The 72,089-nt window shown below is 42.3% G+C and overlaps 1 protein-coding gene and 1 long non-coding RNA gene across 2 annotated transcripts; both read left to right on the top strand.

Moving 5' to 3' along the window:
- Positions 1-22,597: 22,597 nt before the first annotated feature.
- On the top strand, positions 22,598-31,928 carry VMA21 (vacuolar ATPase assembly factor VMA21). Its single transcript, XM_072816920.1, has 3 exons — positions 22,598-22,779; positions 27,400-27,509; positions 28,079-31,928. Exons 1-3 carry the CDS (start codon positions 22,727-22,729, stop codon positions 28,219-28,221), a joined length of 306 nt encoding a protein of 101 aa, XP_072673021.1. The 5' UTR covers positions 22,598-22,726; the 3' UTR covers positions 28,222-31,928.
- Positions 31,929-51,953: 20,025 nt separating this feature from the next.
- LOC140628074 (uncharacterized) lies at positions 51,954-69,430 on the top strand. The gene is made up of 3 exons (XR_012026491.1): positions 51,954-52,093; positions 53,914-53,988; positions 69,293-69,430. It is a non-coding gene; the product is annotated as an uncharacterized lncRNA (long non-coding RNA).
- The last annotated feature ends 2,659 nt before the right edge of the window (positions 69,431-72,089 follow it).

Genomic DNA, 72,089 nt, shown 5'->3' with positions numbered 1-72,089 from the left:
ACAGATGAAGTAAATGCATTTCATCCTATTCCTCCCACTAATTATAATTGAAACCCCAGGACAAAATATGTAATTATCAGAAGACTGAGACAAAGAGAACTGACTAGGGACCTCAGGATTCAATGGATGGGCCAAGAGTAAGTTCTCTGGATGTTGTTAGTTTAGTTTAGTTTAGTTTAGTTTAGTTTGTTTTTTGCCTTATAACCTAGGTGCTAGAACAGTCCACAACCCAGAAACACTAATGGATATGTATGACTCTTCCCCAGTAGGTGTTGTAGACACTCGGAGATGGACCTGTATTGGCCATCCTGACCTATCTAAATAAGGAGGTACTGCTTTTCCTCCCCACCAGACTCTACTTTATTCAAAAATTAACTCAAAATGAATCATAAGTTTAAATGTAAAGCATAAAACTCTACCAAAAAAAAAGAGAAAATCGTTTTGCCTTAGGATTCTTAGACATGACATCAAAAGCATAACCGTTAAAAATTGATAAAGTAGACTTCTTCAAAACTAAAAAAGTTTGCTCTGTGAAAGACACTGATAAGAGAATAAAAAGACAAGCCACAGACAAGGAGAAAATATTTACACACCAATACCAATCTGACAAAAGACTTGCATGCAGAATATATAAAGAATTCTCTAAACTCAGCAGTAAGAAAGCAAACAATTCAATTGGGTAAGGGACTCAGATTGACACTTGACCAAAGAGGAAATACAGATGGCACATAAGCACATGAAAAGATGCTTACTATCATTAGTCATTAGGAGAACACAAGACAAAACCACAATGAAACATCAGTACACACTCACTGGAATGGCTAAAATCAAAATAACAATAAATCAATAAAATATTGTGAGAACACTCCTACAGTGCTGGTGGGAATGTAAAATGGTATGGATACTTTGGAGAACACTTCAGCAGTTTCTTATAAAGCTAAACATACACTTACCATTTGACCTAGCAATCCCACATTTGTCCATTTGTTCCAGAAAAATGAAACTTTATGTTCACACATACAGCTACACATGAATGTTCATAGCAGCTTTGTTTGTAGCAATCAAAAGCTGGAAACAACCCAAATGTCACTCAATGGGTGAATGAATAAAGAAAATGTGGTATATCCATGCCATGGAATACTACTCAATAAAATGAACAAACTATTCATATACATACCTACTTAGGTGGATTTCAAAGGCTTTATGCTGAGTAAAAAAATCCAGTCTTGGGATCCCTGGGTGGCGCAGCGGTTTGGCGCCTGCCTTTGGCCCAGGGCCTGATCCTGGAGAGCCGGGATCGAATCCCACGTCGGGCTCCCGGTGCATGGAGCCTGCTTCTGTCTCTGCCTCTCTCTCTCTCTCTCTCTCTCTCTGTGACTATCATAAATAAATAAAGAAAAAATATTAAAGATAAATATTTTTAAAAATGCAATCATACCGTATGTAACCTTTTAAGACTGGATTTTTTAAAATTTTTATTTATTTATGATAGTCACAGAGAGAGAGAGAGAGAGGCAGAGACATAGGCAGAGGGAGAAGCAGGCTCCATGCACCGGGAGCCCGACGTGGGATTCGATCCCGGGTCTCTAGGATCGCGCCCTGGGCCAAAGGCAGGCGCCAAACCGCTGCGCCACCCAGAGATCCTTATTTATTTATTTATTTATTTATTTATTTATTTATTTATTTATTCATGAGAGACACCGAGAGAGAGAGAGAGAGAGAGAGAGAGAGAGAGAGAGAAGTAGGCTCCATGCAGGGAGCCCGACCACGTGGGACTAGATCCCAGGTCTCCAGGATTACGCCCTGGCCTGAAGGCGGCGCTAAACTGCCCGGCCACCGGGGCTGCCCATGATTGCATTTATATCACATTCTCGAAATGACAGAGCTGTCACGGTGAAGATCAATGGTTGGTTGAAGTGGGTAGAGGTGATGGGAAGGTGGCTCAAGGGAGTAGACCGATTGTGAAGGTGGTTACACAAATGTATACATGGAGTAAAAATTTCATAGAAATGTACCCCCAAATTTAAAAAGTCTGCACATAAAAAGTGTTGAAATCTAATAAGATCTGTAATTTACTTAATGATATCACACCAATGTCCATTTCCTAGTTTTGATTATTGTTGTACTATGGTTAGGTAACTCTTATCATTTGGGGGAAGCTGAGTGAAGAGTACAGGAACTCTCCTTACTATTTCAATTGTTATGAATTCAAATTACTTCAAAATAAAAATTTTAAAAATCACTGAATTGAAAGGCAAAGTTATAGATTTTTAGAAGGTAATACAAGACCAGATCTTTAAAACCTTGGAGTATGGAAAGATTTCTTAAATTAGATACAAAAAAGTACAGGCAATAAAGGAATTGACTGATAATTTAAAATATGTGACAAGGGGATCCCTGGGTGGCGCAGCGGTTTAGCGCCTGCCTTTGGCCCAGGGTGCGATCCTGGAGACCCGGGATCGAAGCCCACGTTGGGCTCCCGGTGCATGGAGCCTGCTTCTCCCTCTGCCCGTGTCTCTGCCTCTCTCTCTCTCTCTCTCTCTCTCTCTCTCTCTCTGACTATCATAAATAAATAAAAATTAAAAAAATAAAATAAAATAAAATATGTGACAAAAAATACTTCTGTTCAACAAAATAACTTCAAGAGACAATATATGGTATGCTGCCTTTTTAATAAAGTTATTAAAACAACAAAACTAAAGAGTATGTTATTTAGACATACACAAATAGGTAATATCAATTTTAAAAGGCAGTTAAATGAGATACACCAGATTTTGCACAGTGATTACCAATGAGCAATATAGCAAGATGGTTAAGAAATAGACTGCCTAGGTTCAAATGTTGGCTTTGTCATCAAATGCTGGCATGACTCCGGCAAGTAACATTGTGCTTTAGTGGCCTCATCTGTAAAACGTAGCTGGTTCATAGGATTATGGTCTGGTTTGAGAGAGTGAGTACCTATAAAGTGTGTAAAACAACCCCTGGCACATAGTGTTAGCTACTGTTATTTTGAGGAAATGAATGGCAGAGGGATGGAACGGCTGATGAGGCCATAGGAGAATGTCAGTCACTCATGTTCTAGTTTTGGGATTGGCCGTGGGTTCACAAGTAGTCACCATATTATTAAAATAAAAAAATAAGCAGCGCCAGGGTTGCTCAGTTGGTTAAGTGTCTGCCTTCGGCTCCGGTCATGGTCCCAAGGTCTTGGGATGGAGCCCTGCATCAGGCTCCCTACTCAGTGGAGAGTCTGCTTCTCCCTTTCCCTCTCCCTCTACACCCCATCCCACTCGTTCTCTCTCTCTCTCCCTCTCTCTCTCTCTCAAATAAATAAATGAAATCTTCTTAAAAATAAAGTATTAAAAATATAAAAATGAAACACAAGATATTACAGCATAAACTGGTGAGGATGGTAAAATAAATAAATAAATAAATAAAATAAAAAAATAAAAAAATAAAAAAAATAAAAAAACCAAGAGTGAAAAGAGAAGCCACACATTGGAAAAGGCATAGATTACAATACATACATCACCAAGTGATTCAAGTCTATAATACATAAAGAAAGATGGTCGATAAACTAACAAGGAAAAGACAAATGATCCAACAACAATAACAACAACAAATGGGCAAATAACATTACTAGGCATTTCAAAGGGGAGGAAGCCAAATAGTCCATGCACACATGAAAAGATGCTCAAACTCAATAACTGCAAATTACAATCACAACAAAAGACCCACACTTCACTGGTTCCCTAGGGCTGCCGTAACAAAATACCACAGACACCGTGGATTCAACAACAGAAATTTGTTGTTTCACAGTCCTGGAGGCTGGAAATTTAAGATCCAGTTTCTGGCACTGTTAGCTTCTCCTAAAGACTCTCTCCTTGCTTTGCAGACGATCACTTTCTCACTGTGTCCTCCATGGTTGCCCCTAGATGTTGCCTGTGTCTTAATCTCCTCTACTTAGAAGGTCACTAGTAATGCTGGATTATGGTCTACCCTAATGACCTCATTTTACCTTAATTACCTCTTTAAAGACTTGATCTTCAAATATTCACATTGTGAATACTGGGGATTAGGATATCAACGTAGGAATGGGCAGGGGAACACAATTCAGTCCATAACATACACGCATTAGAATGGCAATGTTTTTATTCAAGAGAAGGCCATGTACATGTGCACCTGGAGACATACACTTGTACAGGAATATTCATAACCACATGTTGGTTATAGCAAATATCCAGTACTAGTAGGAAGCATTAAGAAACTATAGTAGATACATAACAACAGGATTCTATATAGTGGATACAATAAATGCAGTTAGATGCAACCAAATAGATGAATCTCAGGAGAATCTCTTTCGGTAAAAAAAGCAAAATCACAATAATACATGCAGTACAGCGCAAAGTTTAAAAACAAACATAACTAAGCAATATGTTGTCTTAAAATAAATATAAGTGTTTATTCAAATAAAATCAAGGGAATAATAAACAAAAACCAAAAAATCAAATATTGGTTAGTCCTGAGAGAGAAAGAGATATACATTTTAAAAATACAATAAGTGGTAGTTATGTGTATGTTCACTGAATTACTATTCTTTTTATCTCCACATATATTATAAATATTTTGTTATTTACTCATTACTTTTAAAATATCTGTAAAAACTAGTCATTTGTATTCATTTGAAGAACAGGAAAAAGAAGAGTTGGAATTGAACCCATAAATACAATTCTTTATAAGAAACAATGAAACAACTCTTGAAACCAATATTCAAAAAAAAAAAAAAAAAGAAACCAATATTCCTTGCTAGGCAGCCTCTAAAATGTCCCCTAAATACCCTCACCTCCTTGTATCTGTGGCCTTGTAGAATCCCCTTTCCTTGAGTGTGGGCCAAACCTAGTGACTTATTTCTAATAAGTCTGAATTGGGCATGAGTGATGGGATACTTCCAAGAGTAGGTTGGCCATCTCTTGGTCTCTTAGTCCCTTGCTTCTTTGAAGGAACTCCCTCTGCTATGTTATGAACTGCCCCACAGGGAGGCTTACGTGGCAAGGAATTGAACACAACCTCTGGTCAATGGCCAGCCAGTAAGGAGCTGAGGTCTTGTGTCCAATGGCCTGGAAGGAATAAAATCTTGCCTACAGTCATGTAAGCCAGCTGGGAAGCACCTCTTCCCCCCAGTTGAGCCTTGAGATGATTGTAGCAGCAGCCAACACTTGACTGTAGCTGTGTCAGAGACCCTGAACCAGAGGACCCAGTCAAGACACAACTAGATTCCAGACCCACACAAACTATGAGATAGTAAATATGTGTTGTTTGGGTGCCTGGATGGCTCAGTTGGTTAAGTGTCTGTCTTCAGCTCGGCTCGGGTCATGATCCCAGGACCCTGGATTGAGCCCTGCAATGTCTTTGTGTTGTTGTAGGGCTCCCTGCTCAGCAGGGAGCCTGCTTCTCTCTCTTCCTCTGCCCCTCCCCCTGCTCATTCTCTTTCTCTTTGTCTCAGTCTCAAATAAATAAATAAAATCTTTAAAATAAGTAAGTAAGTAAATAAATAAATAAATAAATAAATAAATAAATAAATGTTTGTTATTTTAAACCACTGAGTTTGGAGGTAATTTTTATGGAGCAATACACACAAAGTCTGCTTGTAGGATTTATCTAAATAAATCAGACATCTCTACAAAGATGTATATACATATGTTTTTATCATATTTATAATGGTGAAAATACAAATGTAATTTAAAAGTTCAACAATAACAGAATGGCTAAATATATTACTTTATATAATGTGATACCAGGAAATCATTAACAATGACAATATACCATAGACATTAACAGGATAATAAGGGACTACAAACCACACACTGTGCCCTTAAATTTCACTTCAATGTGAATGAAACTTCACATCAACTTCAATGAATTACAAGTTGAAAGGACACAAACTGGAAGTTCTATTCTACTAAATGAAGTGAAGGGAATTGAGTACAAATATTTCCACAAATTAAAGCTACATGAATTCACTTTCACCTTCTACCAAACATTTAAGGAATATGTAATACCAATTCTACAAAAACTATTCCAGAAAAGGGAAGACAAGGGGATACTTCTTAAATTATTATATGATGCCAGCATTACTCTGACACCAAATCCAGACAACACAGTATAAGAAAAAAACTAAAGTAAACTAAAAGCCAATATTCTTCATGAATAGAATGTGAAAATCCTCAACAAACATTAGCACGCTGATCAAATAATATATAAAAATCAAGTGATGTTTACTCTGGCAATGCAAAGGTGGTTCAACGTTCAAAAAGAAATCAATGTAATCCATCATATTAACAGTCTAAAGAAGCAAAATCACATGATCATACATCCATTTGTAATAAAACTATCAAGCAAACTAGGAATAAAAGGGACTTTTTCTTCTTGAAAAAGGACAACAACAACAACAACATCCACACAAAACATTCCTAACATTGTAATTAACAGTGAAAAACCAAATGCTCCTGCAATAAGATTGGGAGCATAGGATGTGCACTCTCATCACTCTTACTCAACATCATACCTAAGGCCTTGGCTGATGCCAAGATGTCCTTGTAAGACAAGGACAAGATATAGGAGGCTTCAGATTGGAATGGAGAAAATAAAGCTATCTATACTCACAGGCAATATGATTGTGTATGTAGACAATCCCAAGGAATCTACAGAAAAGCTACTGGAACAGGATACAAAACCAACATACAAAAAGGCAATCGTATTTCCACATAGTAGCAAAAAAATAGCAAAAGTATGATTTTAAAAAAGAACAGAGTTGGAGCATTCACACTATTAAATCTCAAGATTTATTATAAACCTATGGTAATCAAGACAATGTGGTATGGTGAAAGGCCCAACACGTAGCTCCATTGAACAGAAGAGAATTCAGAAATAAACATAGCCCACTGTTTTTCTTTTAGATTTTATTTTTATTTTATTTATTTATTCCTGGGAGACATAGAGAGAGAGGCAGAGACACAGGCAGAGGGAGAAGCAGGCTCCCTGCAGGGAGCCTGATGTGGGACTTGATCCCTGGACTCTGAGATCATGCCCTGAGCCAAAGGCAGACACTCAACTGCTGAACCACCCAGGCATCCCCCGCCAACTGGTTTTTGACAAGGTACAAGGGCAATTCAAAGGAGAAAGAATAGTCTTTGTACCAAACGGTGCTGGAACAATTGACCATTCACATGCAAAGTAATGAATTTGGACCTGTGTCTTGCACCATTTACAAAAACTAACTCAAAATTGTTCAAAGGCTTAAATGTTAAACCTAAAACTAAAATTTCTGGAAGTAAATGTAGGAGAAAATCTTTGTGACCTCGGCTTATGCAAAGATTATTTCATGAGAATAAACAAAATACAAGCCATAATAGAAAATTTTTTTATAAAATTTATCAATTGGACTCCATTAAAATAAAAATGATAACATTGTGTTTTTCAAGAGATCTGTTAAGAAAATGTAGAAATGTAGAGATGAGCCACAAGCAGGGAAAAACTATTTGCAAAACACTTATCTAATAAAGGACAGTGAATCAAAATCTGAAGAACTCTCTAAGCTTGTGTAGTAGGCTGAACACTGTCCCCCAAAGTTACTCAGGTCATAGCCCCTGGAGCCTATGAATGTTACTTTATATGACAAAAAAAGGACTTTGCTAATGTGATGAAGTTAAGGATCTTGAGATGGAGAGATCATCCTGGACTATCTGGATGGACCCCAAATGCCATCACAAGTGTCCTGATAAGAGACAGAGGGAGGTTTGACTGCAGAAAAGCAGAGGGCAATGGGACCACAGAGGCACATATCAGAGCAACAAGGCCACAAATCATGGATTATCAGCAGCTTTCAGAAACTGGAAGAGGCAAGAATAGATTCTCCCCTGGAGCCTCCAGAAGGAACCAACTCTACTGATACTTTGACACACATAGGACTAGGTTTGGACTTCTGGCTTCCAGATCTGTGAGAGAATTTATTTCAGTTGCTTTGAGTTGTTAAGTGTGTGGTAATTTGTTACAGCTGCCTGAGGAAATTAATACAGCTCGGCAGTAAGCAAACAGTCTAATTACAACATGGGCAAAGATTTGAACTGACACTTCACCAAAGAGGAAATAAGAATGGCAAATAAGCACATGAAAGACGCTCAACATCATTAGTCATTAGAGGAAAAGCGAATTAAAACAACAAACTGGTGGTTGCCAGAGGGGAAGTGGGGGGGTGGAATGGGTGAAATAGGGGAAGGGGATTAAGATAGACTTGTCATTATGAGCACTGAGTAATGCATAGAAATGGTGAATCATTATATTTTACCACGTGAAACTAATATAACATTGTATGTTAATTATATTTCAGTAAAAAAACTCAATAAAAAAAATTAGAACTATTTTTTAAAAACCAACAATGAGATACCACTATACTCCTATTAGAGTGGCTAAAATTTTTTAAAAAAATAACCATGTGGAGCAACTAGACCTCTCATACTCTGCTGGTGAAAATCCAAAATGGTACAGACAATTTGGACAAAAGTTGGGTAGTTCCCTATAAAGTTAAACACACTTTTACCATACAACCTAGCAATCCCACTTCTAAGTATACACCCAAGAGAAATAAAGAAATACCCATTAAGAAAAGAATCTGGGGGAGCCTGGGTGGCTCAGTAGTTGAGCATCTGCCTTTGGCTCAGGTCATGATCCCAGGGTCCTGGGATCGAGTTCCGCATCAGGCTCCCTGCATGGAGCCTGCTTCTCCTCTGCCTCTCTCTTTGTGTGACTTTTATGAATAAATAAATAAAACCTTAAAAAAGAATCTGTATATGAATGTTTATAATAGCTTTATTTAATAGCTGGAAGCTATTTTTAATAGCTTTAATAGTTTCAATAGCTGGAAGCAACCCAAGTGTCCCTCCACTAGTGGATGGATAAACAAATTGTGGGATATCTATACGATGGAGTGTATTATATAAAAATAATAAATTACTGATATACAGCAACGTGGATGACTCTCAAAAAGCATTCTATGTGAACTAAGCTAGACACAAAAGTCTTCATAGTATATGATTCTGTTTATATGATATTCTGAAAAAAATTAAAACTATTGAGACGGAAATCAGATCGCTGCTTGCCAGGGATCTCATCTGCAGGTGGGAACAGGCAATTTGACTACAAAGGCACAGTAAAGGAGTATTTGGGATAATAGAGAAATTCATTATCTCGATGGTGAATACTACACAACTGTGTGAGTTTGTAAAAATTCATACAACTGTATACGTACAAAGGATCAATTCTACTGTAAGTAAATTATACCTCGCTAAACAAAAAGATATTTCAAATTGGTACAAATGTTAAGTTGGAAAAAATGACAATGTAGATCCATGTTTATGGACATTGGAAATTATCCTTGCATCTGGTTAATGACAATAAAGTTTGCAGAGTAACAGTTTAGGAAAAACAGTGTGTGTGTTTATATGTACAAGTACATACATGTGTACATATGTTAATATATCTGGAAGAAACTCCAAGAAACATTAATAGTGGTCAGTCATGGGTGTGAGGATGTCTTTCATTCATTTCCTGCTTGATGTGTATTTTGGAAAAGACATTTTCTCTCTTTTGACCTAAATCTCTATATCAGTGAATTGATAGCACTGTACTAGCATGTTTTTCTTCATCTCAAGGCCCTTGTACTTGCTGTTCCCTCCCTGTTCTTTTGCTTGGGACATGGCTTGGCCCATAACTTCATTCAGTTTGGGCTTAAATGTCGCTGCCTGAGAAGCCTCCTCTGTCTACCATGAAAGGAAAGGCCTCCATCACTCTTGCTCCCCTTACTCTCCTTCCTTTCTTCTTAATGGCGCTGTTCATTGTGGTGACATTGTCTTATGAATGTCCTATGTTTACTGACTCTTTGTCCCACTAGAATATGAGCTCTGTGAGGAAAGAACTCTGGTCTGTTTTCTTCACTGTTGTCTCCCAAGCACCAAGAACGATGCATGGCACTCAGTAGGTACTCAATGAGTGTTTATTGAACAAATGGTCAAATATAGCCTATGGTGTGATGCTTCTAGAATTTGTCACCTCCTCAAAAACATTCATGATCTCGGGGCTCCTGGGTGGCTCAGTGCTTGAGCGTCTACCTTCGGCTCAGGGTGAGATCCCGGGGTCCTGGGATTGAGTCCCACATCAGGATCCCCACAAGGAGCCTGCTTCTCCCCCTCCCTATGTCTCTGCCTCTCTCTGTGTGTCTCTCATGAATAAATAAATAAAATATTTTTAAAAACCCCATTCATGATCTTGAGGAATTTATAAGCCAACTGCAGGGACACGAACCTCCTGAGCCTCCACAAGCAGCAGAGGGATAGAATGATGGGGAGTTGTAGAGCCAAGAACTGAAGCGGGGGCTTGGGGTTGGCAAAGGGGCTTTTGATTATGGCCTTTGTGTGACTAGGGTTGTGATGGAGAGGGGGGGATACAGGCTGAGAGGCTTCTCACAGGAAACCTTGCTCTCGGAGGACACTTTGAGCTTCTAGCTCTTTCTGGAGTCATTGCCCCCAAGGAAAGCAGAAAGGACTCTCTCTGGATCACCCAGAGCAAAACCTTCTGTACTTCATGCATCATTAAAAATTCAGGGCACTCCCAGTCTGTTCCACCAGGTTTCCCAGGTAAGAGGAAACCCAGCTTAGGGAAACAGTGATGAGGTCCCAGGGAGCTGCAAGGCTGAGCCAAGCTTTGCACTGCAGGCCCTCATTAGCTAAGCTCACTGAAGGGCTTTGGCTCCCTGGGCCGCCTCTGTGCCAGCTGCGAGGGTTGGGTGTGCTCCGCAGAGGCCCAGTAGCTGCCAAATTTGGCCACAAGTGTTTACCAAAGCCCTGGCTCCTTGCAGACTTCTGCACCTCCTCTAACTCAACAGCAAACAGCCTCTCACCCTCAAGGCACCTGGTCTCTCAGAGTTCTCTCGAAAGATCTCTTCCTGTTCCCACCCCATGCCGCAGGTTCAAGTTGATGCCATTGACGAACAGGTCTCTGTGAGGCCCACAGTGACTGTAGCACGGAAAATCACCACTCCCATCTGCTTACTCCCAGTTTCCCTGACCTGCTCTGTTTCCAAATGTCGTTTATTACCTCCTGACGTGATTGATGTCCTTTGTTGTTGCCGTTCCTCGTCCATCTCCCTCCACTTGGATTTAAGCTCAAGGGGGCAAAGATTTCTGTCAGTCTTGTTCACTGATGTATATATTCACGGTGCCTAGAACAATCGCCAAGGCTTACATAGCGGTTGCTCTGTGCAGAGCACTGTTTAAAGCCCTTGGTGTTGGGATCCTGGGTGGCTCAGTGTTTTAGAGCCTGCCTTTGGCCCAGGGGCTGCTCCTGGAGTCCAGGGATCGAGTCCCACATTGGGCTCCCTGCATGGAGCCTGCTTTTCTCTCTGCCTATGTCTCTGCCTCTCTCTCTCTGTGTCTCTCATGAATAAATAAATAAAAATCTTTAAAAAAATAAAGCACTTGGTGTCAATTTAATCCCTGGATTTTCACAGGAACTTATAAGGAAGGTACTGTTATAATCCCATTTTGCAGATAAAGAAATTGAGGCACAGAGAAGTTAAGTACCTGTTCAAGGTCATAGAGCTAGTAAATGACAGAGTTCATATGTGAACCCATGCGTGTCCTGAAGGACTAGGGCATACCACCAAGAAACCAAGCGAAACATCGCCTTGCCCATAGTAGGCTTTCCATAAGTGAACAAATGGTTGAATCAATGAACAGAACTGTGACGCATTCCATTCATATGGGGAATCTGGTCTACTATTCCACCACCGACAGCACCACACCATCATCCTGGGTGTGTGTCTCTCTCCCTAGGAGCCTCTCAGGACAATAAAAGTTTGTGTTTTTTCTGTTTTCAACAATCCTTCCTCCCTCTGTTCCCTCTCCCTCCCTCCCTTCATTTTTTCTCACTCCCTCCCCTCCTTGCTCCATCCTTCTTCTGGACCTTGTGAGAGGCAGAGTGCTCCTCTGTGAAGGGGGTGCAGCTAAGACAGCAGCCTCTTCTTCAGCCGTCCTTTCCTCTGTGCGTTCAGCTGGCTCTCTGAGCGCCTACAGTGCCTGAGACTAGAGGAGCGGCAAGTATGCACAAAGCAAGTTCTCTGAGTTCAGTAAGTGAACACTGGGAAGGATGGTCTAGGCAAGGGAGGGAGATCCAGCACACCAACGCTGGTCCAAAGCAGATTGATACACAGCACACTGAGGTGAGTTGAATAAGGAGGACGACTAGGGTCTTGGGAATAAAAAACTAATGCTTGGACATTTAAAAATGCTTCTCAGAAGAGGTGGCCTTTTAGATGAACTATTAAGGAAGAGCAGGATTTCAAAAGGTATCAGTGAGAAGTGCATTCCAAGTGAAGGGAAGCTCAGGGATCCCTGAAGGCTGTTAGGTTTATAAATTTGGGACACAGCATCCCCAGCTGGGGTGCTCCCCATGCAGAGTGGAGACTAGGCTGGGCTCTGTGGGCCCTACTTGTCAGCTGGAATGGACGCCTAGGGTCTTCCCTAAGTTGCAGAACAGAGGAACCTGCTTGGGGTTTGCTGGCACCTCCTCTACAGAGACAGTCTTTCCTTGAGCTTCCATGTCACTTCCGAGGGAGATGTGGGCTGGTGCTTTTTTCTCGCTCCTGTCTATATTGCTGGGTCACCTCCAGCTGCCCCTGGGTCTTGTTTAAGCCCTGCTGTCTTGCCTGGGTGAGAGAGAGAAGGCTGCTTTCTCACCCCACTCTGCCATTGCCTTGGTTGGCCCACTGTCAAGCAGGCAGGCGGCAAGGCTCTGGTAGGTTCTTTCCATGTGCCAGGCCTTAGGCCAGGAAAGGCATTCTCCTCCCCTCACCCCCACAGCCGATGCCTTGGCTGTGCCATCTGGGAAATGAAAGGGTTGGATTCTGTGATCTTGAAAGTTCCTTCCAGCTGCAACATTCTAGGGGGGGTATTTGAATGCCCTCCTTTTGAAGCTCCAGGTTCTGCAGGAAAATGATTATCATAAAAATGTTTCCAGGTTGGTGCACTGGCTTCTCTCAGGGCCTCACTGTTTGACAACCACTGTGCAGATTTAAGTGATATTTACATGCAAAAATGTTTTACTGTGGGACACCATCATTATCCAAGTGTCAGGGGCCAAGGATAACACCCCATTACAGGCCTTCCCTGTTATATGAAGAAAGAAAGATACATTCACTCATTTGGCTAAGCCCAACTGTGTACACAAATCTGTACTAGGTGCTATAAAAAATATGCCTGATCTCACCGCGGGCTCAGAGAACACAAAATCATCCGATTTGGGGAAGAAGGCAGTAGTCACCTACGAGCAATCCACCCTCCAGCTCCACCTCCACCCCAGGGTGAGAGCCCATCAAGGGGGCAGATGCCTTTGTACAGCCGCTCTAATAGGCCAGCAGGTAGAAAGCGATTCTTTAGAATGAAAAGAAGCAAACTTCCCGTGGCCTTTGCCGTGGATTCCTGGTTCCCCACGCCCTCCTGCTTTGTACTCACTACTAGTTTCACGTCTGTTCCCTGTGAAAGCCCTTCAAACATCTGAAGGCAGAGCTGCCCCTGTTCTTCCCTTCCTCAGGTTACACCCTGCTCCTGAAGCCATTCCTCAAGCTTACGGTCCACCAAACTGACTCTCTGCTCTCAGTCCTTTGAAGCAGCTTCCTGTATTTCATCCTCGAAATCTTTCTCTTGCAGCAGATCACAGAGTTGCCAGTGGAACGGAGATGACCCGAGAGTTGTGCTGAGATTGTAAAATGAAGAAAGAAATGACTTGGTTCTTGGAAAGGAATATGTGCTCTCAAAAAACAGACAGTTCTCCGACTGCCACTTTTCTTCACTTATCCCTGAAGGGCCACAGAGGTCCATTTAGTCCCAGCCACATCTAGTTCTGACACCAACAGATGAGGAAGTAAGAGGCTCGCTCTAGGGCATGTGGGAGCCCCAGACAGAGTCACCCTCAGTCTAGCTCTCTTTCTCCTGTGCCAAGTCATGACCTTGCAGTTTATCAGGTCATCAGCTTCTCCTAACAAACCATTTCCAGTTAAGGTAAACTAATGCCCAGAAAGGGGCACTGACCCATGTGTGGTCCCACAGCTAGGAAGTGGTGGAGGAACCCAGATTCACCTCCAGGCTTTGGCTCCAGGTCTAGTTCTTTCCAGTGGTAACCCAGCTGTTTCCTCCACTGGCCCTGTGTGTCTGCTTTGTGGCCACATAGGTGAGGTGCCACAGTGACCAATGTGGGAACACACATTTGACTCTTAAAAATCTACCCGGGACTGTACCGAGAAGATCCAGCAGCACCTGCATAGAGAAGATTTGAGGGGCTAGTTGATAGATGGATGTGTTCCAGCAGTAAAATGTGGTCACCAACAAGTGTTGGCAAGGTTAAGAGAGGCCAGAGTCCACAGAACAGAGGGGATAGTCAGGCTGACCTCTGCCACTACTGAGGTTGGAAAAGCAAGTCAGCTGTCTTGGGAGGCACTGAGTATCGGTTTCTGGAGCTGAGAAATAAAGGCTGGATAATCGCTTGGCAGTTTGTGATTCTGGCAACTATCTGTGATGCTGTGAGCCTTCATTGCCCCACTAATTCCCAGGGGCCTCGTTGGCTCCCCTCGTCTAGTGGGGCTAAGGGGCCTTTTTGAAAAAAGGGGTAGAGAACAATGGCTTTCCTGGCTGGGCCCTGAGACACGTGGAAAGGCTGATGCTAGTGCTTCGTCTGGACACATGGCACCGATGTCAAGGTGATGCTCCCAAGGGAAAGTGGGTGACGGGCAGCTGTTCTTGATGCAGAACTTTCTAGGGGAAATCTTTTAACTACTATTCTCTCGCAGTCAGATCACAGCCTGACCTGGAATCAGAGGACTGGGTGCGCAATTTCTCCAAATCAAGATTTCCAAAAGAACAGCTGTTTTTTTGGTGTCAACTTTCGCCTGCTCGGTTGACAAAGGCCCACAGACAGGTTTGCCTGGATGGTACTCTCCATGAAGCTGGCTCCTTTTTCACCCACTCTGGTTTCCTCAGGCCAGAAGTACCAGCCTGTCCACCACAGGGGGGACCTAGATTTCCTAGGGCTTTACACAATGGGGTGCTCAGAGCCTAGCGGGTGAGAGGCAAGGTGGGAAAGCACCAAGCTTGGTCCTTACGCATTTTAAGTAAACTTGGTCAGCTCTATACTTCCTCTTAGGGGAATCACTCTGGGAACAGATCTTGTAAATCCTTATTCTTCTGGTTTCATATTCTCATGGCAGAGTTTAGGAGGCCAAGAAACAGAAGGAGGGTGGGAGGGGGAAAGCCAGAGAAGTGGCCCTAGAAGGATTCTCAGTGCAGCTGACTGAGGGTACATGTTCAGGGCCCTGTGCGATGGCAGCACAGACATGAAAAAACCAGCAGCCATGTCCTCCTCTCCCCATCTATGGTCTACGGGGAGAGACTGGAAGCCCCAAGGAGATTCATAGGATATAGAAGAGATCACAAACTATCATGTAGGCCCAAAATACCATAGGAGATATTGAGAGGACAGATGGCACTTGCGAGGTGGTAGAAATGGGGGTATGGCTCCTCAGGTGGGGACGCTACAGGAGCTGCTTCACAATCATAATGTATTAGATGTTCTACAAAGTCATCCAGAGTGTTTGTGTGAGATTGGGGCGAGGGAGAAGAGTTTGGAGGGTATGATGAGGGGAATAGGGAGAGGAGAGAGCACTCTGGAAGGCGGGGGATGGTGGAGTCATGGGGAGGGGGTGCAGACCCTGACCTGGGAGCCAAAGGAGCCAGCAAAGAGCTTTGTTTTGGTGGCAGGTTCTCAGACATGTATTTATGGGTGCACATGCATGTAACACAGACACACACACACACACATGCTTCCTGGTCTTTAGCAATACAGTATAATAAGGGCAAATGCAAATTAAGAACAAGAGGTTAAATTCTCCTTGTGGAAAAATAACGGAAGATATTCCCTCCTTTTCTTTACTTTCAGGCTTCCTTTGTCTGTCCTTTTCAAGTGTATGTATATTTTTTAAGGGCTCAGCCTCTCAAGAAAGTTCCCTCAAGGGCCTGGGAGCCAAACTCTTGTAGTGTAATCATCAAGGAAAAGAACCTCTGGTCTCAGTTTCCTGGGAGGAGATGAGCCTACCTTTGGCTGTTACCTGGCTGCAAATTATTCAACCTCTCAGCTGTAATGGCTTGTATCCATTTAGCTATTTGAGATTTCCGTCTTTTCCCATCCCTTCCGTGGGTTGCTTGTGACATGCTGCACATTCTGGTTTCACGCTTATTAGTCGACAGAGTTGTTTGCTTTCTCTTACACCTTTGTGGAGAGGTTTCCTGGGTTGGGAGGAAACTATTTCCCCAGCAAACACACAAACTCACACGCGCGACACACCCACACTCCTGCCCAGTCACAGGCTGAGCCGGCCCGCACCCCCTCAGTGCTGCCCTCCTGGCAGGTGGTTGGTGTCTTCTTCCCAGGACAGGCTTGGGAAGAGCAGCCTGGCACGGCTCAGCCAGGAAGGCCTTAGCTATGCGTGGCCAGGCCGGCCTGCTTTGTCTTTTATTGCCTTTTCATGTTTTTCGCCTGGTGCCCAAACCACCAGCTCCTCTGAGTCTGGCTTCTTCTGCATCCTATTTATCTGCTCCTACTGCGTTTTGCCTTCCTCTAATGTCTCTTCGCTCAACTCGTTCATAGAAAATGAAAAAGTAAAAACGGACAACACCAATCATGATCTTGTACACTTGAAACCCACCTCAGTAAAACAAAATACGGACAAGGGGAAAACAAGAACGAAACTAACTCCAAACATCATTTAACTGCTCTTGCGCATTGTGAGCCGGCTAGAACTTGGGGTTCCCCCCGCCCCCCCCCCCCCGCACTTCTCTTGCTCTCTCTCGCTCAACTATTATGTATTAATTGTATTCAACGGATACTAGGAGCGCAGCTCAGGCTGGGTGTGTCGGCCTCGGGGAATGAAAGAGCCTGGGGGGGGGCTCAGATTTCACCCCAGAGACCCCACTTGGTGGCGGAGCGCTCACACTCCAGGGCCTCAAGGACCCACAACGCCTTGCCCCGCCCACTGCCGGTGGGCGGGACTTCCCTCTCCAGGCCCCGCCCCCGGCTAGAGGGACCGTCCAATCAGAGTCCAGCAAAATGGAGGCGGCCCGCCCTCGCCCCGCCCACTCGGCGTCCCGGGGACCGCGTGGAAACCCGATTCCGAGGGCTCGGGCCCCTGTTTCACAAGCAGTGCGCAGTGTTGCCGCATCTCAGGGTCTGGGTGAGCCGCGGCCTCAGTTTCCCTACGCTGGGCACCGACTTCTTCGTTCAACCAAGTGATCACGAGTACCTCCTCTAGACTTGGCCCTTGTTGAGCACAGTATGTGCCTGTCTTCGGTGTGGCCCTGTCACGTCAGTCCTCATGGGGCCTTTGCGGTGGTAGGCGTGTCGCCGGGACCCTTCACCTTGGCGCTGGCAACTGGCGCCCTGCCGCTCCTCGTGGGCCGCGCTTCCCTTCGTAGAAACAAACCAGGGGCCGCAAGACCCGGGATGACCTTGTACCACCCTTAGCAAATGGTGGAACCTGTTTCGCTGTGCCCCGGTGCCAACTTTCCCTTTGCCAGAAGATACCCAGGGCTCCGTTTACTGTGCTACAGTTGTCAGCTCCTGGACTTCAGATCCTGTGGGGCCAGCGAGGTGAGAATAGTCCTCCTCCATGGACCCCAAGCATCCCCTGGCTCCGCTGGCACGTCCCTTCGCTAGCTTTAATATCCTAGCTTAGCTCTGCAGCAGACGATGCAGTTGGGAGAGGTAGCCTGAGAGTTGGTTAGACGAGGGGTGCTGTAGGGCCGTCACCCAGCTTCAAAATTTTCCTCAACCTCACCTTTTCACCTATAAAACGGAGATGGTATATACATTTAGAAATTGTGAATATACTCTGTAAACTGAAGCACGGGGCACGTGCTTTTGGGCAGTGGTTATGGCCAGAGGTGGATGCAGATGACAATGGAAAAAGGCCAGATGCAAAGGGAAATTATCATCCTACAGTATAACTTGCATTTCATTAATAAGTGTTCGTTAAATGAAGTAGTTAATTTTCTGCTGCAAGAGACATCAACAAACAAGCAAACAACAAAACTTGCATTTCATTGCCCAGGGGTTCCTGACAAAAGAGGTTTTTACTAAAATAACCCCCAGCTCAAACCGCTTATTTATTTTTTCTACAAGTGGAACTAAGTTATTTCACCAGGGGGCATATTTTACCAATTTGTGTTACAGAATAACAACAACAACAACAACAACAAACCATTGCACCCCACATTATGAAGAAGCCACAGTTTCTCTCTCTCCCTCCTGCTCTCTCTCTTTATCCCCCTCCCCTTTGTCTCAGGGCAACTTTTATTGATTGTATCATAGAGCTTATTTCTATTTTCTTCATGGTTTAGTTGTTAAAATGCCACACTGTGCAAGGATTGCCTTCAGAAAGATCAGTTGGTGTTTCAAGTATGACCATTCCCATCCAACCCCACCACTGCCTACCCAGAGGAGGACTATGGTGTGTCGGGCAGGGAGGGGGAGGTTGCTGTGTGAGGCACTAAAGCAAATTGGGGGGTATTGCCAAACTCGACTTTGGGTGTACAGTTGCCGTGTCACTGGGTTTACAGTACAGAGGTGTAAGACAGTATGTGCAATGGACAAAACACTGAACGGAGAGTTAGGAACTTTATATTCTTGAATCCTGTCACTAATCCAGTGAGTTTGGGGCAAGCCACTCCCCATATTTAGCTCTGCTTTCTCAACTGAACTGACAGGGCCTGACCAGGGCTTTTGCTGTTTAAGAATCATTTTCTGATTCTTAGGGAATAAAGGAGGCACCCCTTAGGGTTCCCTCCATCATGACCACGCCCCCGACATGCCATTTCATTCCCATGGCAACGGCTGTTTGGGCTCCACTGACCTCCAGTTCTTTAGCAGCTGCTGCAGGTAGGAGGTTGCAGGACTTTGTTTGGGGGCCAGAGTGCTAATTTCTTCTTTTTTCTCTCTTACAGATTGAATTTATTCTAAAAGTTCTACCTACACCTCAGTGAGTTCACAGTACATGTTGGTGGAGTGTGAAGTCAGCAGCAAAAAGAGGTACGACAGCTTTAGTTTACTAAAAAACCCCAAACACTAATATGTAAATGAGAGTAACTAGGCATTTTGTCCCACATCAAATCTCATTTATGAATGGTTTTTGTTGGAGTTATCATATAACTGCCACACAGGCTTCTAACATGAGAGTGTGAAAGTGCTGGTCTGGAGGCAGGAGTTGAGCTAGGCCCCACTAGATAAATGTATGACTTCTGAGAAGTCCCTTCCCTCTCCAGAACACAGTTTCTTCATCTGTACAAGAAGTTTAGACTACTGATATGGGCTGAATTTTGTCTCCTCTGCCCCTAGCCCAATTCCTTTGTGGAACTCCTAAGCCCCAGTATCTCAGAATTGGACTTTATTTAGGAATTGGGTGGTGGATATGATTAGTTGAGTCGAGGTCAGGCTGGAGTTTGGTAGGCCCCTAATGGAATATGACTGGAATCTTCATAAAAACAAGATATTTGGACACAGATACAGACTCAGGGAGAATTCCATGTAAAAAGAAACACAGAGATCTGGGGGATGCTTCTATAAATCAAGGGTCACCAAAGATTGCCTGCAAACTACCAGAAATTAAGTGAGAGGCACATAACAAAATCTCCTTCACTATCCTCAGAAGAAACCAACTCTGCCGACACCTCAATTTCAGGCTTCTAGCCTCCAGAACTGTGTGACAATAAATTTCTGTTGTTTATGGGGATCCCTGGGTGGCTCAGCGGTTTGGTGCCTGCCTTTAGCCCAGGGCGCGATCCTGGAGTTCCAGGATCGAGTCCCGCGTCGGGCTCCCTGCATGGAGCCTGCTTCTCCCTCTGCCTGTGTCTCTGCCTCTCTTTCTCTCTGTGTCTCTCACGAATAAATAAATACAAAATCTTAAAAAAAATTTCTGTTGTTTAACCATCCTGATAGAGTAGTTAGACATGAGCTGGAGGCAGAGGCAGTGATAAATAGATGACACATTAGAAGCCTGAGGTAGAACATCCTGACTTTGTGGCTTTTAACATCCTAGCTTTACAGCTTCCAACACCCCCGGGCTGACAGACCCGGAGCCACAGGCGGAGACCAGGTGCTTTCCTCTTCAACGTTGACCCCAGGGTAACCTATAGCTTCATTACAATATATTTACATTGTGGCTTCAAACCCTGCACCCCATGGGGGAAGATGGCCATGACAATTCTAGCAAGTACATTATAGGACCAAACACCCCGCCCTGAACTGGTAGGAGGAGTCCCTTAGATGATGGGACACAACCTCTATCGGAGACCCCCCCCCCAGCGATGACCCATAACCTATGCAAACATAAAAAGAAAAGACACCCCTAGCCCCAGTGCAGTTGCCACCTCTGGGCCTGCTCGCTTTCCCACCTTGAGAGGGTACTGTCCTTAAAAAACTGCTCTGTGCTAGCTACTTTCCTTCTGGCTGTCTTTATTAGAGCGTGCATCCTCTTGTAAATCTTTTATGGGGGATCGAAGAGACCTCTGTTCACACAACACAGACTCTCTTCCATCAATAATAATTCAATTTGCAATTTATTGTTAAGGTAGCTCCAGCAAGGCACTACTACTATATCTGTGGTTCCCAGTCTTTTCAGGACCAAGAACCTTTTTGCTCTTTGTCCTCCTGTGGACCCAATTCATTTATGTAATTAATATTTTTTGAGCACCTACTATATACCAGGCCCTTATTCTAGGCATTGGAGTTACACAAACCCACAAAGCAAGTTCCCTCCTCTTGTGTTCATTCTGTATGTTTTAAAAGATTTAGTTGGCCAAGTATATTATGGCTTATGTTAGTTTAGTAATAATTTCTCTATTTTCTCATGAGATAACCAAGATTACTTCATCGATGTGATACAATTAGTGCCTAAGATGAAAGAAAGGTCGTGTTCTAAGTAACTGTTAATCCCCTATGAAGAGTAAGTACGTTCGTTAGTTTTTTTTTTAATATTGAAAATCATTCTCAGAAACCCCCTTACTACAATTATGGATCCCTAGGGATTCAAGAACCTCATTATTGGGTGATGAGCTAGAGCAGGGATGGCAAACTTCTCCTGTAAAAGGCCAGATAGTAAACATTTTAGGCTTTGTGGGTTACACGGTCTCTGTCACCACTAACACAACATTGCCGTTGCACAGTGAAAGCAGCTGTAGATGATCCAAACTAATACATGTGGCTGAGTTCCAATAAAATCCTATTTATGGACAGCAAAACTTGAATTTCACATAATTTTCCCGTATGGGAAAATATTAGTCTTCTTTTGATTTTTTTCAGTCATTAAAAATGGAAAACCCATTCTTTACTCACTGAGCTATAGGACACCAGGGGGGCAGGCAGGCTGTATGTATTCAGCCGGCTGGCCACAGTTTGCCAACCCCACAGTTAAATTCTGATTTTGCCCCAGTTCTGGAATTAGGCGATTCTTGTCCCCCTAAGGTCTAGGTGAGGCCCAGAGAGGAATCAAGTTTGAACTCAAACCGAGGCTTCCTGCTTCCCAGTCCGGAGCGCCCAACACTGTCCTAAGCTGCCGTGTTTAGTTATGATTTCACATGTGGTCTTTGTATCCATGTGGTGCAGAAAATAGATGTGTGGTCAGCGGCCCTTTCCAGGCGTTGACCATGTAAGGGTTGTCCTCTTATTAGCTGCCAGTGGCAACCTTATTTTGTCAAGCTGACCCCAGGCTTACGGCGCTGTTTTCGTTTATACTTCTCTCGGGTTGCGCGGGCCCGGGAGGCCCATCTGTCCCTTACTATTTGAGTCCCTGTTGTCTCATTGGCAGCTTTCTGAGCAGCTGCAAAATGTTTTTAACTTGAAGTGGAAGTTGGGGTCACCGGCGTCGTCAGGCCTGAACAGTCACGCTCAGCAAGGGCTCTTTCAGCTCTGACATTGACTAGCTTACGGACTCGGGTGAGTGTTAAACTAACTCCTCCCACTTTCCCACGGCTGGACTTTCACTGTTGGTAATTATGAAGCATTTCTCAAGGGCTGGGGAATAACGTGCACCGCTTTGTGTGTGTGTGTGTGTGTGTGTGTGTGTGTGTGTGTGTCTGTGTCTGGAAACTGCTTGGTTGCCTAGGGCCACAGTCCTCTGCCCGGCCGTCCCTCGTGGCGGCCCCTCTGCTCCGGTGGCCTGGAAACCGCAGCTCGGCGACAGCCGTCCCGAGGGGCACCAAGCTTCTCACGCGCGCTCGGGGGCCGCTAACCCCGCCGCCCTCCGCGGAAGACCATGCTGCGAGGCAAGTCCCGGCTCAACGTGGAGTGGCTGGGCTACTCGCCCGGCCTGCTCCTCGAGCGCAGGCAGCTCCTGGCAGGGCGCACGCCGCGGAGCCCCGGCCGGTAAGTCACGTGAGCCCCCGCGCCCGCGCCTGCGCCCGCGCCCGCGCCGCGCGCTCTACGTCACCCTGGCGCGCCGCACTTGCGCATTGCGTCCCGCCGCCCGGCGCTAGCCGGCACTTCCGGCGTGGCACGCCTCTACCGGTCGCCTGCCGAGCGGACGGAGTGCGGTCCCGAACCCAGCCCGCCTCCCAGCCCCTGCTGTGGGCGCGGCTGCACCATGGAACGCCTCGATAAAGCGGCGCTGAATGCGCTGCAGCCGCCCGACTTCAGGTAGCCCCGAGCGGCGCCCCGGCCCGGCAGGGGCCCTGACCGCAAGGCCACCTGGCCCCGGCCTGGAGTGGGGTGTGAGGGAGGGCCCGAGCCGAGCGGGCGGGCCTGCGGTGGGCGTGACGTCTGGACCCTCGGGCCTGCGGTGGCCGGGCTGCGGGGGGCCGGGGGGCGGAGAGAAGGGAAGCTGGTTGGGGCCTGTAGCGTCTGCACGCTCGGGAGCCGGGAGCCGGGGTCGTAGGGGAGAGGTCGGCGGGCCTTCAGCTCCTGCTTCTGTCCTAGCACTTCCTCTTGCTGTCGTCTGTTTTGCGATCCTGCTCTCTGCAATCTCTCCCCACTGCAGGGTGAGCTCCCTGAGGACAGGAACCCGGCCTTCTCCATCTCCGTGCCCCCCCACGGGGCCTGCATCGTCGGGGCTTAAATGTTTGCTGTATGAACGAATGAAGGGACGAGAGTTAGGGGCTGGCCCTGGTTTGAGACTGCTTCATTTGGGGGAGTTAGTAGGATGGGGGCTGGTGGCTGAGTAGAATGGTATTGTGGCCCACTAGCCTAGCCAATGATATCTCGGTAGACAAAAGGGTGGGAAGGGATTTAGCTGCCATTCAATGTTGACCTACTATGTGCCAGACTCAACTTAGGTTCTTTATTACATGGGTTAGCAAACTAAGAAAGTGTTTAGTTCCCCTCTCTCCCCCTTTTTTAAAGAAGAAGTTACTCTGGATGAGTGACTTGCCCAAGATGACACAGTAAGTGTTGAAGCTGGCGTGTGACCAATCTCATTGATTCCAAAGACTGATCTTTGGAGCCCCGTGACCCTTTTCTCTCTCATGATGTCACTGTAGCGGTTTTTTATAATTACTGTTTACTAGTTGTTGGGATCTTTTTGGTCAAGTATACTTAGAATACCGTGTAGCCCTCCTAGACTGATTCTAGTGTTTCCTAGTGGAATTTACAGTGAAATCTACTTACATGAAAGTCTTGCTTGCCATAGAAGGAAACGTGGTAAGCTGTATCTGCCTAGCACTTGCTGCAGAAGTTCCTATGAAGTGGGTCAACTTTAGGTGGTTTCAAGAGTGGGGAAACAGTAAGGTTCATTCTGAGTTATTTCTTTATTTCTAACAAGTCTCTGTAACACCCATGAGAGATACATATAAGAAATCAACTGAATAACATCAGTTGCTTTGTTTTATGTATTTATTTCTTTTAAAAATATTTATTTATTTATTAGAGCACACAGGCAAGCACAAGCAGAGGGGCAGAGGAGGGGCAGAGGGAGAGAGAAAAGGAAAAGCAGACTCCGCTGAGCAGGGAGCCTGATGCTGGGATCATGACTTGAGCTGCCCGAAGGTAGATGCTTAACCCACTCAGCCACCCAGGCACTCAGTTGCTTTGTTTTAGAATAATTTACCTGTTATACCCAAGCTTGCTTATGCCAGCAGAACTGCCAACTACGGTGGGGGTGTGGCTGGAAGCCAAAGAGAAAATGTCCTGTAAACACTAGAGGAAGTTTGCTAGTTTTCAGAAGTTTTTAGGCTTTACTTTATATATAGTCCCATACTTGTGAGGTCATAATCCAGAATAAACGAGTATTGGAGCTTAAGGTAAAGGTAGTAAAAAAGTTGAAAATAAACTATGAATTGTTAAGATGTGCCCATGCCTGACGTAGAGCATGTGGGGCTAGAAATTAACATGTAGAAAAGAAAAAATTATGTTTGAGTGGTGGAACTATAAATGCTTTTGTTTGCCTTAACACATTTTTATATGGTATTATCTTTTCAATAATAATGTTTTCTGGAAACCAGGTCAGATATTAGATACTCAAGAGAGATGATCTGAAGAACGAAAGAACGTTTTAACACTTTCTCTAGAATCTCAAGCTTTGTTTCTTTATCAGGTTAGATATCTTAACTTTGCATACCTAAAATGCATCCTTGGACTCAACCATAGAAACCTCCAGAAAGTCATGTTTTTTGTTGGGATTCATGAAAGAAGTGGTCAGGTAACTGACATTGAATCTTTATAGCCCTACTGTAGAACTACTCATATTCTTCATGAAGATTACACAATAAATTTCCCCAAACGTTTACTGCTAGGAAATGTTTAAAGGAGTATAAGTATGTCAGATGAGGATTGTGTAGCTCAGCGATCGCTGTAGTGGGATGTTAAAAAATGATCCACTGAAGTATGGAAAGAAAATACTAGAACTTCTACATGAGTTTATTTTCGCATTATCCTTTTCAGTATCTATTTTTGCGTATGTTTCCTTTTTTAAGGGATGTATTGGTATTTTGTGTGTAGATGATCTGTTTAAAAAAATCAATATGCCTTTATATGGGGTTTGTGCTCAAAACTTAGATGGTTTAATTAATAGTCAAAAAAGTTTGTAGACCATTGTTTGTAAACCATAAACTTGAGCTGTTCCCTTCCCTTCTGGGCTTCCAGAAACTTCCTAGCTCATTTACACAGTTGTAAGAACCCTTTGCCTGGATTTTCTAAGGTCCAGAGAAATGTGCAGGACTATATAAGAAACAAGCTGGCACATTAAGTGCTGTAATAACAGGTATGAGCTAAGTGTGATTGTGTCCCAGAGCAGTGAATCATTTCAGTTCTAGTGATCAGGAAAGGTGCCTGGAGGACAGGCTCTTTTGAGGGGGACCTTGAAGGCTGGGCTGTCTCCTTCCCAGAGATACAGATAAAAACCATAGCCTCTGAGGATTGCCAGAAACAAAATTAACTCCAATGTTGACTATAAGCATAAAGTGTGAAGTGTGTTAAGATAGTCTGAGATGGTTAGATATAAGAGACAAAAAGGACCTTAAGCTAAATGATTAAAACTATAGGGTTTACTGCTTTTAGAATGTAGGTGGTGGTATGTATGAGGTACAGATGTGTCCAGGGTTTCTGGAAACCTACTACTGCTTCACTTTCCATAGGGCTGCTCATCTGTGACAGTGTAAGGGACAAGTGCTGGAGTAGATTTACTTTTTGAAAAGTCAGTGAAACAACATTAAGGAACATTTTGAAAATGGGGAAGTTATTTTTGTATATTGATCTGGAGTCCTTTTTTATATGCACACACTTTTAACATGATTGAAATGGCATATGTCAGTGGTTGGTGAAGTTTTTCTGTAAAGGGCCAGGGAGTAAATATTTTAGATCTTGAGGGCCATACAGTTTGGCACTGTTACTCAGCTTGTCCTTTGTAGCTCCAAAGCTATCTTAGATGATACATAAACAAATGGGTATGCCTGTGTTCCATTTAAACTTTATTTATAGAAATAGGCATTGGGCCCTTAGGCCTTATTTTGCAGACCCCTGATAAACATAATATGATATAGTTTGTCTTGTTCATTTGTCACATGATTAGTTTGTGAGTAATGGTCAGGATTCTTTTTAATGGGTCCATATATTGATATACATTAATTGTGAATTTTTTTTAAAATTATGGACATTTTATTGTATCCAATTTTGTTTGTGCTTTTATGTTAATCTTTTTAAAAAGATTTTATTTATTTATTCATGAGAGACCCAGAGAGAGAGGCAGAGACACAGGCAGAGGGAGAAGCAGGCTTCCTGCGGGGAGCCTGATGTGGGACTCCATCCCTGGACTCTGGGATCATGACCTGAGCCGAAGGCAGACGCTCAACCACTGAGCCACCCAGGCGTCTGTCTTTTTTTCTTTTCTTTTCTTTTCTTTTTTTTTTAATACTAAATTTATTTTTTATTGGTGTTCAATTTGCCAACATACAGAATAACATCCAGTGCTCATCCCGTCAAGTGCCCCCCTCAGTGCCTGTCACCCATTCACCTCCCCCCGCCCTCCTCCCCTTCCACCACCCCTAATTCGTTTCCCAGAGTTAGGAGACAGAACATGAAGACTTTTTTTCTTTTTTTATGTTAATCTTCGTATTCATGTTTTTAAGTAGCAGAGTATAAGCCTTGTTTTTCTTTATGTAATTTGAAAAGTGTGATTGCATTCTTCAGAATAGTTTTATTGTATTCTGAAGCAAAACTTTTCTCCGTTGGAATATTTCCTTGATTTTAAAATAATCTCTGGACAAATAGAATTTACTGAATAGAAGGTGTTTTGACATAAATTTTTAATGCATCCATGTTACGTGAAGACCATCTAAGTTGCACTTATAGCTATTTAATTCAAAGAAATTAAAGTAAGTTTCCTTCAGCTGCATCCAAATTGTTCTAGGCTGCTTTTTTTGGAGATTTTCATACCTTGTGTGTACTGTATCCAGCTAGCACTTGAGAGGATGCTTTGTGAAGGAACATGCATTAATTGTTTTCTGTCCATCTCCTTTGCTACCTCCATTATAAATTCTGTAATCAGGGTACACTTGCGTAGCACTTTGGAGACTACAAACCACTTTCATACTTTGATACTTCCTCTCACACTGGATCTGAATCATAGTCTCTTGGGTGTTCTTTGGGTCTTTAGGATCTTCCAGTTTTGAGTCCCTGACTCTACTCTTCTTCCTCTGGCCACTGCTTCCAAGGCAGAGGCAGGGTCTCCAGCATCTTCTCTGTGGATATTTATAGTGTTTATGGACACAAAAACAATTGGATATGGTTGTACAGGTTCTGATTTTCTCTTTGTTTACTTTATTCCAGAAATGAAAGTTCATTAGCATCTACCCTGAAGACGCTCCTGTTCTTCACAGCTTTAATGATCACTGTACCTATTGGGTTATATTTCACGACTAAGTCTTATGTTTTTGAAGGTAATCTTAGATGAAAAAACAAGACATTTTTCCTCTTAGTATATTTAAGATTCTGTGTTTTTATGATCTCTTTTAATCTGTAAGCTGGATATTCTTAATTTGCTTCTTCCATCTGTTTCTGTTTTGCTTCTCAAAAATCATGTTGTTCAAATGAATCTTCTTTCATGAAATTAACTTGTTCATCACTGAGTTATTTTAGCGTGACAGTGTATTTGTTGATGGTTTTCTGTGAAATAGCTTGCAGGTCCTTTCTTTTACTGGCTGACGTGGGAGGAGGAATTTGGGGGAATGTACCTTTGGTGGCAGACATTAGTAGAAAAAGAAAATAAAGTCCTCCTTTTTATGTCAAAGTCCTTAAGTGATAATTATAGTTTTCACTCAGAATAATGTTCTTTGTGCATAGAAGGTGTTCAGATCTTTAAACGAATTCTTGATTTATCACCACCCGAAGTATTACTTTTTAATTGCCTGATGTTAAATAAATATGTAGCTAAGAAAAACTAGTATGCTTTGTTTTTTGCACTTTGATAAATTTTGGAATAAAATGGAAACTTTTTTTCTCTTGATAGGCGCCTTTGGGATGTCCAATAGGGACAGCTATTTTTATGCTGCTATTGTTGCGGTGGTCGCCGTCCACGTGGTGTTGGCCCTCTTTGTTTATGTGGCCTGGAATGAAGGCTCACGACAGTGGCGTGAAGGCAAACAGGATTAAGTTGAACATCACCTTTTGATAGCATTAAATTGATTTTTAAAAATGGTAAATGTGTCTCGGATATTGATGATTTCAATAAAGTTGAGAACATGTTAAAATCAATCTGAAGGAGTCACATTTGACTAGTGTAAATTTTGGTCCTTCTAATCCAATGATTTGTATCATCAGTTTTAACTGTATGAGCCTCTCATTTGCCAATGAAAATTTGGAAAAGTTAAGTTGGTCACTAACAAGTATGTTAATTTAGTTACATGTTCTGGGAAGAATTTGATTATCTCACCACCAGAAATGTTTTACAGTATTTTTCTCTTTTGGTTGGTTTTAAGGCTTACTTCTCTGGATATGTGAAGATGCACACAGTGAAGGAAAGAAATCTAAACTATTTTTTTTTTTGCTGAAACACTCTTCCTTACTATCACAAAAGTCCTGGTTTGTTGGATTTTAGGTTGTAAATTCCTGTGCAAAATTGCTTGAATTGTGGATTTTGGACTTCATCTGAATGTCACTGAGAAATTTTGCGTAAAGTGTAATCCCTAGTCCATAGGAATCTTTCATTACATTATTTCATGGGAAGACTAGGCCAAATCACGCCTATTCATGTCGAAGGACTGGTTTATTGAAGTATCTTAGGTAGCAAAGCAAAGAGATAGCTACCTGGGCACTCAGCTTTTGCAGGCTACCCTGTGCTTTTAGGCTAACTTTTTAATGATCTGCTGTGCTCTATCATTCAGCAATGAAGTTTTGCTTTAATCACAGGGTTTTTGTCAGCTCCCTTTCAATTTATTTTCCCGCCTTTTTAATAATGTCTGTGATAGGAATTTACAATTGAATGTGTCCATTTTCACATATGTAGGAAGCATAAACAATCCTGAAAGATTATTTTGATCATCATCCAGTAAGTATTCTTGGGATTGCTAGTCAAGTCTTTTTTTAATCAAAGCTGTTATGTCCCAGATATCTATAGTTACATCCTCTTGAGGTCCTATCTGATAGAAAAAGACCCTATGGTTTACTTCAGCATCCTTAGTCTGTTCTTTACAGCTGCTTGATACTACTTGTATGTAGTCTAAAAACACAGTTGGAAAAATGTGTATTGAAACAGGAAGAGAATTTAAATTCCCTGTGTTGTTGCCGCCTGGAGATAAGCACTATTTTGTTTGACATCCCATGTGCATTTCCTAATGCTAGTTCAATACACCGAACGTTTGGTTTTAGTTCAAAATCTGCCTTTGTTACCTCACGGCTATTTGCATTTTTTTCCCCGGATGAGTGCTTTTTGGCCAATTTCTTGAAAAAGCACATTCTACCTTTACTCTTCTTACTAGATAGATATCTCATTGTTCCAATTTCCTGTTACTGGTAATTCTTAATACAGCGACCCTGGCTATTTTAGCCATTACTGATTTGTTTGTTCACCTTTTTTTGTTGTGCAACTGGACTAAAGGAAGACGGAGATGGTTAGGCATAAAGGCTAAGTAGGCTTTTGTGTTTAATTTTTGAGAAAAAGTGAAAGATGATTATCGTAGGACTATTTATTTTTGCTTATGGTTGAATATTGTCTACAGTTTGAAATGTCTTTAAGCAGTTACTCTAAATGTAAAGTGTTTTCTTAAAGACTACAGTTTGAGTATAAAATTGAACAAATTTAATATAAAATTGTAGAAGACCCTTGTTTGAGTCTGGGATACTATGTGGTGAATTTCTAAATGGTCATCCCTTTAGATGCCTTGTCATACTTAGAATTGTTCTCCACCTAATTGCTTTTCTGTAATGCCAAGGTTTTGTACTTTTCGGATCTCATGCTGTTTGTAAAATATGAATGTCCAACGGTAGATTATTTTGTTTGATTTCAGACATTTGCTGAATAGAAAATATTATGGGTTGGGTGTTTTTCTGCAAGTAAACAGGGATTCATGCAAAAGCAGTTGTAATTTCCTCTTGGAAAAAGTCCCAAGTGTTTGAAAGTTAGAATTGGATGCTAAGGTTGATATTTAGGATTGTTATAATATAGGGCTTGTCTTCAAACCAGTTCATTTTTCCTGGAGTTTTAACTGTTAACGCAGTATTCTGCTGCTCTTGAGATGATGTACGGTATTTGACATTTAGATTTATTTTTCAAGATGTCTCACTGATTTCCTTGTGCTCAATGTACATACTTCAGGATGTATAGAAAGGAAACTTACAATTGAGCCCTTATACGTGTTCTAAGCTAAGAATATGTTCACTGTTGTTTGAAAATGGATTGCAAGAATAACCTCAGTTAGGAAGCGTAACTTGAAGTGTTAGCACAGGCTACTGATAAAGACACTACCTTCCTCACCTTGCCTCCTATTTTGCCCCCCAGAATATAATCTCTTCTTCCCCATTGTGCTAGAAAGTTAAATGTGTTATAGAATGCATCTGATATCATTATCTCTTCAAGTGGATAGATACTGTTTTACGTTTAACAGCAGAATTCAACTTTGAGTTGTTACTGAAGGAGCCTAAATATCTTTAAAAAAGGATGGAAATCGAACATATACATTATAATAATTCGACTATTTTCATCAGAAAAATCTCATCCCCTTTGTCAAAAGAGTCAACTGATTGCCTTGATATTTATCTGCCATTTTCAGATAAATTTTTTAAATACAGCTAGAGCACCCAAGGAGACCAGTAAAAACAGTTAAATAAGGTGTACCCAGGCAAAGATGCTGGCCAAAGGTACATGAAATGCAGGATTTAAATATCTAGTGTGTATTTCTCATCTCTAGACAAGTTCATGTTTATTGTTTTATTTATGATCGAGTTGTAGACCATTGTTGGGTCCACGTTATAAATGGTTCAACAGTGGCACAGAATTTGTCACTTGTCTGAGGTCAGCAGCAGATTTTCTCTGCAGTCAAGTGATCTGTGTCCTCCAACAGAGTAGTACAACTTTAATTAGTTCATACTACTCTTACATGTAAGATAAATTTTGCAAGAGCTGGGCTGAAGCAACACGATGATAACTTGGCAAGATTTCCTTTTTCTTTTTGCAGAAGGGAAAGGGTCACCTGAGAAAATAAATTATTTTCAGGGACTTCGGGAATCTAACCATAACTATTACATGTAATTTATGAATAGTTGAATCCTTTATCTATTGATGAAAATAGTCTGGGATTCCTCAACTACCATCGCTCCTGGCCACATTTTCTTTCCTGTTTCATGACTACACGTACTTGAGAGTAGTATCTGCATTCCTTTTAAGGTGTTCTATCAGCCATATTTGTCAGTTACACGGACTAGTCTTCCTTTTTCTCAAGTTCAGTGAAATCTCACTGAACAGTAATAATAGCAATAGCTAACAACATCTGCACAGCACCTTACAGTTTGCAAAGAACGTTCACATATTCTTGTTTGAGTTTTGCATAGTGAACCTGTTACGAGATGTCTCCAGACATCCTTGCTGAAGATGTTAGAATCTTCAACTCAGTAGAGTCATTGAGTATGCTGTAGTCTTTGAATAGTGCCCTGACTAGGGGCAGGGTTTAGATGCGCTATTTTGAAAGCTGTGTGTAATTATCAAAAAGGGGGGCTTGAGTTCTTTAGCCACTTGAATCAGATTTACTTTTGTAAGTGATACTTTTCTAACTGTTACCCGGATGGATTTTGTATCCGTTATATTCTAGCCTGTAATTTGTATGAATTTACCATCTGTTGTCATTAAAAAAGTGTTCATAATGCCACTTCGGTGTGTCCTCATTCAATGAATAGTAAATTTATTAATATCTTTGTTTTTTTAATACGTGTTTACCTCTGTTTATATCATATAAAATGGAGTTGTCAAGGACAAGCTTTTATGCAGTAATTGTAGACCAGAGATGCTCAAACTGGTGGGGGGGCCCTGAGGGGTACTGAGACAGGAAGGCCTGGTTATACCCCATCTGGTAGGCCCATCAGAAGTGGTGTGGCAGGAAACAGGGAGGAGGGCGGGGGGTGGTAAGAAAGCAGCATCTTACCCTGTGGCTTTTTTTAAAAGATTTTATTTATTTATTCATGAGACACACACACACACACACACACAGAAGCAGAGGGAGAAGGAGGCTCCACACAGGGAGCCCGATGTGGGATTCGATCCCGGGACTCCAGGATCATGTCCTGGGCCGAAGGCAGGCACTAAACCGCTAAGCCACCCGGGGATCCCTGGCCTGTGGCTTTTTAAAGGAAATTATTTTGGGAGTGAATGGGCTTCGAATACTGCTAACGGAGTAATACTTGTGACCAATTAAATATGGAGGTAGTTACTTCCTAGCCCTGTCCAGCAGGCCACCCCTTCCTTGTGCCAGTTGGCCTTTGTCCATGGTCCTCCAAACCACCTTTTGATTATACTCCCAGTTCCTTTCTGTGCTTCTAAGGGCTCTAGCTAGTTCTCAGTAAATAACATCCACTTGTAAAAAAGATTGGAGTCATCTCAGTATCAAAATATACAGATTATATACAGTCATATTTACATACAAAAGTACAGACTATAAGATGTCCAGGGAACTCAGGACACATGTAATGGCATTGCAGAAACCACTGGAATCACCTATGATTTACTGCCCAAACCTACTGAGTCAGAACCTCTGGGGGTGGGGCCTGGAAATACATGTCTGTACCAGGCCATATCTGACAAAGCCAGTTTTGAGAATTGCTGCTGGAAATTGGGAACTGTCAGTGTATGTTTTTAATGCTAGACTTGAAGATGTTTGTACAAAGCAGCCCCGAAATAGGTACTTTAATAAGCAAAGGTAGAGTCCTACAAAATGCTATGTATTGAAAACTCAGCTTAAAATCAGGAGAGCTTTCTTGGGTCCCTGACCATCACCTTGACGTGCTGTTAAGGAATTCCATGAAAACTGGTAGGGGGGACAGTCCTCTTAGAAACAGCTTAGACATATTAAGAAGTGGCCACTGCTGCATCTCTGATGCCTTCCTCTTATTTGGAATTCTTAACTGTTGTCTTTGAAAAGAGGGAAAAAAACAGCACAGGCATTTAAGAGAATCTGGTTTCAAAAGTAAGGGAATTAATGGAGAAGACTGGAAATAGTTTCCCAGGCATATCTGCTCTATGCATAGTATGATTCCCCTGCCTCCAAATATTTTACCTGTCACTACTTAGAGCTTCCCACTTCATTTCCTGTACACCTTGCTGTTTTGCCCATGCTCACTCCCACCTCACAGCTTTACACTGGCTATTCTCTTTTTTTTTTTTTTTTTTTTAATTTTTTTTTTTTTTAATTTTTATTTATTTATGATAGTTACAGAGAGAGAGAGAGGCAGAGACACAGGCAGAGGGAGAAGCAGGCTCCATGCACCGGGAGCCCGATGTGGGATTCGATCCTGGGTCTCCAGGATCGCGCCCCGGGCCAAAGGCAGGCGCCAAACCACTGCGCCACCCAGGGATCCCAACACTGGCTATTCTCTTTGCCCGGGACCCTCCCCCCCCAGATCCTCCCAGGGCCAGCTCTTTCTTACCCTTTAGGTATCAACTCTCATATTGCCTCTCCAGAAAGGCCTCTCACAATACATAATACTGGATGAAATTGTCCTGTTTGTTTACCTCCCTCCACTATGCTGTATGCTCAGCACTGTCACCGCTGAATCCCCAGTGCCTAGCACTTACTAGTAAGAATGCTCTTGGCCAACTGGAAGTAAGAAACCACAGTTCCAACTGACTTAAACAATGGGAGAGGCAAGAGATGGGGTCAATCCATTTGCACAGTGTAGACTTCCCACCCCATTTATCTGTGATTCTCTCTCCTCAGTGTGTTGGCAACAACCTCAGGCTTTCTGGCCTTGTGATGACTAAATGGCTGCAGCCATTCTGGGGTTTCATCTACACCACACATAGTCTTCCTGTCACTGATCATACCCCTTGGGCTTCACTCTGAACTAACTCCGGTTACATTCCCACCTGTGAAATAATCACTTTGGCCAGGCAATGCCAAGCATTGGTCCATTTATGCCTGGACAAGTGCCCAGTCCTGAATCATTCACTTGGTTAACTTAGGCCACTCAGTGACCACCACTGAGGAAGGGGTTTGATGCTGGTGAGGCTCCCAACATGTTCGCTGCAGGGCTCAACAGATTTGGCAAATGAAAATGGCAGTATGCACTATGTACACATATGTAGATATGGATGGAGATGGATGTGGACAGGGATATAGACATAGATATGAATAGAGGGAGGGGAGTCATGCACTTTGGAGCGTGGAACCAATGTCAGTGTCAGGACAGGGCAGGACCTGGTGCAGGGCCATGCTCCGAAGGACCTTAGAGCTGCATGAGGGCTGGGCTCCTAGTAAGTGGCAAGATACCAACATGGTCCCTCTGTACCAAATTTTGTCAGTTCTGCCTCAGGAAGAAAACCGAAACAGTTGGATTGTCATCAAAGTCTTTTTTCCCATCTCTGTGGCTTCCTGTTCGCAGGAAAGAGCACTCTGCTCTGAAGCCCTAACACATCCCTTCTCTCAACCCCTCCCCACTGCCACCCCTCCCCACTGCATCTATGGTTCTTTATAAACACGGGAACACAAGGGTGGCATGCTTTATGCCTGCATACAGGCAAAGCAGCAGTGCAGCTGGATATGCTCTTTGTGGCTATGGCACATGGGGTTTTCCTGTTTAACCAGCTTTCATAGAACATAGCGATTGCAGTCATTCAGCTAGAGTCCCACTTAACACATGTCCCATAGACAATACTGGTAAAGAGGCAGCCTGGCACCTGGGTCTACGAATACTTGCCAGTGCTCTGCTGTGTGATTCTGCGATTTTCAGCAATGTCATCAAATTTACCTCTGGCCCGTTAACATATACAAAAACAGAAAAAAGTTTCAGTAGAAATAATCTGATTTTTCTCAGCTATATGTAGCTATAGAAAGACATGTTTTAGGGGCACCTGGGGGGCTCAGTGGTTGAACTTCTGCCTTTGGCTCAGGGCGTGATCCTGGGGTCCTGGGATTGAGTCCCACATTGGGCTCCCCGCAGGGAGCCTGCTTCTCCCTCTGCCTATGTCTCTGCCTCTCTCTCTGTCTCTCATGAATAAATAAATAAGATCTTTAAAAAAAACCCAAAAAACAAAAGAAATACATGTTTTATTTTTTTAAAGATCTTATTTATTTATTCATGAGACATGGAGAGAGAGAGAGAGAAGCAGGCTCGATGTAGGGAGCCTGATGTGGGACTCGATCCTGGGCCTCCAGGATAAGGCCCTGGGCTGAAGGCGGCGCTAAACCGCTGAGCCATCCGGGCTGCCTGAAATACATGTTTTAAAGAAAAGCGTATATTTCATGGCCTGATGTTATTGCTTTAAAAATATTCACAATAGAAAATGAAAATGTTTGAGAGCTGTGAGAAGTGGAGTCTACTTACATTTCTTCATTCCATTTCTTTCTTAAAAATTGGATGTATCAGGCAGCCCGGGTGGCTCAGCGGTTTAGTGCAGCCTTCGGCCCAGGGTGTGATCCTGGAGACCCGGGATCGAGTCCCACATCAGGCTCCCTGCGTGAAGCCTGCTTCTCCCTCTGCCTGTGTCTCTGCCTCTCTCTCTGTGTGTCTTTCATGAATAAATGAATAAAATCTTTAAAAAAATTGGATGTAGAACAGGTTGAGGGCACCATGCTTTCCCCTGCCCCCAGTATTTCTTTTCTTTTTTAAAGCAGTGGTGTGGAGCCCAACGTGGAGCTTGAGCTCACAACTCTGAGATCAGGACTTGAGCTGAGATCAAGAGTCAGATGCTTAACCAACTGAGCTACCCAGGTGCCCCTCACCTAGTATATCTGCTGCTTCTACTTAGAAATTCAGTCCTCTGCTTCCACTCTTTGCTCAGTCCTCCCTCCTGACCCATCTCAGATCAACTAGAATTGGGATTGAAAGATGAACAATAAACGGATGGAAAGCCCATTAAAATAGGATAAGCAAGAGAGTTAAACCAATTTTTCCAACTGACTTGGTAGAAGGGTCTGGTGGGAATTGCCGTGTGTGGTAGGCCGAATTCTAAGGTGCCCCCCCAGGGTCCCACTGCGTGGTGTACTCGCCTTGTATCCTGTCCGCCTCTTGGCTATGGATGGAACCTGTGAATGTGATGGGATAGTAGCTCTCTGGATTAGATTACTACATGAGTTTGCTCAGGCCTCCATAACCAAGTACCACAGACTGTGTGGCTTAAACAACAGAAACATATTGTTGCATAGTTCTTCTGGGGGCCAGAAGTCCAAACATCCAGGTGTTGGCAGGGTTGGTTCCTTCTGAATAACCTTCAGTTGTAGGTGACCATCTTCTCCCTGTGTCTTCACATGCTCTTCCCTCTGTATGCCTGTGTCCTAATCTTTTCTTATAAGTACATGGGTCATACTGGATTAGAGTTAACCTCATAACCTCATTTTATTTTATTTTTAAAAAATTTTATTTATTTATTTGAAAGAGAGAGAAAAAGAGCACAAGCCGGGCAGAGGGGCAGAAGGACAGGGAGAGGAAGGAGCAGACTCCCCACTGAACAGGGAGCCTGATGCAGGGCTCCATCCCAGGATCCTGGGATCATGACCTGAGCCAAAGGCAGACGCTTAGCCGACTGAGCCACTCAGGTGCCCCCTAATAACCTCATTTTAACTTACTACCTTTTTAAAGACTTAATCTCCAAATACCATCACGTTCTGAAGTACTGGGTGTTAGGACTTCAACATAGGAATTGAGGGGAAGGGGACACAGTTCAGTCCCATAATGTAATATTATATAGTCTTCTAGGCAGATGATTGACTCCCCAAAGATGATCACATCTTAATCCTTGGAACCTGTGAAAAAGGAAGTGAAGGTGCAGATAGAGTGAAGGTTGCTATTTGGCCGACTTTACAGGAGGGAGATTATCCTGGATTATCTGGTGGGCTCAATATTATCACAAGGGTTTTGTGGGAGACTAAGATAAAAATAGCACTCCCAAGGTATACTCACCAATTTCCAGATCCTGTGAATATTACCTTCTATGTCAAGGGTGGATATCACCTTATATGGAGAAAGATGTGATTAAATTAAGGATCTTGAAAGGAGGAGTTTACCTGGGTAATCTTGGTAGATAATCTTTGATAATCCCTCATAACCTAAATGCAATCACATGTATCCTTATAAGAGGGAGTTTGAAACAGACCCACACATAGGAGAATGCCCCATGAAGACAGAGGCAGAGACCGGAGTGATGTGGCCACAAGCCAAAGAAGCCTGGGGCCCGCAGAAGCTGGAAGAGACAGGGGAGGATCCACCCCTAGAGCCTCTGGAGGGAGCACGGCTGTGCCCATGCCTTGATTTTGGATTTCTAACTTCTAGCTGGAACCCCATGACTGCAGTTCCTTGGATAGGTCACCAGCTTCTCAAAACACCAAGAGCCCAGTGGTGTGCTTAAGAGAGTTCCAGGGGGGAGCTTCACAATTTGGTTCTCAACGGGCCTGACCCCCACCCCCATTTCTGCCTGGGTAAGCACTAGTGGTCCATGCATTTCCATGCAGGTAAGCATCATATCGACCAATTTTACTCACACACTGTATGCCTGGTGTCCTGTGCCTGCCACAGAATAGGTATCCCCGTGCATGTGTTGAGTGAATGAATGTCCTTCCATATTATGTCCCTTTATAGAATTCTTTCTATCGAGTTTGACATTAACATACGCTTTCTGTTTCCTTGAGTCCCTGAGGCAGCTAGGCCTGCAATGGAGAGGGAGTGCATTGCGGGGACAGAGGCAGGCCTGCTCACCCCACACTAGTGGCAGGGAAACCTCCAGACTTCGACCCCATATCTGCCCTTAACACAGTGTTTTCTACCGAATGCACATTATTCATATTTTATAACATTCGAACACATGGTTCTTCATCTATCAGAAATAGATATAGCTTTCTTTCTAGAAGATGTGTGTTCTTTATGTTAATACAGTGGGTCTTAATTTGTAGCAGTTCTATAACAACAAGTGATGAATTTTATGTTGTTATCTGTTTCATTTAGCTTTGATTTTACTACTACTACTACTACTACTACTACCAATCCGTTTCTTACTTTTAATAACCTTTGGATAACTTCATGATGATCTCCAGTCCAGGAGATTTAGCCCAGTCAATGGGGTGATCATTTGAGCAGGATCCCTCTAAACAGAAACAATAGATGACTTAAGTGTCACAGTAATCTCAAGGAGCAAACTTCTTGAACTCTGATCACATGTTAAAATGCACGTAATTCCTTTAACAAAATAAGTATCGGTATTTTGAATATTTAATTATTTCATTATGAATATGCAGTGGGGGTTTTGGTGCTTAAAGAGTTCTTCTCTCTGCATTAAGCTTCAACTTCTTTGGTGTAAAGTCATTATCTTTCATGTTCTAAAGAATTTTTACTGGGTTTTCTGACACTCTGTCAGACTGTATATACCTTGCAAACTGGCTCGATGTGTGTTTCGAACTTCTTATTCCAAAATCTGTGAGTTGTAAAAGTTCCTAAATGAAAACTATAGTACATTGAAACCATTCATTATAATCAATGAACCTACACTGACACATCATCATCACCCAAAGCCCATAGTTTACATTCGGGTTCACTCCTGGTGGAATGCATTCCATGGGTTTGGACAAAAGTATAATGACAGGTATCCACCATTGCAGTATCATACAGAATAGTCTCACTGTCTTAAAACCACTTCTGTACTCTACATATTCATCCTTCCTCCACCCCAACCCCTGGCAACCACTGATCTTTTTACTGTCTCCATAGTTTTGCCTTTTCAAGAATAACACAGAGCTGGAATCATAGAGCATGTAGCATTTTCAGATTGACTTCTTTCACTTAATATGCATTGAAATGTCCTTTCATGGCTTGGTAGCTCATTTAAAAAAATTTATTTGCAAAATTTTGTAACGTTTTATGAGATTTTATTATAACAGAAATATTTTATTTATTTATTTAATTTTTATTGCAATATAATTAGCATACAATGTTATATTAGTTTCAGGTGTACAATAGGATTCAACAATTTTATACATTTCTCAGTGCTTATTATGATAAGTGTCCTTTTCATCCTCTTCTCTATTTTACCCATCCTCTCACCTACTCCCCTCCGGCAACCACCTATTTCTTCTCTGTATTTAAGGGTTTTTTGTTTGTTTCTTTTTTTCTTTGTTCATTTGTTTTGTTTCTTAAATTCCACACATGAGTGAAATCATATGGTATTTTTCTCCACCTGACTTATTTCCTTTAACTTAATACCCTCTAGGTCCATCCATGTTGTTGGAAATGGCAAGATCTCATTCTTTTTCATGACTGAGTCATATTCCAGTGTGCGTGTGTATACCACATCTTCTTTATTCATTCCTCTATGGGTTGGACACTTGGGCTGCTTCTGTATCCTGGCTATTGTAAATAATGCTACAATAAAAAGAGAGGTGCATATATCTTTTTGAATTCATGTTTTTGTCTTCTTTGGGTCAATACCCAGTGGTGGAATTACTAGATTATATGGTAGTTCTATATTTCATATTTTAAAGAAACTCCATACTGTTTCCACAGTGGCTGCACCAATTTGCATTCCTAGCAACAGTGCATGAGGGTTCCTTTTTCTCCACATCTTCGCCAACACTTGTTATTTCTTGTATTTATGATTTTAGCCATTCTGACAGGTGTGAAGTGATATCTCATGGTGGTTTTTATTTGCATTTCCCTGATGATTAGTGATGTTGAACAACTTTTCATATGTCTGTTGGCCATCTGTATATCCACTGAGGAAAAAATGTCTATTCAGATCCTCTGCTCATTTTTTAATTGGATTATTTCTTTTTTGGTGTTGAGTTGTATAAGTTATTTATATATTTTGGATACTAACCGTTAATCACATATGTCATTTGCAAATATCTTCTCCCATTTTCTAGGTTGCCTTTTTGTTGTGTTGATGGTTTCCTTCATTGTGCATAGGCTTTATATTTTGGTGTAGTCCCAGTAGTATAGTTTTGTTTTGTTTCCCTTTTAAAAAAAAATTTTTTTATTCCTTTCATTTTTTTTATTGGAGTTCAGTTTGCCAACATATAGCATAACACCCAGTGCTCATCCCACCAAGTGTCCCCCTCAGTGCCTGTCACCAGTCACCCCCACCTCCTGCCCACCTCCCTTTCCACCACCCCTTGTTCGTTTCCCAGAGTTAGGAGTCTCTCCTGTTCTGTCTCCCTCTCTGATATTTCCCACTCATTTTCTCTCCTTTCCCCTTTATTCCCTTTCACTATTTTTTATATTCCCCAAATGATAGAGACCATATAATGTTTTGTTTCCCTTGCCTGAGGAGACCTATCTAGAAAATGTTGTTACAGCTGATGTCAAAGAGATTACTGCCTATGTTGTCTTCTAGGAGTTTTGTGGTTTCAGGTCTCAAATTTAGGTCTTTAATCCATTTCAAGTTTATTTTTGTGTATGGTATAATAAAGTGGTCCAGTTTCATCTTTCACAGTTTTCCCAAGATGATTTGTTGAAGAGATTGTCTTTTCCCATGGTATATTCTTGCCTCCTTTGTCATGGATTAATTGACCATGGGTGCATTTCTGTTCCATGGATCTATTCTATTCCATTGGTCTTTATGTCTCTTTTTGTGCCAGTACCATATTGCTTTGATTACTACAGCTTTGTGGCATATCTTGAAATCTGGGATTGTGATGCCTCCAGCCTTGTTCTTCTTTCTCAAGATTGCTTTGGCTATTTGGGGTCTTTTGTGGTTACATACAAATTTTTGTATTATTTGTTTTAGTTGTGTGAAAAATGCTGGTATTTTGATAGTTGTGTGAAAAATGCTGGTATTTTGATTGCCCTGAATCTGTAGATTCTTTGTTTAGTATGGACATTTTAACAATATTTGTTCTTCCAATCCATGAGCATAGAATATCTTTCCATTTGTTTATGTCATCTTCAATTTCTTTCATCAGTGTTTTATAGTTTTTGGAGTATAGGTCTTTCACCTCCTTGCTTAAGTTTCTTCCTAGGTGTTTTATTGTTTTTAGTGTAGTTACAAAGGAGATTTTTTCTTAATTTCTCTTTCTGCTACTTTATTATTAGTGTATAGAAGTGTAACAGATTTCTGTATATTAATTTTGTGTCCTGTGACTTTACTGAATTCTTTCTCAGTTCCAGTAGTTTCTGGTGCAGTCTTTTCTGTATATGGTATCATGTTATCTGCAAATAGTGAAAATTTTACTTCTTCCTTACAAATGGTACCTTTTATTTCTTTTTCTTGTCTGAAGCTAGGACTTCAATTAGTATGTTGGATAAATGTTGTGAGAGTGAACATCCATGTCTTGTACCTGATGGTAGAGGAAAAGCTCTCAGTTTTTCACCATTGAGTATGATGTTAGCTGTATGTTTTTCATATATGGCCTTTATTATGTTGACAAAGTACGATATCCATTTATGAGAAAAACTCAACAAAGTGGGTTTAGAGGGATAGCTCATTTTTAAAAATGCTAAATAACATTCCATTGGCTGGATATACCATGGTTTGTCCATTCACATATTGCTTCCAAGTTCTAGCAGTTATGAATAAAACTGCTATAAATATCCATGTGCAGGTTTTGAGTGACAGAAGTTCTCAGCTCGTTCAGGTAAATACCAAGGAGTACAATTGCCATATGGCACGTTAAGAGTTTGCTTAGTTTGGTAAGAAACCACCAAACTGTCTTTTGATGTGGCCACACCATCTTGCCTTCCCACCAGTGTCCCCATCGGTGGTTCCTCTTGTTCCCCATCCTCGCCAGCACTTGGTGTGGTCAGTGTTTGGGATTCGGGCCATTCTACTGGGTGCATAGGTTGTGTCTCATTGCTTTCATTTGCAGTTCCCTGATGACATGTGATTTTGAGCTTTTTATGTATTTCTTTTCTATTTGTATATCTTACTTGGTGAAGTGTTCAAGCACATCTTTATAATAAATATTTTAATAAAGATTAAAAACCTGACCAACTTTTCAAATGTTTTTTAAAAGCCATCTTGTTCACTTGGCTGCTGCTTCCCATTTCCAGAAATAAGAAACGTTTATGTAGACTCTAAAGTCTCTAAAGTAAACATATAAACCAAGAATGCCCATTTTGGGGGAAGCATATTGGTCAAGGAGACAGAAGGTCTGAGTTCTGGTTTCTTCTTGCCACTAAACATGTCTTAAGCAAGTCACTTCCCTTTCTGAATCTCAGTGTCTTCTATAAAGTAAGAGGAATGGCTAGGATGATTTCTAAAGTTTTTGCAGCTCTAGCTCTCTTAAGTTTTTGTATTTTGTCAGTCACTAGAGTGGCCCATGTCAGTATACAGACATCTGAGTCCTTTGATTGCCTTGTGGTAAATTTAATATTATCATCTTGAAAATTTTCCATATTTCTTTCTGTACTGAGATGAAGAGTTTTGAGCGAGGCTGAAACCTAGCAACCGGCTCTCCTGAAATATCTCATTGAATGTGTTGGACATAGAGTGTGTCAGAGGAGAGTATATACAGCAAAAATGGTAACCACGCTTGAGCATTAATTTCATTTGGTGACTCACCCACTCTGTCATCCGAAGATGGCATTGATCTAAATTGTGACCTTTTCTTCCAACTCATATCATTAGAATAATGCCAGTAAAAGGGCAGTGACTCACCACTGGAGCAGATTCTTCTTGAGAAAATTAGCAGAGCTTTGTCATGGAAATCTTGGTCAAAGGGTCTTTTATTAACTTCACCTGGTGAGCAAGCCCATTTTTTTGCCCAGCCAGTTAAGGGCCTCTTCTGTAATATGTTCTGTGGATTCAATCTAGCCCGACCATGTTGTTTTGTTGATTCTTTCCCCTTCTGGCAGTACTTCAAGCTTTGAATGCACAAAATAATTTTTTCCACTGAATCAGTTGTTAATCACCATTACCTCTATAATTTGAAAGGGCTTAGGAGGCTTGTTTTGCATCTGGAATAGTTTTCATACATCATTTGTGGACCCAAATCCCCCTGTTGATATATATTAATTGCATATCCACACTGTCTTGTAGAAATGGATACTCAGAGTGACAGGGGTGTTGAAATTATTGTTTCCCAGTTACCAAATGAGCACATCAGGGAGAAGAAATATCTAGTAGTTATGGTATTCAAAATAAAGCCTAGTAATTAGACACAGCTTGCTTATTAATTCAGCTTACCCTAGTCTTATTAAATTATATGTTGCTTGTGTTTAACCTGCACTTCCCTAGCCTACCAAATTCTAGAAGACCCCGGGTGCAATTACTTGTATTCCTTCTGTAAAATACTAACATAAAATTACATGTACTTGGAAACTTGATAAATACCTTCCAAAGCTGGAAGCAACCAACTCACAGTGGTCCAGTTCAACTATTCATTGTATGTTAGAGGCCCAGAAAGGGGAAGTAACTCACCAAAGGTCACACAGCAAGTCATGGAAAAGCTGAGACAGTTCCCAGGCCGGTCCCCTTGGTATCGTAGAGTTCCTGGGGATAGTGTTGAGTATTCAGGAGAGTGTTAAATGATATTCTGTGCCAATTGCTTAAGAAGCATATCGTATATGTAGAAACATTGCTTTTCCAAATGGTCCCCACTGTATCAGGTCTAGGATTTAAAGGGTGGAAAATTAAGATATTTTAAAAATTCCCTTCTGTGGCCCCCCTTGGTCTTCAGTAGACAAGATGCTTTTAGATTCATGTTGTGCCTAGAAGTCAGCAAGATTGATTTCCACAAGAGGAAAAATTTAGTATCATGACTTTATGGAACACCATGTGTGGACGTCTGCTTTGGCATGAAGCACCAAGAGTAGCAGAAATAGAAGCACTACTGATGTGTAATTATTGAAAAAATCCTTCTGGTGAATACAGGGCCAATTATCAGCTTCTGGAGGTAATATTACCTTTTTTTTTTAATCTTAAGGTTTAGGTTACTAGTTAAATGTTTTATCATCATTTTTATAGATCCATTTCCTAGTCAGTACGAATTTTCTTTTCTCTGCAAGTTTACATACTTTCACAAGAAGCAAACTGTGTAAACTAAAAGTAAATAACTGAGTTGTTTATGTTTCAGAATACTTATGAGTTTTAAGAAAACTTAGGGCAATTCAATAATTGGCTGAATCATCAAGCTAAAGTTGGGCTTCAGAGGCTATAAATAGCAGTATTTACTGGTTTCAAATATCCACGGGGAAGAGCCAGTTAGATTGGGTTCTGTCAATCATATCCCAGTTCATGTAATTCTTGTATTCATTTTTCTGGAGGCTAATGCCAGAGGGATCATGTTGAGCATCTTTTTATTCACTTATCCAGATATTACGCCATTAAATATTTAGTGAATATTGTCTATGTGCCAAATCCAAGGTGAACAGAGAGGCATGAAGGGCCTGGTGCCTGGATACAAATAGATCTAGATTGTAGAGGGGACATGGCAAGTAAGTAGGGACACCCCCTTTTTGGATGTACTCCAGTAGATGTCAGCTAACATTGTGCTGGAGGCACACAGGAGTGAACCCCCCAGGGTCACGGAAGGTCACTAAAAGCTTCTTCGGTGAGGTGACACCTAGCTGTGTGGAGAAAGCACAGGGTTTGATAGGGGAAATGGGGTAGGACTGGAGCTGGGAGGAAGGCATGTCAGGCATGGGGCAGAGCAGCACCTGTGCCATCAGGGTCTAGGGGTGGGCAGGCGGCAGGCTCGGGCCAAAGAGGGCCAAAGGAAGAGCATGTGCCAAGGCTCAGAGGTGGAAGGGAGTTCGGTAGGGCTCAAGCAGAGCTGCAGAGCTCCAAAGGCAGAGAGCAGAGGCAGAAGCACAGGGCTAAAGGTCAGAAGATTGGGCAACAGAGAACTAGCAAAAGGTTTTCGACAGTAGAAGGGCACAATCAAACCCATGCTTGCTAGAAAACTCTCTTGCTGGGCAGCCCGGGTGGCTCAGTGGTAGCGCCTGCCTTCAGCCCAGGGTGTGATCCTGGAGTCCCAGGATCGAGTCCCACGTCGGGCTCCCTGCATGGAGCCTGCTTCTCCCTCTGCCTGTGTCTCTGCCTCTCTCTCTCTCTCTCTCTCTCTCTCTCTCTCTCTCTCTCTGTGTCTCTTGTGAATAAATAAATAAAATCTAAAAAAAAACAAAACCTCTTGCCCACAGTGGGAAGAAGTGACAAAATACACCCTTGTGCAGTCTCTTTGGGTACAAGGGAAACCATAAAAAACCCAACTTCCCTTCTCCCAGTTAGGGTATCACTAGATGAATTGTGACTTATTCACACAGTGGCAAAAGTGAATGAACCAGTTCTACATGTATCAACATGGATAATACTGGGGGATGGGGGGAGTTGAGAATACACTACATGCAGTGCAGTGCCATTCATGTAAAGTTTAAAAACACAGAAAACAACAGGGCATATCATTTATGGATACGCAAGTGCATGGCAATACCCAGAGTGCATAGAAGAGCAGACACCGACTTCAGGGTATTTGGTACCTCTAGGGGGAGAGCAGGGGTTCACCTTCAGCTGTTTGGTAAGGCTTTGTTTCTTTAATGTTATCTGAAGCAAGTATGGTAAAATTCAATATCAGTTAAATCTGGGTGGTGGGGACATATGTGCGTATTACATTGTTTTGTGTACATTTTAGTATGTTTCAAATACTTCAAAATAAAAATTTTAAGTAAAGAAAAAGGATATTGTATCAATTCGTATACTCTTGGGTGCAAGTAAAAGAATAAGAAAGAGGCTTGAGGTTAGGTTTTTAATTATGCCATCAAGGGTTGATTAACTACAGTCTGTTGTGGGCCGTACTTGGCCTGCTACCTGTTTTTACATGGTCTGTGAGCTGAGAATGTTTTTACATTTTTAAATGGTTGAAAAAAAAAAAAGAAGAACATTCCAAGGGTGCCTGAGTGGCTCAGTTGGTCAAGCGTCTGCCTTCAGCTCAGGTCATGATCCCAAGGTCATAGGAGTGATCGTAAATGGTATTGTGTTTTTTATTCTAAAGATTTTATTTATTTATTTGAGAAAGAGAGTGCATGAGCAGGAGGGAGGGTGAGAGGGGCTCAATCCCAGGACCCTGAGCATCATGTTATCATATGATAATGTGCAAAGATTGTGGTGGGGTAGGAGGACCTGCCCCAAATGTCTCTCTTTCTTTTTTCTCTGTCTGTGTGTATGCATGTGTCTCATTTTTTAACAGAAACGATATTCTTTCCCAGAAAATATAAATTTGAAAACAGAAAGACTGGATTGAAAAGAGGAAAGGGGGTGTGGGGAAACCACTTAGAAGTTCAGTGGGGGCAGTATCACCATCTGGGAGAGACATGAAGGGACAGGATCTTGGACCATGGGCATTGCAGGGAGTGGAGGTGGTTGGATTCTGGATATATATATATATATATTTTAAAGATTTTATTTATTTATGAGAGAGAGAGATATATATTTTAAAGATTTTATTTATTTATGAGAGAGAGAGAGAGAGAGAGGCAGAGACACAGGCAGAGGGAGAAGCAGGCTCCATGCAGGGAGCCTGACGTGGGACTTGATCCTGGGACTCCAGGATCAGGCCCTGGGCTGAAGGCGGCCCTAAACTGCTGAGCCACCCGGGCTGCCCAGATTTGGGTATATTTTGAAAGAGGAGCCAATGGACTGGCTGTTGGTGGAGGAAAGAGTTGAATGAAGCAGGACTCCACGTTTTCTGACTTGGACAACTGGATGTCTGTCATTCTGGGAGACAGGGCAGACAGTTTTGGTGTACAGGTGAGGATCAAGTCTCAATGTCCTCACTGTTTTATCATATTTCTAAGTAATAAGATGTGAGAAAATAAAACAGAAGCAGTGTTTTTGCTTATAAGATCTAGAACTTGGAAGTGTTACTTTTCTACTCGGAAGAAATAAGAGTCATTTATGAGTAACTGGAAAGATGTCATATAGGTCCAGCATTTTGCAAGTTTACAAAGTGCTTTTATACTCACTTTTTCATTTAACCCTCAATTCTGGAAATCAGAATGACAGGAATCCTCATTTTACAGGGGAGAAAACTGGGATACAGAGAGGGAGAAGTCCAAAGGGTGGAATGGAAGGTGTGTCCTTTCCTGGGTCAGAAGGAAGCTGTTAAAACTGACCCTCATCTTTCCTGAGTGACATGTTTCCTTTCCTTACCTTTGACGTATAACTGGCTAAGACTCCACTCTGCTTTTTCCCCTTTATATATATAATATATATAAAAGATTTTATTTATTTATTCATGAGAGACACAGCGAGAGAGAGAGAGAGGCAGAGACACAGGCAGAGGGAGAAGCAGGCTCCATGCAGGGAGCCTGACGTGGGACTCGATCCCGGGCCTCCAGGATCACACCCTGGGCTGAAGGCGGTACTAAACCTCTGAGCCACCTGGGCTGCCCCATTTTATATTTTAAAATATCTTCCTATTATTTTAATACTTTCATACCAAAAAAAAAAAACACAGTAATTTGCATTATTTGCTTATTTTTAGACAATCTCACGTAAGTGTTTTGAATCATCTCTAAAAGCTTATTTCCACAGCACATAATGAAATTAATTAAATTGCCTTTTGAAGCAGGGCGGCTTTGTTTCCCACTGAAACGATGACTCATGAGGTCTGATTGAGTCTCATTTATATTCCACCTTCAGCAAGTAATTTAAATGTGAGTTATATAGAAAGGAAAAGAAAGAAAGAACAAGGATAACAAAACTGTCCTTTGCTTACCTCTTTGACAGGTTATCAGTTATCCTGGGTGTGGAGTTACATAGGTAAAAGCTGCCACGTTCTGTTGGTGCCAGACTTTCCTATTGACAGCAGAATTGATAACTGGCAGCTACGTGTCCTGGGTTGTATAAATGGGGCAGGGAAGGTAGAATTCGGCCCAATACAGGGAACACTTTCTGATCCGCTGAGATGCCCAGACTTGGTACCTTCTGGGTTGGGTGGCAGTGAGCTCATTGATGCATGGATATGAGAAGAGAAGATGGCTTGGTGGGGGGCTTGGGGGTAGAGGAGTTTTTATTTAACAGCAATCTGATCGATGGGAGACTAGGGCAAGGTAAGTTTGAGTAGTGTGTTGTGGCATAATGCTCGAGCAGATCCCAAAGTAAATGCTTATTTTGACAGTCACTTTTTATTTTATAATCAGAAACTTTTCAGCAGTTGGAAACATAGGACTCTTAGCACATGACAGGCATGTGATGGACATTTGCTGAATGCTCACCCACAGAGATTGGGAAGATGGGCAATGGCTGAATGAATGGGCTCATCCATGACCAAGTGTGGAGGAAGAAACTGCAACAGGAGGGATCCAAGATCCCTTTATGTGGACTTCGAAGACTGGCTTTGAACTAAAGGGAGCTTGCAGCCTGCAAGTTCTGTGTGAACATTGTGGCTTAGCCACAAATCTGTGTTCTTTGAGTTATGGGCCAAGTGGGAATTTTAGCTGGTGCTTCTTTTCTTGGTGGTGGGCGTTGCGAGACTGTCCAAGTGGACCTTTGGATTTCTTTTGTTTGTTTTTCCAGAAAGCCAGCAAAATAGGCCCACTGAAATATATTGCTGTTCCCCTCCTAGCTGTCTCACCATCCCCAAGCACCCCCCCACCAACACACAGACTGGATTTTAATGCCAAGAGCTGAAATGCAGCCAGTTCATTTTCTTGCTTTTTGTTGAGACAGACTTTGCTCCTCACTCCAATGAATGTGCTAGCAATTTTGCTGATAGAAAGGGACGGAGGGCCCAAAGAGAATGTGGGCCGGTGACTTATAGAGGTGACACAGGTTGCTCAATTTGTTTTATAAAACAATAGGCAATAACAAACTCCTACTTAGAGATGTAGTTCTCCTTGATTTTTAGAAATACAAGGATGGATAATGCCCAGGGACTGAAGCTAGATGAAGGTGATTTGGGTCCATTTTAATTTTCTCCATTCTTGGGACACCTGGGTGGCTCGGCAGTTTAGCGCCAAGTGTGATCCTGGGGTCCTGGGATTGAGTCTCACATCGGGCTCCCTGCATTTAGCCTGTTTCTCCCTCTGCCTGTGTCATGCCTCTTTCTCTCTCTGTGCCTCTCATGAATAAATAAGTAAAATCTTTAGATTTTTTTTTCCATTCACAAGGGATGTGTGTCATGGAAAAGCAATAACGTTAGGGAAAGTATATTGTGAGTTTTGAGGGACGCTTTTGGCTAATTCCCATAATCACTCCGTGCCTTCATGTCCTCATACGTGAGTGGAGACGACACCCGCCTGTTGTATGGCTTTGTGCAAAGGCCAGCCAGATGAAACCTGTTGTTTTGTGCACTGCACAGTTGAATTCAAGGTGCCCTTATTTAGATTATTACTGCTATTTGCTGATTAATGGTGCTTATTTTAAAGCTGATTCTGGAAGAAGCACCCAAACAAAATAACAGTCCACTCCCATTGTTAGCATGGTCGGCTTTGTGAAATCACAGATTCTGCTCAAAGGCTACATTGCGCAGAAAATAACTGCAATTTAAACGTATGAGCCTCTAATGGAACCACCTTCCAGTCTACACCCATTTTATCCCTTTTCCAGCCACAACACAATGACCTCCTGAGCTGTTTGCTAACATTTATTAACCGCAGGCCTGGAGACAGACAAATCCAAGTCAGAACACTTTACCAGGCCCCACAGTCAGATGATGAGCAGAAACCTTTCTCTCATAATTTCCATTGGTCACTGCTCAAGCAGACTCTAAAAGAAACCCAACATTTTCTCTATCTACGGAAAACATTTCTTCCCAAGAGAGTGTTCAGAGCTTTCCTTCCCCCATCTGTGTCTTCTGGCTAACACCTCCCTGTTGGCCTTACATATGTTTTCTTCTCCGCAGCTACTGAGTCCAGTGGGGCTGGCACTGGTCTTCACCTGGCGAACTCAAGCAGTGCACCTCACTGCCACCACAGGCCAGGTCAGGATGTATAACTGCTACCAAATATTAGGGATTAACTACAAAAGTTCCAGAAGGACCTTTTTATCTTTCAAAGCCAAACATTCTTTCTTAGCAAGGTACCTACAACGGGTAAATAAAACAATGATTCATTATAAAATAACTATTTCCTCATTATTCCTTAATCTTTTATTAATCTCCCTTATTATGAATTAGGGGAATATGCTAAAAAAGAAGATATTATCGCTCTTTCTGTCTCTATAACAAACAACAGTAATTATCTGGTGGAATGCATCCCCCTTCTCTACAGGGAATGACTATTTGCTTCAGGACTGAACAAAATGAGAAATTATGACATCACTGAATCCACTTTTAAAATTAATATGAAGCGCTTGTCATGGAAATATGGAGCTTCCCAATGGGGAAAAATGTGACTAATATCAACTGAATCAGAAATATGAAAGTGTCAGGCTGTCATTTACCTGAGCAGTTTGTCTCGGTTCTGTACAAGGGAGCCTCAGAGGCAACTGGCAATTGTGAAAAAGAAACACAAAGACCACAAATCAAAACTTTAAAAACCAAACAGAGTTGCCACCCAAATTTTTAGTAGCTATCCATATTTTCACTGACTTCTTATCTGAGTATGGAACCAACAAAGCTGCAGAAGAGATCATAGAGTTAGAATTCAAGGAGTCCAGAAGTTTCTTAGCATTCCTTTTCTTAAAAAAAAAAAATAGAAAAAAAAAATAAAATAGAACACCTTTTCCTACTAAAATGTAACGTGGAAAGTCATCACGTGATAGTGCTGTGAGCTGAGCTGTCCTGCTTGAAGTGTATGCCTCTGTGTGTGTGTGTGTGTGTGTGCGCACAGGCGCATGTATTGGGGGGCTGAGGGATGTTTTCTCACATCCTCTATACTCATATGTGGCCCCAAGCACCTTTTTTTGAGGAATTTGGAAAAAAGACAAGTCCATCCTCCAATCCTCTAATGATAAAGGACTCAAGGTCTCAGAGCTGAACCTGAGGCAGGCCTCAAGTCACCCAGGCAAACCAGAGCCATAGGACCGCTGAGTCCTCCATGCCAGGCCTACGTACCCCACATGCGGACCCTGCACCAAGCTGTGGAGATCTCTTACACTTATCTTTTCTCTTGGCCCCTTGGCTTGAAGAAAATTTGCCTGGCTACTAAAGTGTATTGCTATCATCGGCCCCCTCCACATTTTAGTTGTTAAAAAATTTCCTTGCCGTGATGTTAAATGTGGATCTAGTCAGAACTGAGTTTTAGGGCAGCCAGGTGGCTCAGCGGTTTAGCGCCGCCTTCGGCCCAGGGCGTGATCCTGGAGACCCGGGGTCGAGTCCCACATCGAGTCCTGCATCGGGCTCCCTGCATGGAGCCCGCTTCTCCCTCTCCCTGTGTCTCTGCCTCTCTCTCTCTCTCTCTCTCTCTCTGTGCCTTTCATGAATAAATAAATACAATCTTTAAAAAAAAAAAAAAGAACTGAGTTTTAGGCATGAAAAATCTGTGGCCCTTTTGTCCTTGATTAATCTGGTGACATTCTAGAAAGGAAGCCTAGAAGCTTGAAACATCCTTGCTCATTAATAATATACTTTTCCTTTTGGTAATATAAACATAATTCAAGACCCGATTAAAATGTCCCATCTTTTTTTTTTTCAGGAAGAAAAGAGCATTTATAACTCAACTTTGCCATATGTTCTTGTCCCAAGTGCTTGTCATCTCGATTAAATTGCTCAGAAGTGTGTGCAGTGTAGAAGCTTTGGCAGAGTTGGGCACCATATTTCAGAGCCTCATCTGATCTGTTTGCACGAGTGGCGATAAAGGAGTTGACTTGCATACTGGATCATGTGCTATTTGTAGCACATCTCTGAGACATCATTAATCAAATTCGCTTGATCTCTGCCTCAACTCATGATGTGCGTGGCTTGCCGTCATCTAATTGATGAAACCTGGGACAGAACTGACGGCTGTCAAACTGACGCTCAGGGTAAATTTGTGGCTCAGTCTACTGTCTTGAAATGGAGTAGAAGGACTAGTAATGTTCCTCCAGTTCAGTCCTCTTGCTAAATAGGAACTGCGCAATGGCCTTACCTCCATTCCAGAGGAAAGTGCCAGAGTCTGGGCCGGGAGCACAGGGGGCTCACCCCACACCATCCGCAGCGCCCTTACTCCTCCCAGGACACCTTGTAGAGTTCCTAATGGAGCCCAGCCCGGACACACCAGCTCACTTGGCTGTAGGTGTGAAGTATGTTCGCTTTCATTCAGCAAAACACACCGAGTGCGTGTGGTTCGGCAGGGCCTGTATGTGGAAAATACTATTTAGAAAGGGCACCAAGGGGCATTTGGACAGGATGCTTTGAGTGCATGCAAAGGAAGAAACTAACTCAGGCTGGAGGGTGAAAACAGCACAGAGAGTAGGGGAAGCTTCTGGGAGGAGGTGATGCTCGGGCTAAGTCTTTTGTAAAAATGAAAACATATCATTTTTTCCCTATTATCACATTATGGGTATTTGCTGTAGGAAACAATCACTACTCCCAAAAAACAACAATAAAAATCATTGTAATGCCACCACCAGGAATAAGCATGGCTTACATGTGAAGTGTATCCTTTCAGTCTCTTCTCTCCTCTCTGTCCATACACAAATGCTTTAAAAATCTCCTCAAACAGTGAGTGGCTACTTTGTTACTTCCTATATAAAAAAAAAGCCTAGCAATACACAATAAATATTTTTTCATGTCACTAAATACTCTTCTCCATAATATTGCATTGCATGGGGTACCCTAACATACTTAATTCTTTATTACGGGGATTTAAGTCTTTGCAAAATTTTCACTATTATTAACTATGATTAGTTAATAATACACTTAAATCTTTTTACACATCCATATTTAACTCCTTAGGACAGATCCCTAGAATGAAAATTGCTGGGTCAGAGGTTATGCACTTTTGAGGCTAAATACCAAGCAGCCTCCAAGACAGCCCCAATGTTCCTTGCTGCTTGATATTCATTCACACCTTTGTGTAGTTCCCTCTCATAATAAATAGGGCTGTCCTGTAAGACCAATGAGATATTGCAGAAGTGGCAGGTGTGTACTTCTTTTTAAAAAGTTAAATCAAATTTTGAGATATTTTTCTTCCTTTTTTGTACCTGTGTTGAGGCAGAATTAACAAAAACTGCATATATTCAAGGTGTACAATGGGATACTTTTATACATGTATATGTTGTGTGTATCATTGATATCCAAAATCAAGCTAATTAACACTTCCATCACCTTGCATAGTGTGTGCATGGACATGGGTGTGTGTGTATAAGTGTGTGTGGTGAGTCACTTAAAATCTACCCTCTTGTGACAAAACATGAGAGACACCTAACTCTGGGAAATGAACAAGGGGTAGTGGAAGGGGAGGTGGGCGGGGGGTTGGGGTGACTGGGTGATGGGCACTGAGGGGGGACTTAGTGGGATGAGCACTGGGTGTTATGCTATATGTTGGCAAATTGAACACCAATTAAAAAATTAAAAAAAAAAGATCTACCCTCTTCACAAATTCCAAATATACAATGAAGTGTTGTAAGCTCTAGTCACACTGCTGTGTTTTAGGCCTCCAGAACTGTACATCTTGTGTAACTGGAACTTTGTATCCTTTCACTATCACCTCCCCATTTCCTCCAATCCCCAGCCCCTGGCCACCCCCATTCTACTGTCTGCTTCTATAAATTGAACTATTTTAGATTCTACATATAGGTGATATCACGCAGTATGTGTCTTTCTGTGTCTGTATTATTTCACTTGATATGATGTCCTCCAGGTTCACCCACGCTGTTACAGATGGCAGGATTTCCTTCCTCTCAAAGGCTGCATGATATTCCACTGTATATATAAGGTATGTACTTCTGAGACTAGCTCATAAACACCATTGCCACTCTACCTTGCTCTCTTGGGTTACTTGTTCTGGGGGAAGCCAACAAGTGTCATGAGGCCACTCAAGCAGCATTATTGAGGTCCATATGGTGTAGAACTCAGGCCTCCTGCCAACAGCCAGCACCAACATGCCAGCATGTGAATGAATCACCTTGGAAGCGGGTCTTCCATTCTCATAAGCCTTAAGATGACTGTAGTCCCTGCAGACATCTTGGCAAAGAGACCCTGAGCCAGAATCACCCAGGTGAGCCACTCCCAAATTCCTCACCCAGAAAAACTGTTGAGTTAATCAATATTTATTGTTTCTGTAAACTGTTCAGTTTGGGAATAATTTTTTATGCGGCAATAGATAGCTAATGCAGTCTATGTCACTTTTGCTTTTTTTTTAAAGATTTCTTTGACTTTTTACTGAGGTTTATGGGTTTGATTTTTCAAAATCCTATTGACCATTTTATTTTCCTTCTCTAATTTCTCTTCTTTGTTTTTTTTTTTTTAAAGATTTATTTATTTATTTATTCATGAGAGAGAGAGAGAGAGAGAGAGAGAGAGAGAGAGAGGCAGAGACACAGGCAGAGGGAGAAGCAGGCTCCATGCAGGGAGCCTGACGTGGGACTCGATCCCGGGACTCCAGGATCGCACCCTGGTCTAAAGGCAGGCGCTAAACCGCTGAGCCACCCAGGGATCCCCTAATTTCTCTTCTTTGAATATTAGTTTTAGGTTGTTGGGGTTTTTCCTATTGATTTTAAGATCTTTATATATTAATAATATCATTTTTTTGCCTGTCATAAACCAAATATTTCCCCTCTGTGTTTATTCTCCTGGAGTGAGGTACAAAGGCACCAGGCAAAATTGGATGGTGGGGAGAGGCCATGAGGTGGCAGGCAGAGGAGTAGCATCATAGGACATGTGGGGAAGTTACAGGAGGTAGATGGGAGTAATGAGGGAGACAGGGATGTCAGGAAACTAGACCAGTGCTTCCAAACTAAGTGTTCATGACAGTCCCATGGAAATCTGCTTAAAAAGGCCAATTCAATAGGCCTGGGCTCAGGCCGGAAGTTCCCAGGTGATGCTTATGCTGCTGATATGGGGGCCACACTTTAAACAGCAGGGATTTAGGGAGATAGTTAGGAGATAGTTTGTGGAGGAAATCTTAGAAAGTAGCAATGATCGAAAAAGAAACATTAAAATCACCAGTAGTCCTATGACTCAGACACAACTCTATGATATACCGAGCAGCTGGACCACTATCCTGAAGGGGACAGAGAGGCCAGGATATTGCAATATGTATTTTTCGAAGGTGGTGCTAGCAAGGTTTGTTTCCAGTGTGACTGTACTGTGAGAGTGAGGGAAGGGAGGACTTCGGGTTTCCGGTGTAGGCAGCTAAAGTGATGATGAGTAGGGGAGTAGCGGGTGTTTTGCAGGGGTGGGGGAGCGAAGCCTGCTTCAGACCTTCACTAAACTGGAGGTGCTTGCCAGGACATTGAGGGAGTGGGAAGATGCCCAGTTGGTAGTTGGTGGGTCTGGAGCTCTGGAGACAGGGCAAGCCTAGAGTATAGTAGACTTTGGAGAGAAGAGCATATGTCGTGGTGGAGAGGTAAAGCTTGGGTGTTCATGAGCATGGTGACTGCATAGCTTCTGAGAGAGAAGGATCCAGGACAGAGCCTCCCAGCCCAGGCTTCACAGAGCAGGTAGAGGAGGAGGAGTCTAGGAAGAAGACCAGAAGGGATGAGAACTGGAGTTCACATAAGTGTCAGAGGATGATTCAAGAACCACTAGGATCAGGGCTGAAAAGCAGCCATTCCTCTGTGTCCAGCTGAAGTCACTGCTAGAGGGAAAGAGACCACCATGGACAGCATGAAGCCGGGCTGGGAAGTGGGGAGGTGTGAGAAGCAGCAGTGGTCGGGCAGTGGAAGAGGGAGATTCTATGTATCTTAGAATTCAAGGACTGATTTTTTTTTCTCTGAGCTTCGGTAACAGACGGCATTATGGATTTCTCAGATAATACACTAAATCTTACTTTTTGCAAGGTTAGCTAATAAGATTAGACACTCTGAGTTTCAGCTCTGTGCCAAACGATATGTGCATAGATGGTCATTTTTTATTCTCCCAACACCTTGGGAGGTACATAGCTTTAAAAATGAAGAGACTAAGGGTCAGAGAAGTCAAGCAGCATGTCCAAGGTCACACAGCTGGTCCGTAGCAGAGCTGAAGTTTGGGCCCAGTTAAGGCTGATAACTAAAGTGCCTGCTCAACTTGGGCTCAGCTCTAGCACTTCCATGAGCACCCAGTGGTGAGAAAGAGCGGGGGGCAAGAGTAGCACTGGTTTGGATCATGGCAGGCAGTGTTGTAGTTGGGCAGGACAGTTGCTTTGCTTAGAACATGTGGATCATAGTGCCACCACATTTGTGTTCATTGTGAAAGATTTTGTTTCCTATAATTCAGTTGCATGCTCTGTTCCAGTGGTGCCTATCAGACAAATCTTTGAAATAAGCAGGTTGTATTTTCTTCCTCGGCTTCTGAGATGCCAGAATCTTCTGGCTCTCCTCACGACACTGGCTGCTGCTTCTTCCTCCCCTTTGGCAGTTTCTCCTCGTCTACTCTTAAGGGTAGAGGGTCATAAGGCTTCTTCCTCAGCACCCTCACTTCCCTCCTCTCCACTCATTGCCTTCCTGGTCTAATTCAAAATCATGGCCTTAAAAACCGTGTATGTGCTCCTGCCAGATTTACATTTCCAGCCTGGGCCTGTCCCTTGAACCCCAGACTTGTACACCCAACTGTGAGCTTTGCATAGCCTCTGGGGTGTGCAGTAGACAGCTCAACCCAAACTTCCCATCTCCTCCCCTAACCTGCTCTTCTGCAGACTTCTGAATCTCAGTAAATGGCAGTTGCTCAGGCCAAAACCTCAGAGTATACCTTGATACTGCTTTCTCCTACCATAAATCTAATTCATCGATAAAATCTGTCCATATTCCTTCTAAATATAGCCACTTCTCACCATCATCATGGCTTCTACCACAGTCCTACCCATCATCATCATCATTATTACCATCATCACCATCATCATCTCTTGCTAGAATCACTACAGTAGCCTCCTGCCTGCTTTACCCTGCTTCTGCCCTTGTCCCATTCAATATATTCTCCACAAAGTTCCTCAATTGAAGTTTAAAAGTAAAACTTAGATCATGGCACTCTTCCACTCCAACTCTTGCATAGAGTAAAATCCAAAGTCCTGCATAATCTTCCTCCTATCCCCATCTCCTTGTCTCTCCCCCTTGCGCTTAATGAACAAGGTTGGGAGAGGGGATACAATTCGCTTCAAAAGGAAGTAAGGCCCATAGAGTAGACCAGACATAAATGAAAGAAAAGACAGGTTGTGGGTATGGAGACAGGCATTGTTATAGTGAGCTTGGGTGTGTTGTAATTTTTGCTTGCTTGTTTGGTATTGTTTTGAGTCTTTTCATCCCTTAGGATGTGCCATAGAAAACCGTAATGATCAAATATAGACTATGAACACAAAAATTAAAGGGCCACTTGTCTTGATTACAATATTCTTGAACCTAATTAAAAAAAAACAGTGGCAATTTTAGACTCTGATAGAATCTGGGATCAACTGCTCCACTGCACCCTCATTTTGTAGACTGGGGAGTAACTAAGAGAAATTACCTTATGTACATCACCCAAGCCCCACAGCTCCATTCCCCCCCCTTCTTTTGAGCAGTGTTGGTTGGCTGTTGTGATGAAGGCTCCCAGCAATTGTGTTTTGGGGACTCAGTAAAGTACTCTGTGAAAGATTTCCTGAATATCAATGATCTTGAAGATGGGTTCACTTTTTTATGATTTCACATGGAGTTGAAGTATTTATTTTAGAGGCTAAGTGCTCTAATCACCTACAATATACTCCATGAGAGGTTTTGATTCAAGGCTTGTCAGTTGATTTCTGCCAAGGTAGTATTTTGATATCAATACATTATTTCTAGTGCCTGTAGAACATAGGGCTCTGTGTGCTCTGCTGTCATGTGAAGTTTAAAAGCTCCTAATGGATCAACAGAATTTGAGCGAAATGGAAACCATTTAAAACTTTATGCAAAAATGAGTCAGCAAATCAAGTCATAATAGTAACTTGAAAGTGATTATAGATCCACAAAACTAAATGGGCTAAAATTGCATGCACACATCTAATTATGTTGTATTACCTTTCAAGTTTTTAAATAGAATTCTCAGTTGTTAGTTCTTGAACCTCAGCTTGCATTTTGGGAGAAAATTACACACCTGACTGAACCAAGTCACATCAATCCACGCATGTCAGTGAGAAGCCTGGGCTGCTGTTGAATCTGGATGGTGTCATGCTGCCAAGCAGTATAGTGCACACCTGAGACAAGAGTCAGACATATAGGTGCACAACATGGATTTGAACTGTGCGGGTCCATGTATGTGTGCAATTTTTTTTTATAAATACAGGACAGTGCTGTAAATGTATTTTCTCTTCCTTACGACTTTCTTAATAGCACTTTCTTCTCGCTAGCTTACCTACTATTGTAAGAATAGAGTATGGAATACACGTAACCTATAAAATATGTGTTAATTGACTCTTTATGTTATTGGTAAGACTGCCAGTCAACAGTAGCCATTAATAGTAAAGTTTTGGGGGAGTAAGAAGTTATGCTCAGATTTTCAACTGCATGGGGGATTGAAGCCCACAATTCCCATATTCAAGGGTCAACTATACAGACAAACTCGAGAAGCATTCCAGAATTGCCTCCTATGTGCTCTAGCACTGTTAGACAACGTACAGGTGCGAGAGTGGAAGTCATGCTTGGTTTGGTAGGAGGAGATGAACCAGAAAGCATAACTAGGTCTGCAGTCAAGTTTGAGACGAAGAGGATATGGGCTCGTTTAGCTCCTGTGCATGGTATAGTACTGATTTTCAGAATAAGGTGAGTAACGGCTCTCTTTTCATCTGAACCCTGAGGAGGGGAAAGTCAATGTGTCTTGAGTACTGGGCTGGAAATCACAAACGAGATTGCACAGAGGAGGTAGGAATAGATAAGGTTGACACAGAGGAAGCAAAGACAACTCATAGTTGAGCTTCCCAATTATTTCTTGTAGAAAGACCTCCTTAGAAAATGATAATATTGTATGGTACATTGGAGTTGGATGAAGAAGACTGTTCACAGCTCGAAATGTCCTGCCCACCGCTTGAGGCCCTGCCTCAGGCTCTGCCAGCCAATGGAATGGCTGAGTGGATCACCACCCATGCAAACTTGTGACTAATATGTAGTGTACTGGGTGGGAAGCTGTGGTATAGAGAACTTAAAGGTTCAATAACCTGCACCAGCCTTCTTAAACCATTTTTGAAAAAAAAAAACAAACATTTTTGGAATGAGGCAAGAGGGTGAGTGAATGGGATCTCAGTCAGTCCATCACCTACACTTGGCGTTGGAGCAGCAAAAGATTGCTGGTGGCAGCTTCCTGAGGTGCAGTGCCAGGGAGTGAGGAGAGGAGGCCATATGTACACAATGAATAAAGGCCAATTTGGTGGTATCTTTGGTGCACTCCCCTTGCTTTCCTGCCTTCTGTAGGTTAGCTCATTGCACTGGCCTGCTCTAAGCCACCAGAGTTCTTTATGCATAGGCTGTGGTGCTTTGTGTATCAGCACTCAATATATATGTGTTGAGTGAGATTGAATAGATGAGGCTGCTGGCCAAAACCACTGCCCTGTGTGTTTGGGTTACTGCCCTGCGCAGATACAAGTGTGATGACAAGGGAGCGTTTGACTTACTACTTCTCTTCATCCTTGTCTCCAGTCCTTGCTCAGTGAGCCCAAGATTCACTTCCAAGCATAATGACTTCCTAGTTACAGTTACACTTTAGTTGAGGCCTCCCTCAACTAACAGGCTTGTGTTTTAAGCCAGATCTTATATAAAAGAAGTAAAACATGGACATTTTGACACCTGGTACATCATGGATGAACCTTGAGGACTTTATGCTCAGTGAAATAAGCCAGTTACAAAAGGGCAAAGACTGTGTGATTCCACTTAGATGAGTTGCCTGGAGCAGTCAGATTCACAGAGACAGAAATAGAATGGTGGTTGCCAGGGGCTCAGGAGGAGGGAGGGGAGGAATTGTCGTCTAATAGGGACAGAGTTTCGGTTTGGGGGTGATGACTGCACAACAATGCGAATGTACATCTTGTCACTGAATGTCACACTAAAAATGGTTACGATGGTAACTTATGTGTATTTCACCACAATTTTTAAAGAAAAGACAAAAGGTCTGATGTGCAGACCTCAGTAAGAGAAAACTCCATGAAATTTGAGCAATAAATTAGATCTTTGTTTTATCATTAAAAGAGGAAGCTCAGTGTATCCAAGTTGCTATAATTTTCAATCACATTTTTCAACGAGCTGAGTCACTTTATTTTCTCCTGTCTTCTCCATTTTAGTTTTGAAATGGATTTAAAAGTGCTTGGATAGGTAAGAGAACTTGTGTCAGCTGAACTCACTGGCAGGCCTCATGGACACCAGGAATGGATGAGGGCGGGGAAGAGGACATGGTGAGGGCAGACAACCATTGAGAAATGTGGCCAGGAGTGCCACTCACTCGCTATGAGAACGAGCCCTGGGTTGGGGAGCTCCTGCTCTGTGGATTAATCCTTGGAAAAGGATACTCCTTAGGCTATCTTCCCCATGGCTTCTACCTGAGGCTTCTGGCACTTCCTAAGAACTGGGCTGTGATCTCAACCGAGCCACTGACTTGCGAATTTGGACCAGTCACTTCTTGGACTGCATGGTGTCTTGGGGCCCCTGTAGCCCTGTCACTGGTCCAAGCCTCCTTGGAGGTCCAAGCCTCCCAAGTCTCTTACCAGCAATAGCTCCCATGATGTAGGAACAGTGCTTTCCCCAGGGACCAGATTCCATGTTGGACAGATGTTACGGGTTGAGTTGTGTCTGCTTCCATTCCACACCCTCCAAAAAGATATATTGAAATCCAAACCCTCAGTACCTCAGAATGTGACTTTTTTTTTTTGAGGTACTCTCTTTATAGATGTAATCCAGTTAAAATGAAGTCTTTAGTGTGGGCCCTAATCTAATAAAAGGGCCAAATTGGACACAGACACAGACATGCACACAGGGAGAACACCACATGAAGACACGGGGAGGATGGCCGTCTGCAAGCCACGGAGAGAAGCCTGGAACACATCCTTCCCTCACAGCCCTCGGAAGGAACTGACCCTGCTGACACCTAGATCTTGGATTTTTGGCCTCCAGAGTGAGACCCACACATAAATCTGCTATTGAGACCATCTACTTTGTTGGTACTTTTTAATTTTTACAATAGCTCTAGAAAATTAATGCAGCAGGCGAAGCAGATTTTCCCCAGATTTCCTTCACTGGGAGCTGACAATGTGACATATGGCTGTTCCTAGTTACTGAGGTCCCCCGAGAATTCCTTTCACCTCAACTCCCAGAGCAGGCATCAGAGGCTCCTGGGAGAGTTAGCCACTGTCTTAGCGATCACTTGTGTCTCTTCATAACAGGAAGGTTCTTGAAGTGAAAGGAGAGAGAAGGCTGGTGATGAAGGGTTTCTTTAGAAGTCTTTAAGCATTTCCTGGAACAGGAACTGCATGAAGTGTCCTCGCCTCAATGACTCATCACCATAGCGTACCTGGAAGAGGGAAACTTCTGATTTACACAGCTCCTCTTAATGTGTTCTTGTCACTTAGAGAGGGAAGTGAAGTTCAGTGCTGAGGTGCTAGGCTTAGTCATGCAGCCTCTCAACGCTCTCTAATCAGTATCACTTGGCCATGGCTAAGGTTTTCTTAAGTCCATCAACAGCCTCTCACCTCTTCTCAGTTCATTATTTCATATAGTTAGAGGGCCTGTTATGGGAGATACATACTGTCATCAGCAGCTTAGACATAAAATTATGCTGTGTATATAGTTGGTCGAAGTACCTCTACTCAGCTCATCACGATTTTTCCAGTAGGACCGAGGAAATTGCTGCCTGATTATTGTCTCCAACCCCATCAGTTAAGGAGCCTTTTCTAATCCAGTGTCTAAAGACTTGAGCAAAATAGGTTTTGTCTCAAAAGATTGATGCTGAAAAATGAGATGAAGAGCTGTTCAAAGTAGTTTAGGGAACACTATCTTCCTCAACAAATCCTTTTTGGTTTAATTTCTTGGCAGTATGTTCCACGGCCTGAATCTGTGCAAAACGTATAGCAGCTGTGGTAGCAAAGATGTTGTATTGGAAATTAAATCAGATGTGTTGATTTTCTACTGAGATCCTGGCATCTTTTCATAAAGCTTTTTGTTGTTGTTATTATTATTATTATTATTATTATTATTATTATTATTATTATTTCAAAGAACTGTTACAGGAAAGCAGCAAGGTGAACATTGATTAAGAAATTCCCCAATTGTGTCTTTCCTAAGTTGTTCTGTCCTCAACGGGTCAGTCCTCTTCTCTCTTTACACTCTATCCTAGGCCATCTTGTCCACAGCCATTGCCAAATACATTTCTCCAGGCCAGACAGCTCTCCTCTGAGTACCAGACCTTAGAGCCACATGCCTCTTGGACACCTCCACTCAGTTGTCCTGCAGACTCCTCAAACTCATCCTGTACAGGCAAGTAAAAAAGCAAAAATCACCATCATCTTATCTCACTTCACTACCTGGCATCTTGAGGACTGGTCACCCACTGGTTGGCCAAACTCTGCAACTCCTCCTTCACTTCCCGTCCTCCACGACTTTCCCTTTAGCCCCTTCTCAGTAACCTAAGAACTCGGTCTTCTAAATCTCTTTCACCCTTTCTAGCCTTACCAGCTCTCCAGTGATTTCATGGTGTTCTCACTATAAGCTGCTTTATAATAATATACCCTGGAACCTCATCCCATGTTTGGCACTCAAAAGTACTGCTGGTTTGCAAACTGTCTTTTTCGTGTGTGCGCAATAAACTTTTCCTAAGTACCACTTCAGTGATTTGTTGGTTTTGCCTCCATTTATGAACTTTTGACACCTCCTTAGACTTTATTGCTTTAATGCAGGCATTGTAGATTCCCATGGAATTTTGAGAAATAGTAGATATATATCCTATTGGGGATCTGTCCAGAAACTGTCTGGTTTCCTTGATAGTAATGCTTTGTGGAATTATAATATAATTTCACAACCAGGATATTAATATGGATACAAGCCACTTTTTCAGATTTTTCCAGTATTGCTTGTACCTGTGCACATGGTGTGTCTGTGTGTGGTGTGAAACTCTATACGATGTTGTCCCCTAGCGGGCTTATGTATTCACCACCACCCCCAAGACACTGAACGGTTCTTCCATCACCGTACCCAACCTCCTCCCAGTATCCACATTCTGGTCCCATCTCCAACCTCTGGCAACCACTAATCTCCTCTTCATCTCTGTAATATTGTCATTTCAAGAATGTTATGTAAGTGGAATTGTACTGTATGCAGGTTGTTCTGTGTATCATTAGTTCATTCCTGGTTATTAGTCAGTAGAATCCCACATTATGACTGCTAACCTCAGTTTATCTGTTCACTCACTGAAGGATATCTTAGTTGTTTCCAGTTTGGGACTGTTAGAAATAAGCTTTTATAAACATTCATGTATGGGGTTTTGTATGAACACAAATTTTAAAGTCTCTGGAATAAATGTCCAAGAGTACGGTTGCTGGGGTGTATGGACGTTGCATGTTTAGTTTTATAAGACACTACCAGTTTTCCACAGTGACTGTACTATTTTACATTCCTGCCAGCAAAGTCTGGGTGGCCCAGTTTCTCTACATCTTCCCTAGTATTGGATGGTATCACTGTTATTTCTAGCCATTTGGATATGTGTGTAGTGATATCTCGTTGTGGTTATAAATTTGCATTCCTCGATGGCTAATGATGTTGAGCATGTGCTTTTTGCAATCTGTATACCCTCTTTGGTGAAATATATCTTCACATCTCTTGCCCATTTTCTAATTGGCCTGTTATTTCTTATTGTTGGAATTTGAGAGCACGTCATATATGCTACATACAAGTCCTTTGTCAGATATGGACTTTGCAAATATTTTCTTCCAGTCTTCAGCTAGTCTTTTCATTCTCCACATGGGCTTTTGAAGAGCAAAGTTTTTACATTTTTGCCGGGTCCAATTTACTGATTTTTCCTTTTAGAGATCATCTTTCTGGCGTCAAGTCTAAAATTCTTTGCCTAGTCCTGAATCACGAAGATTTTGTCCTATTTTTCTAAAACCTTTATCGTTTTATGTTTTATATTCAAATACATGATCCATTTTGAGTTAATTTTTGTATGAGGTGTGAGGCTTTGGTCTATGTTTTTTTTTTCACTTAGAAATGTCCAGTTGCTCCAATGCCGTTTGTTGTAAAGGCCATCTTTCCTCCACTGGATTTATTTTGCACAGTTGTCAACAGTTAGTTGAGCATAGTTGTGTGCTGTGCTTCCTTGGGTTTTTAACCTTTTCAGGACTTTAACTGGCACCAGGTCCCAATATGCCTTGCCTTAATTTCCTCAGAGACATATGAAAAGTGAATCATCATTTTGTAATGATACCAACATTATAATTAACAAGGATTTTGCCACAATATCAAATTAAACTCTGATCATGCCATGTGAATTTAACTTGATCATTGTGAGTCTCAACTCTTCAACGGGCTAATTCTAACAATTAAATTAGCCTGAAGCCATAGAGAATTGTGTGATGAATCAGAACCAAGAGGGGAAGCTTCAAAGCTATTAGATCATAATAGCAGGTGGGAGTGACCTGGCTGTGAAGTTCTGCAAGCAAAAGCAACTAAAGATCTTTTTCTGTTCTATCTATCTACTGAGTGGGCATTTACTTATAAATAGTTTTATTGCCCTACACAGCAGTTGTGTTCTTAGAAATGTGTGTTCATGTCACCCTCCACTGTATAATGTACTAGAAAGAGCCCTCCCTGGACTGGGAGACGGTGGACCTGGCATCTAACCCCAGTTGTGCCTCTGACCTGCTAGCTATGTGACCTTGGACAATCCCTACCAGTTTGGATGTCTTTCAACTCTATGAAATACAGTTCAGTTTAGCAATATCTTCTGAGTGCCAAGTCTGTGACAGGTTTGTGAGATATACGGAGATAAGCAAAACACAAACCTTGCTCTCCAGTTACTTTCTCCCTTGTAGATTATACCTGCAGTTTATTAAGCACTTAAAATAGGTCAGCTGCTATGCTAAGCACTTTATGTGTTAAACTTTCTTGAATCCTCAAGTGACTTTGTGAGGCAAGAGGTAATATCATCCCCGTTTTACCAATGTGGAAACTAAAGCTTTGAGAGGTTAAGTAGCTTGTCCAAGGCCATACTGTTGGTGGCTCTTTAACTACCACATCACATCAACTGATGTCAGAGGACAGAGTTCAAGTGGGCATCATATGTGAGATAGGATCTTAATCCAGTACTGAAGGTAGCATTTTGAGAGGAAAGAAAAACAGAAGTTGATATATTTATTAGCACTTTACAGGTGGAGAAGCAGAAGTTTAAAGATGGGCTACGACTTGTCTGAAGTCACAAGATAGATAGTCCAGGACTCAAACCCACATTGTTCTTTCTTACGGTAGGGGAATAAGGTTCCTCTTCTAGGCGAAGGCCAGCCTCTCACCTCCTGCAGTGGATCCCATCTTCTTCTCCTTGGGGATTGTCTCTTCATCAATTACTCCCTGTCACCTATGGGAATGACCTCTTCTGGGCTCATTCGTCCCAGCAATTAAATATGTCCAAAAATCTTCCTGCACTAGAAATACTTCCCCGTATCCTATCTCAGCTGCCTCTCAAGCTAATGAAATCTCTCTCTCTCTCCTACTCTCATAGCCATCCTTCTAGAAGGAGTTGTCTGTACTCAATGTCTTAAGTTCCTTGCCTCTCACTCCCCTCCCACTGTTCTCTGGCTTCTGCCTCCAACACTTCTCCTATACTACTCTTACCAAAGTCATCAATGACATTCTTGTCACTAAGCAATATTTCCTTTCTCATCTTGCTTGACTTCTCTCCAACAGATAACGAACTTGACCAATACTTCCTCACCTGAGGGTTTTAACGTTGGCTCATAAGACATGGTGTTCTTCTTTGTTTTTCCTATCTCTTTCTCTCCTTCTGTGTCTCCTTTATAGGTTCACTGTCTTCCTACTTAGTTATACTGTATTATTCTTTTGACATATTTGCTGGATCCAATCTGCTCTTATTTTGTAAAGGACTCTTGTGTTTTCTCATGAAGGATATTGCTCTATAGTTTTCTTTCCTTATGTTTTTCTCTGGTGTTGATATCATGGTAACACCAGCTTCATAAAGCTATCAAAAAGTGTTTATCCTTTTCTACTGGAAGAGACTGTGTAGAATTTATGTTAATTCTCCCTTAAATGTTTGGTAAGATTTTCTAGGGAAGCAGAAAAGCTATCTAGTCCTGGATATTTCTTTCTTGGGAGATTTTAAATTATGGATTTATTTGATAGTTATAGGATTATTGAAATGATATGTTCCATATTTAAGGAGTTGTAGTTTCTTTATGTTTTTCAAAGAACTGGTCTATTTTGGTCTAAATTACCAAACGTATGTATGTAGAGTTGTCTGTTGTATGCCCTTATTATCATTTTGATGTTTCCAGGGTCTGTTATGATATTCCCAGTTTCATTCCTGAATTGGATATTTGTGTTTTGTGTCTATATTTTTTTGTCAGTCTTGCTAGAAGTTTGTCAGTTGTATTGATCTTTAAAGAACCAATTCCTTCTTTTATTGATTAAAAAATTATTCCTCTTTTCAAGTTCATCAATTTCTACCCTTTTTTTAAAATTTCTACTCTTATCTTTATTACTTCCTTCCTTCTCCTTGCTTGGGGTTTATTTTGCTCTTCTATTTCTGGGTTCTTGAGGTGTGAGCTTAGATTATTTATTTGAGACTTTTTCTTTTTTAAGCATTTAGTGCTATAAATTTCCCTCTTGCCTCTGCTTCGGCTGTGTCCCACAGATTTTGGTATTTTGTATTTTCATTCAGTTCAATGTATTTTTTTATTTTCCCGAGACTTCCTCTTTGAGCCATGCATTATTTAGAAGTGTGTTAGTTAGCTTCTGTGTGTTCATAGAGTTCCCAATTATCTTTCTGTTATTGATATCTACTTTAATTTCATTTTGGTCACAAAATATAGTCTATATGATTATAATGTATGTGTGTTTATGTTCTATGGGCCCTTGAAATCAAATAATGATAGTCTTATGACTTTATTCTCTTTCCCTAAAATTTTTTGGCTCTTCTAGTTCCTTTATCGATATGAACTTTAGAATTCATTTTTTGACATCTATTATATGTAGTAAAAGGTTTTCTTGGATTCTTATTATGATTGCTTTGAATTGATAGATCAATTTGGGGAGATTTGATATCTTAACAATATTGTCTTTCAAACCATGGACATGATATATCAATCCATTCAGTTAGGACTTCTTTCATTTCTTTCTTTTTTTCAAAGGTTCATTCATTCACTTATTTATCCATTCAACAATTCATTCATTCAGTGTCAGTGTTGTGGCAGATACCGGGAATAGAGTGGTGACTAAAGCCGATGAGACCTCAGCCTTTGGGGGAGACAGACAGTAAAAAATGACAGTGGAATGATGAGGGACATATCAAGGATGATTACCTCATCCAATAGGAGCTGCAGGGGAAGGCAGGAGGGGGGCACCTTGAAGGCCTCCATGAGAAAGAACCATCCAAGCTGGGATCTGAAGGATAAATAGGAGTTTTCCAGGTACAGGGGAGAAGGCCATTACAGACAGAGTAAGTAGGAAGTGTCAAGGCTTCCTTCCAATATTCAGCCTCATTATGGGCAATCTGGTTTCATGAGACACCAGCCTTTGGGATGGGGAAAGCCCCTAGGGACTAGTTTTCAGAGAGGGACTCTGAAGCCATGCAGGTATGGTTATACATGAGCTGTTAGGAGAGCATGGTTTCAATGAAGTCTGGCTGGCCGATAAGCTGTTAGAAGTAGAAAGGAGGGACTTAAGTGTGTGTATGTGTATCCTCATCTGTTTTAGGGAGGAGACTGGATTTGGGGTTTGAAAAGGTAAATTGGGAAAGGCATGTGAAGCCTTAAATGCCAAGTTAACAAGTTTGGACCTTATCCTGAAGGTTTCATGGTAGTACCTGAAAGGTTAGATCTGTATTTTAGAAAGAGCAAGCTGGCTGTAGTGAGAATGGATTGAACAACTGGCTTAACCCTTGTCTCTTCTAGAATGTAAGCTCCATGGGAGGAGGGATATGTTTTGCTTATTACTGAATCCTCAGCCCAATGCCTAGCACATGGTAGAGCCTCAATAAATTTTGGTTGAATAAATGAACCAATGAAGTCATGGCAAGTGTTTAGACAAGAGATGGTGCGAGGCTGAACTATGTAGTGACAAGCTTCATGTCATATCAAGGAGGTAAGATCAATGGGTTTAGGTAATCAAAATATGCATAAACTACATAGCACTGGCCTTAATACAAGGTAAGCAAGCTTAGTATCAGTGGTAAAATCTAGGCTGCTTCCCAGGTTTGACTTGAGGTTCTAAGAACATCAACAGCCATTGAGATAGAAGCAATTGTGGAGGTGGGTAAGTATGAAAGTGAACATAATGAATTTAGTTAGAGACATTGAACTTTGAGGAACTGTCATGTGATTATTGGCAGTGGTGATCCAGGAGGTGCTGTAGACAATCCTTAGGTACTCTGTACTCAGCTTTACCATGAGGCAACCAAGGCCCAAACAACAGAAAAAAGTGCAAAGGCCACCGTCACCCTGAAGACCTGGATCTGATTTGGGCATGGAAAAGTGTGGTTCTCAGGAGCTTATGGTCAAGAGAGGCTCTTTATGGGCCAACTAGACCAGCTTCTTGCTAATATTTTGAGGAGCTTGATGTTTTTTTGGGAGGATAGCTAGAGCTTGGAAAAGAAGGAATGATGTGGAGTTTGAGTAGTCATTGTCATTGAGAAGAGGTCTACTGAGCAGGCTTCCCCATGGTCCAGGCTCAGCAAACTGAAGTCCTACCTCTTCTAACTCTCAAGACAAAATAAAAAACAGAAGCTTGACATCTAATACTCCTTTCACTCTTCGACACAACTGAAGATTTTTCAAAAGCTGCAAATATCTAGACTGGATTCCAGTTCTGATTGTGAGCAAATGATTGAGTTCAGTCTTCTTCCCTCCTAGATACCTGGCTCCCTCTGGTCACTGTTTTTCTTCTCACTCCCAGCAGGTCCTTGGGTACCAAGCCAGAGCCCTTGCCTGCCAGCCCACCTTCCCTGTTGCCCACTTGCCTGTATGTCTCCCCATCCAACTGGCCAACTGGCTGTCCAGGCTCTCAAGGTCCCTCAGGCTGCTTCATTTCTGGTTGACTTTGGCAACCTAGACCAGAGGACTATCCACAAAAAGGATTCTTTCTGTGCCAGTTTACTTGTGAGTCTTCTGATGAAGGGAATGAATCGTGCAACAAATAGGATCTTGTCTACTAGCCAATTCTGTTCTTTGTAGTTCCTTAGGCTTTAGATTTAGACATTTTAAGAATCACCTAGCTGGTTGAGCCCGGGAGTAACAGCCTGTTCCCCTGGGGCTTTTGCAAAGACCACTCTGGGCAAGAAATGACGAAACCTGTCTCAGAAGAAAGATGACCAGGCTGGATACTGCCACTCTCCTCTCCATTGGAGATAGCTATTTTCTACCCACAAAGCACGTTACCACTGTTTGCCATTGAGCAGTCAACGACAGAAAGACCTGGCCCTTCCAGGAGCCATCAAGATTGGCTGGGCTTATGGGCACTCTCCTCTCGTTCTGGGCACATAAGGTAAGTGCATCATTTGTGATCATGATCAAACTGAATCCTATTCTTAAATCAAGTGTTGGCCTCAGTTATTAGCTCTTTGTATTCTTTTAGGAAGATTCCATTGTTTGGCTTTTATCAAAAACACTTATAGGGGAAAATTGATTCGTGACTGGTACCTCCCTGTCTAGCTGGCCATAATGAATTCTGTAAATCCTTGGGCCCGGTGATACCTTAGCTCTTGTTCTCAAGGAATTAATCAGATTAAATTCACATTACCGCATTAAAGTTTTTTAAGGCATTTTGACAGCCACTAAAACACTGCACAACAATCCATTGAAGGCCACACAAGGCAGGAATTATTATCCCACTTTATAGAGGTGGAAGCTGAAGCTCAGGGCAGTGAAACAGCCCAAAAGTGGCTGGACTGAGATCTGAACTTAGTTTACTTTCCAGGTCAATACTTGTTTCATTCCCTCCCACTAGCAGTACTTTGCTTGTAAGGGGTCGTGTGAAGCCACTTGGCAAATGATATTCATGAGTCTGGTTGGAGACGAGTGGCAGCTGAATTGGGCTTGTTGTTTTGCTTTGCTGTGTTGCAACCTTGCTCAAGTGGTGGAGGATTGGGCTGCTTTGGTTTTTAGCTTTTCAAGAAGTTATGTTCTGTCAAGTGTCTGTGCTTTCTACAGATCAGCTAATCCACAAGTGTGCTCTCTAGTCTTGGAAATTCAAATCAGAGTACTTTGGTTTTCACTAAGAAGACCTGACTTCTTTTGTGTCTAAAATTCTAGAATCTCAGAGCTAAAACGTGACTCAGATTATTAATTCATTTTTTTTTCGATCAACAGGCGAGGAAACCAAGGCTCAGAAGGGAGTAACAGTCAAGGTAACACAGCTAGTTAATGGCAAAAAACAGTGTGCAGGAGCCATTTCAGAAGAGCTGTCATGTGGTAGAGGGAGCAGATTTTCCCTGTGAATCTTGAAAGCTTGGGAGTAGGATCCATGGCAAATTTGAGTAGGCTCTAAGGAAGCTGTCCACTCTGTTACTTTTTTTTTTACTCTGGGTTTCTTTGAATTAGGGCCATGTAAGGGAGATGGCTACTGAGGAGTCAGAGAAGGCTACAGGATGGGGTTGGAGGACTGTGTCAAGAAAGCTCATGGAAGTCATATAAGACTGAGCAGGCAATGGTTTAGCGCCTGCCTTCAGCCCAGGGCCTGATCCTAGAGACCCAGGATCGAATCCCACATCAGGCTCCCTGCATGAAGACTGCTTCTCCCTCTGCCTGCATCTCTGCCTCTCTCTCTCTCTGTGTGTCTCTCATGAATAAATAAGTAAAAAAAAATTAACAAAAAAAAATACTGAGCAGGAAGCCATGGCCCACCACTTAGGAGCTCTATGACTTTGGACCAGTGACTTAACCAAAAGTTTTTGCCTCTTAGCCCTCCCTTGTCTGTAAGATGGGTATAATAACCATTCTTGGGAATATCAAATGAGGGAACAACATACATAAGTATTTATATATAGAGAGAGATCTACATGTGTGTATCAAAACACACTGATAGATTGATAGATAGGTAAAGGTAGATACATTATAGATAGATGATGGATAGATAGAGAACCCATGGAGAGATATCCCCTCCGTGAATGGACAGTTCACAAAGCCCATGAGAGCAGGCCCCTCTTGAATTGTTACCACTGTTCTCCATTTTTCAAAAGGCACCAGCAACCAAGAAGCCTTAGCACTGAAATGCATGTATGTGCTGGGTCTGTAAAAAGATGATATCATTAACCATCAGGGCTGTTACAAGGATTAGGTGAAGAAAATAACACTGATGTATTTGATATGTATTTGGATAGAGTAGATCTCCCAGTGCCTGGCACACAGGTGACCTTCAAAAAAATATGGAGAGTCAAAAATTTGTGGAATTTAAGAAAGCTCTGAGTATATCAGGCAGCCTGTCAGTTGCCAATAATGCCCCTGTGCTCAGATGAGTTGAACAGTGGTATTATATTGGTATTTGTGAAGAGTGCCATATTCTTAATAACTGTAGCTCTCTGGGGCCACTTTTAAAATCCCAGAATAAGTGGGTAATATGGCTAAGAGGGAACAACATTCAAATTAAAGAATCTGTGGTGGTAACTAGTTGAACTCGGCGGGCAATTAAATATGAGCCCAGATGTGGTCTGTTACCATTTTTTTCTTATGACCTGGCAACTTACATGACTGAAACT

Source organism: Canis lupus, chromosome X (genome assembly GCF_048164855.1).
Source record: "Canis lupus baileyi chromosome X, mCanLup2.hap1, whole genome shotgun sequence".
Taxonomy (NCBI): domain Eukaryota; kingdom Metazoa; phylum Chordata; class Mammalia; order Carnivora; family Canidae; genus Canis; species Canis lupus.
The sequence above is the reverse complement of the archived record's forward strand: the minus strand, read 5'-3'. Positions and strand labels throughout refer to the sequence as shown.

What these genes read in the sequence shown, in the direction of transcription:
- VMA21 (XM_072816920.1), top strand. Translation starts at nt 22,727, where the DNA reads ATGGAACGCCTCGATAAAGCGGCGCTGAATGCGCTGCAGCCGCCCGAC. An exon ending in CTGCAGCCGCCCGACTTCAG is followed by an intron (nt 22,780 to 27,399) that starts GTAGCCCCGAGC and finishes ACTTTATTCCAG; the next exon opens with AAATGAAAGTTCATTAGCAT. An exon ending in TAAGTCTTATGTTTTTGAAG is followed by an intron (nt 27,510 to 28,078) that starts GTAATCTTAGAT and finishes TTCTCTTGATAG; the next exon opens with GCGCCTTTGGGATGTCCAAT.